The sequence below is a fragment of the Musca vetustissima genome, unplaced genomic scaffold (assembly GCF_032173495.1).
Source record: "Musca vetustissima isolate MV318-11 ecotype Yass unplaced genomic scaffold, APGP_CSIRO_Mvet_v1 utg48451, whole genome shotgun sequence".
Lineage (NCBI taxonomy): Eukaryota > Metazoa > Arthropoda > Insecta > Diptera > Muscidae > Musca > Musca vetustissima.
The window spans coordinates 226-72,314 of NW_026887011.1; the positions used below are offsets into that span (position 1 = coordinate 226).

At 35.1% G+C, this 72,089-nt stretch overlaps 3 protein-coding genes across 3 annotated transcripts; all 3 read right to left on the reverse strand.

Moving 5' to 3' along the window:
• Positions 1–3,764: 3,764 nt before the first annotated feature.
• Positions 3,765–4,787, reverse strand: LOC133334502 (angiotensin-converting enzyme-like; the record flags this gene model as incomplete). Its single annotated transcript, XM_061542818.1, has 2 exons — positions 4,758–4,787; positions 3,765–4,690 (listed from the first exon to the last, which is right to left on the reverse strand). Coding segments are annotated over exons 1-2 (956 nt in total), but the record flags the coding sequence as incomplete, so codon positions are not given.
• A 4,752-nt stretch (positions 4,788–9,539) lies between these two features.
• LOC133334498 (MIT domain-containing protein 1-like) lies at positions 9,540–10,229 on the reverse strand. Its single transcript, XM_061542816.1, has one exon. The coding sequence runs from the start codon at positions 10,227–10,229 to the stop codon at positions 9,540–9,542; it is 690 nt and encodes a 229-aa protein (XP_061398800.1).
• Positions 10,230–11,722: 1,493 nt separating this feature from the next.
• On the reverse strand, positions 11,723–56,283 carry LOC133334501 (angiotensin-converting enzyme-like). Its single transcript, XM_061542817.1, has 8 exons — positions 56,022–56,283; positions 15,747–15,800; positions 14,793–15,645; positions 12,544–12,889; positions 12,252–12,475; positions 12,054–12,194; positions 11,822–11,982; positions 11,723–11,760 (listed from the first exon to the last, which is right to left on the reverse strand). Exons 1-8 carry the CDS (start codon positions 56,281–56,283, stop codon positions 11,723–11,725), a joined length of 2,079 nt encoding a protein of 692 aa, XP_061398801.1.
• Positions 56,284–72,089: the final 15,806 nt, after the last annotated feature.

A 72,089-nucleotide genomic window follows, 5' to 3' on the forward strand; every position in this document is an offset into this window, starting at 1 on the left:
GGTTCTTGAGCGCGTTTTTCAACCGAATTCGCTGAAAATTGGTAAAATGGGCTCGTTTTTGGATACCAAATTTCTCAACTAAAAATCATAACTTTAGGTCCACTTTTTCTGGTAGGCCCCATATAACGGTACCTCCTAATTTTCAGTTTTGGAGGGGTTTTGACCGCATTTTTTCACCGAATTGGCTGTAATTTAGTACTTTGAGTTCTTATTGGGTATCAAATCCCTCCACAAAAAATTATAAATATAGGTCCATTTTTTGGGTAGCCCATATAAGGGTGCCCCAATTTTCGGTATTTTGGGGTTCTTGAGCGCGTTTTCAGCTGAATTCGCTGAAATTTGGTACTTTGAGTTCTTATTGCTTAGCAAATCTCTCCACCAAAAATTTTGAGTATAGGTCCTTTTTTTCGGATAGCCCCCATATAAGGGTACCCGCAATTTTCGGTATTTTGGGGTTCTTGAGCGCGCTTTTCAATCGAATTTGCTGCAATTTGGTATTTTGTAGTCGCATATGGTAACAAATCGTCCTACCCCTTTTGGGGGTAGTCCCCATATAACCCCCTTTTTATACCCTTCACCACGCTGTGGTACAGGGTATTATGTCTTTGTGCATATGTTTGTAACAGGCAAAAATAATCGAGATAGACCCATGGTTCCTTTTGAGAATATGCAAAGAATCACTTTCTGAGTCGATTTACGCATGTCCGTCTGTCCGTCCGTCCGTCCGTCCGTCTGTCCATGTTAAATTGTAAACAAAGTACAGGTCGCATTTATGATCCGAATTGGATGAAATTTGGCATAGGTCACTTATTTGGCCCAAGGACGAACCCTATTGAAATTGGGAAAAATCGGTTCAGATTTAGATATAGCTCCCATATATATATTTAACCGATTTAATGTAAACAGTCCCTATATAACTTTCGATTTGCACGAAATTTAGTACAGCCTAATCATTTAGGTCTAGAATGATGTCTGCCAAGTTTCGTGAAAATCGGTCCAGATTTAGATATAGCTCCCATATATAGTTTCGTCCGATTTCATGTAAATGGTGCCCCAAAGTCCCTATATATCTTTTGATTTGCACGAAATTTGGCATAACGTACTGAATTAAGCCTAGAGTAATGTCTGCCAAGTTTCGTGAAAATCGGTCCAGATTTAGATATAGCTCCCATATATAGTTTCGTCCGATTTCATGTAAATGGTGCCCCAAAGTCTCTATATATCTTTCGATTTGCACGAAATTTGGCATAACGTACTGAATTGAGTCTAGAATGGTGTCTGCCCAGTTTCAAGAAAATCGGTCCAGATTTAGATATAGCTCCCATATATAGTTTCGTCCGATTTCATGTAAATGGTGCCCCAAAGTCCCTATATATCCTTCGATTTGCACGAAATTTGGCATAACGTACTTAATTGGGCCTAGAATGATGTCTGCCAAGTTTCATGAAAATCGGTCCCGATTTAGATATAGCTCACATATATAGTTTCGTCCGATTTAATGTAAATGGGGCCCCAAAGTCCCTATATATCTTTCGATTAGCACGAAATTTGGTACAGCCTAATCATTTAGGTCTAGAATGATGTCTGTTAAGTTTCGTGAAAATCAGTCCAGATTTAGATATAGCTCCCATATATAATTTCGTCCGATTTAATGTAAATAGGCCCCCAAAGTCCCTATATATCTTTCGATTTGAACGAAATTTGGCACAACGTACTGAATTGAGCCTAGAGTGATGTCTGCCAAGTTTCGATAAAATCGGTCCATATTTCTATATAGCTCCCACATATAGTTTCGTCCGATTTCATGTAAATGGTTCACCAAAGTCGCTATATATCTTTCGATTTGCACGAAATTTGGCATAACGTACTGAATTGAGCCTAGAGTGATGTCTGCCTTGTTTCGTGAAAATCGGTCCAGATTTAGATATAGCTCCATTTTATTATAGATTGATTTGGAACAAAACGTTCTAAAGTTAGTATAACCTAACCTGTGACAAGTTTGTTTGAAATCGCTTAATATGTGGATATAGCTTACATATATTTTTTCGCCCGATATCAAGCAAATTGGGCATCATACTCCTCATGTTAGTCAGATTGACATCAAATTTTGCACAACGTACAAAATTGAGCATAGAATTACGTAGTTGCGTTTTCTAGAAGTACAGACATAGTCAACCGGATGACCTATTTATATTTGTTTGAAGTCGATTTACACACTTTATGGACAAATCTAGGTAGATTCACATTTAGATAAATATCACATATTTTATTTCATCCAATTTCATGTTAATAGTCCTGTTTAATGTACCCATAGTGGTGAAGGGTATCCTAGAGTCGGCCCCGTCCGACTTTACTACTTTCCTTACTGGTTTATATTAAAATAGTTATCTGATTTGTTCCGCGTTTTGAGTTTGGCTCTGAGACTCTGTTGTAATCATTTCACCTGCGGAGGATAGCGAGATAAAAAATTAGAACGTAAGGTTCGATAATGAACTATAGCCGCATTTAGACCTAGTCTCTATTGGGAGGTTCCAGAAGGATTGAACCGATTTTCCCATCTTCGAATTTGAACTAAGTTTGGAGAAATAAGTAATAAGTGTTAAAGTGTATACACCCTCATTAGCCATAATGACGATAAATTTCTGAAATTTGTATTAAGGTTTACATAATCCGTATTTTTAAACCTGTAAGGAAAGTAGTAAAGTCGGACGGGGCCGACTATATGATATCCTTCACCACTTTGGGTATATTCAACAGATGAATCTTAACAGACGTCGCGTTTTTAAAGGACCGGTAAAATGAAATTGGATCCATAAACATGTCATTCTGCAATCGATACTAAATTTTTCATTTGGTCAGATATAGAAGCAAATCTAGATATATATAGGAACTTTGGTGCACCATTTACATTAAATCGGACGAAAATATATATGCGAGCTATATCAAAATCTGAACCGATTTTCACGAAACTTAACAGACATCATTCTATACCTAATTCATTACGTTGTGCCAAATTTCGTTCAAATCGAAAGATATATGGGACTTTGGTGCACCATTTACATTAAATCGGACGAAAATATATGTGGGAGCTATGTGTAAATCTTAACCGATTTTCAGGAAACTTAACACACATCATTCTAGACCTAATTCATTACGCTGTGCCAAATTTCGTTCAAATCGAAAAATATATATAGACTTTGGTGTATCATTTACATTAAATCGGACGAAAATATAAATGGGAGCTATATCTAAATCTGAACCGATTTTCACGAAACTTAACACAGATCATTCTAGACCTAATTCATTACGCTGTGCCAAAGAGACTTTGGTGCACCATTTACATTACGAAAATATATATATGGGAGCTATATCTAAATCTGAACCGATTTTCCACAATTTAAATAGGGTTCGTCCTTGCGCCAAATAAGTGACCTATGTCAAATTTATTCCAAATCGGATCATAAATGCGACCTGCACTTTGTTCACAAAAATACATGGACGGACGCACGGACGGACCGACGGACATGCGTAAATCGACTCAGTAAGTGATACTATGCATATTCACAAAAGGAACCATGGGTCTATCTCGATTCCTTTTGCCTGTTACAAACATATGGACACAGACATAATACCCTGTACCACAGTGTGGTGAAGGGTTTAAAAATCCACGCCTATTGTAAGTCGTTAAAAAAGTATTTTTAAAAAATTCTCACCTTTTTTTGAAAAAATAAATATTTAAAAAAACACTTTATTCAAATACTTACTTAGTCAAACGATCAAATCCCATTCCTTCAAAAAATTTTGTAGCTGCTGTAATAAAATCGAATGGAACATATCGCCTTTCATTCAATTCATGTTTAAGATTGGGCAATTTTTTGTCAGGATAAGGATTGCCGAAAACAGAATCTTTTTTCCAGGCTTCATAGAAGGCCTGTTCCATGAGATGATGTGGAATGAGTCCTGTCGAAGGAATAATATCATCACCATATTTATTCCACAGTGATTGCCTCAATTGGCTATGTAGTTGGCGATACAAAGGTCCAATGGCCTCCATAACATTTTCGAATTCTTCCAACATTTTGCCATCCTCATATTGGGAATACCAAACACTGGATGCTGGCATAGTCACTGTGGACATATTCTGATAATATTGAATATACACGTTGAGAGCATGTTTCACATCGCCGGGTAATCGATTACGCCACTCACTCCAATACCATTTGATTTCATCCAAATCTTTACTATTGCTTATAATCGGTTTGATGTTGCGTATGTACGAGACAAGATCCGATGGTGGTGGATGGGTTTTATTGGCCGCATCACGTTGATACATAAATCGATATTTACCAATACTCTTCAGACGTTTTGTGGCCACAATGAATTCATTGGTGGTGGCATGGCGTGCATGGGTAAGTTCACGAATTAAAATTTCAAATTGCCTCCTCAAAAGTGGACTTTGAAATTCCGACCAATCAAATTGTTCCATTATATCCAAATAGGGTATTAATTCTTTCCATATCAAAAGTTCCGGCTGGATATCGTCATAACTGTGGAATTGGAAAATTTCATGTGAGCTTTGTCGATAGAGTATGTCCATGGTCTCCATTAATTGCAGGGCACACATTTCCGTACGACATTTTGTGGGACTTGGTGTTTGTAATGCCCCAGTGAACAGAGTAATTAGTGAACACTAAAATTGGAATTAAAATTTTTAATAAAATATTTATTTTTGTTTTATTTTTTTATATCAAAATTACCGCCAGAAGAATGTATGCCGAACGACCCATGTTTTTTCGTTTAGGGTAGTTTAAAGACTAATCCAAAATTTGGGTGTTTGGCTGCTTTGGTCGGTGAGTTTCCGTTGATAACCTTTGCTGAAATATTTAGAAATATATGGCAAATTATTAGCTAAATTGTATCAAGGTCATTGGATGCTTTTTTTTTAATTTGCAAAATTTAAATAAATTTTTGAGGTGTGAAACAGTGACAGTGGCTCCCATGCGAAAAGTTTTGACAGAAATATTTAGAAACCAGTAAGGGAAGTAGTAAAGTCGGTCTGGGCCGACTATATGATACCCTTTGCTACTTTCAAAGTCAGGAAAATCCCCATGAACATGCAGAATTACATCAAGTGTAAATATAAATACAGAAAAAACCACAAAATTTCTGTAAATACACTTGTCCTGAGTAAACAAATATATAAAAGAGGTTGCCAGAAATACTTCAACGTACAAAACATTCAATTATAGTAACTTCTGTACATTGTACAAAATTGCGTGCTGGTCGGCCAAACTTTGGGTCTTTAGTGCACAATTTACATTAAATCGGACGAAAATATATATGGGAGCTAAATCTAAATGATATATATGGGAGCGTAGGGGATTAAAGATACCAAGCAACGACTCTGATTGGCTTTAACATGGCGAAGTCCAGGCTTATCTTGGTCCCTCTTTCATCTCAATTTTGGACACTGACCTCCCCGCGGTGCCACCTGGGGAGCTATTCTTATCACCCGATGAAATAGTGAGCTAATATGTGCTGCGAGTTCACCCATAAGAACTATAAAAAAATGGGTTGAGGCGTCGGGTTAGTTGCCCACTCTCGGAAATCCCAACCTACTATGAAAAAGCTAAGAAACAGAAAACCAAACCCCACTAATGTTGTCGACCCCCGCAAACGCATAAAGGACCACGATCTGTGAATCTGCACTTGGAATATTATAGCTGACTTCGCGGCAGCAAAAAACATGGTAGTTAGCAGCACCAGATTCAAGCATCTCGATATACACAAAGCCACCTGGATCTCTCCTGATCAAGTAAAGAGAAATCAAATTGATCATGTTGTGATAGACGGAAGGCATTCATCCAGTGTTTTAGACGTCCGATCGATCCGAAGAGCGAATATCGATTCGGACCATTACCTTGTGGCAGTCTAGGTACGCACCCGTCTTAATGTAGCAGCAAAGGTGCGATCTCACACAACACGGAAACTCGACGTCGAAAAGCTGCAAATACAACAGGTAGCCGAGGCCTACTCCGCTCAACTTACCCTTCTGCTTGAAGAAAGCACTTTTTGTCCCGATAATAGTATAGAAGCACAATGACAAAGAATTGCCCACTCCCTACAAACTGCAGCAAAAAGAACAATTGGGTACCAAAAACCACCACCAAGAAACCCATGGTACGATCAGGAGTGTCGTAATGCTACTGATGTGAAAAACGCAGCGTATAGGGCAACCCTGCGGACAGTAGCAACACGTAATGTGATGGAGAATTATCGGGAGAAAAGGAGAGAGGAGAAACGTGTTTTTAGAAAAAAGAAGAAGAACAAGAAAAACGTGAGCGTGAGCAACTCGAGATGTACAGGAGTTTGGTGCAGGCACATCCTCCTGTAGAGATGCAGAAGGAAACCTGGTGACAGGTACAGACAGCGTGTTGAGGATCTGGAAGGAGCAGTTTGAAAAGCTTCTGGTATCAAATAGTAGCGGTGAAGGGGATACCCCAGAACCAATAAGAGATGATGGTATAGAGTGTATACCACCTAGCCAATATGAGGTTATAAAAGCAATTAATCGGCTCAAGAACAACAAAGCAGCAGGAGCCGATGGATTACCAGCCGAACTATACAAGACCGGCTGGTAGCATGCCCCAGCTGTGTTAGTACAATTTGGCTAGAAGAATGCATGTCCAATGATTGGAACCTCAGCATACTGTGTCCCGTGCACGAAAAAAGAGACAAGACGATATGTGCCAACTATAGAGGAATAAGTCTCCTTCCCATCACATATAAAGTGCTATCAAGTGTGCTGTGTGAACGACTGAAGCCAGTGGTCAATGACATTATTGGACCATACCAATACGGCTTCATACCTGGCAAATCCACCATTGACCAGATTTTCACTCTGCGCCAAATCCTGAAAAAGACCCACGAAAAACACATCGACACATACCACCTATTTGTCGACTATAAAGCCGCATCGACAGCCCTATCCGTTCAGAGGTGTTTAAAGCCATGTCTACGTTCGCCATTCCTGCAAAATTAATACGGCAATGCATGATAACTTTAAGTTGCAAAAGATCAGCAGTTAAAGTAGGAAAGGACCTATCGGAGCTCTTCAGTACCGAACGAGGATTCAGACAAGGTGACAGTTTGTCGTGTGATCTTTTTAACATCCTACTGAAAAAGGTCATACGAGACGCAAAGGTGAACAGAAATGGCACTCTATACACCAAACAACACATGTTACTCGCCTACGCCTACGGTGACATCGAAATAATGGGTCGAACATTGCGAGCGGTAACAGCCACCTTTGAACATATTGAAAAGGAGTCTGCCAAAGTGGGCCTGGCAGTAAACAGCGAGAAGACCAAGCTGATGGTATCAACGCGCAAGACGTCCAGTAGACTCGGACCAACTGTGGAACTTGTGAACTACAGCTTCGAGGTAGTTAAAGACTTTATATACCTTGGTACCGCCATAAATAAAACGAATGACATCAGTTTTGAAATTCGGAGGATTGTGATGGCCAACCGATGCTACTATGGTCTGAGCAAACAACTCAAAAGCAAGGCCACCTCCCGCCAGACCAAACTCACACTTTACAAGACGCTGATACTACCTGTGCTATTATATGGATCAGAAGCATGGGTATTTGCGCAAGCGGATGAGCTATATCTAAATCTGAACCGATTTTCTCGAAACTTAGGACATATAATTCTGGACCTAATTCAGTACCCTATACCAAATTTCGTGCAAATCGAAAGATATATAGGGTCTTTGGTGCCTCATTCACCCTAAATCGGACGAATATATCTGAACCGATTTTCTTCAATTTCAATAGAGATCGTCCTTGGGCCAAATAAGTGACTTGTGTCAAATTTCATCCAAATCGGATCTTAAATGCGACCTGTTTGCTTACAATTTAACATCTACAGACGGACGGATATGCATAAATGGACTCAGAAAGCGATTCAATGCATATTCTCAAAAAGAAAAAAAAAAACAGTAAGGAAAGTAGTAAAGTCGGACTGGGCCGACTATATGATACACTTCACAACTTTGGGTATATTTTACATATGTATCCTAACAGACGCGTTTTGTTATAAATCTATATCTGAACCGATTTCCGGGAAACTTTCAGAGACTAAATTATATAACATCAGTACATTGTGTCAATCGGCCTAGCTATGGATCTTTTCACGAAGCTTAGCAACATCATTCTACACTTATTTCAGTACCCTATACCAAAATTCGTGCAAATCGAAAGATGTATAGGATCTTTGGTGCACCAAATACCTTAATTCGGATGAAAATACATATGGGAGCTATACCTAAACCTGAACCGATTTTCACGAAACTTGGCAGACATCATTCCCGATCATATTCATAACTCTGTGTCAAATTTCATGCACATCAAAAGATTTCCAGGGACTTTAGTGGACTATTTACCTAAAATCGGGCGAAGCTATATATGGGAGCTATATCTAAATCTGAACCGATTTTCACGAAACTTTGCACATATCATTCTAGACTTAATTTAGTACTTTGTGCCAAATTTCGTGCAAATCGAAAGATATATAGGGACTTTGGTGCACAATTAACCTTAAATCGGACGAAGATATATATGGGAGCTATATCTAAATCTGAACCGATTTTCACGAAACTTGGCAAACATCATTCTAGATCTTATTTATTACACTGTGCCAAATTTCGTGCAAGTCAAAAGATTTCCAAGGACTTTAGTGGACTATTTACCTAAAATCGGGCGAAGCTATATATGGGAGCTATATCTAAATCTGAACCGATTTTCACGAAACTTTGCACATATCATTCTAGACTTAATTTAGTACTTTGTGCCAAATTTCGTGCATATCGAAAGATATATAGGGACTTTGGTGCACCATTTACCATAAATCGGACGAAGATATATATGGGAGGAATATCTAAATCTGAACCGATTTTCGCGAAACTTTGCACACATCATTCGTGACCTTATTCATTACGCTGTGCCAAATTTCGTACAAATCGAAAGGTATATAGGGACTTTGCTGCACCATTTACCTTAAATCGGACGAAAATAAATATGGGAGCTATATCTAAATCTGAACCGATTTTCTCCAATTTCAATAGGGTTCGTCCTTGGGCCAAACAAATGAGCTGTGCCAAATTTCATCCATTTCGGATCATAAATGCGACCTGTACTTTGTTTACAATTTAACATGGGCAGACGGACAAACGGACGAACGACTTAGAAAGTGATTCTATGCATATTCTAAAAGGAACCATGGGTCTATTATTTTTGCCTGTTACAAACATATGCACAAAGACATAATACCCTGTACCACAGTGTGGTGAAGGGTATAAAAATCACGTCTATTGCGAAACCTTGAAAAAAATTTAATCCATGTTCCTCGAATTTTTTATTTCAAAAATGTCCACAATTTATTATATTAACATAAACCTGGAAGCTTTTAGAATTATTTTAACCATGGATTTATTAACAATTTTTTTTATTTTTGAGAATTTTGAAAATTTTTAAATCACGCCTTTGCTGCTGAACGCCATATATCGACATCAGTTTTTAAACAGCGACGAAAATCATAATCCATTATACCCAATGATAAGGGTGAATTGGCCGCCTTGAAAATATGTAAACCGCGGCCAATTTTTATAACAATACCCGTATTTAACGCAACCTTTCGATCATGCAAGTGATTATCCCGATCCACAACGAGTTCAATACCTCTTGCACGTAAATTCGTTTGTAGATCTCGAAAATAACTATCGTATCGTACACGATTCGTAACCAATTTTATGAATTTCAGATGGGGACACTTTTTGACAGCCATTTCTAAAAATATTATGAAATTTTCCAATTGATAGATTTGCTGGAAATATGGTTCTTCTAAATAGATTTCATTAACTTCGCCATCGAAATATTTTCCAATCATTGTTTCATAGCTATGGCCTTCAGAATTTTCGTGTATACGAATCGATTCTAAAAATTCTCCAGTTTTTAAAAGTTGAGCTATTTGACGGTCGACTTTTTTGGATCGTTGAATATATTGGCCAATGTGTTCGTAATATCGTTTTGCAATCTTTGAATTTCTTTCGATGTGAAGAAATTCCCTTAACAGTTCAAGGCCCAGTTGATAGTAGTGTTGTGATTGTAGCAAACGTTTGTCACGCTCACAATGAACGGCCTTCATTAGAACGTCTTTGGGATTCATTTGGATTTTGATAAAAAAAAAATTAGTTCGTGAAATAAAAAAATAAAATATTTTTTTTTTTACAGAAATGACAATTTAAAATATTCGTAAACGGGGAAAAAAGTACTATGAAGTTTTTAATGGGACCCACACACAAAAGTCCCTGCCTGTTGATAGTCCTTGGAAAAATATATTTTAAAAATAGTTGATAGTCATTGAGAAATCATTAAAAAACCACGTCTTAAGAAAATATTTTTTTAAAATCCACGTCTGGCGAAAATAATTTTTTTAAAAATCCGCGCCTGTTGATGAGAAAATATTTTTTTTAAAAAATCCAGCTATAACTAAATCTGAACCGATTTTCGCGAAACTTGGCACACATCATTATAGACTGAATTCAGTATGTTGTGCTAAATTTCGTGCAATTCGAAAGATATATAGAGGCTTTGGTGCATCATTTACCTTAAATCAGACGAAAATATATATGGGAGCTATATCTAAATCTAAACCGATTTTCACCACACTTGACACACATCATTCTAGGCTTAATTCAGTATGTTGTGCCAAATTTCGTGCAAATCTAAAGATATATAGGGACTTTGTTGCACCATGTACCTTAAATCGGATGAAAAGATATATGGGAGCTATATCAAAATCTTAACCGATTTGCACGAAACTTGGCACACATCATTCTAGGCTCAATTCAGTAGGCTGTGCCAAATTTCGTGCAAATCGAAAGATATATAGGGACTTTGGTGCACAATGTACCTTAAATCGGACGAAAAGATATATGGGAGCTATGTCAGAATCTAACCCGATTTGCAGTAGGCTGTGCTAAATTTCGTGCAAATCGAAAGATATATAGGGACTTTGGTGCACCACTTACCTTAAATCGGACGAAAACATATATGGGAGCTATATCTAAATCTTAACCGATTTGCACGAAACTTAGCACATATCATTCTAGGCTTAGCTCAGTACGCTGTGCCAAATTTCGTGCAAATCGAAAGATATATAGAGACTTTGGTGCTCCATTTACCTTAAATCGGACGAAAATATATATAGGATATATATCTAAATTTGAACCGATTTTCCCAATTTCAATAGGGTTCGTCCTTGGGCCAAATAAATGAGCTGTGCCAAATTTCACCCAATTCGAATCATAAATGCGACCTGTGCTTTGTTTACAATTTAACATGGACAGACAGACGAATGGACCGATGTACATGGCGAAATCGAATTAAAAAGTGATTCTGCATATTCTCAAAAGGAACCATGTGTCTATCTTGTTTCCTTTTGCCTGTTTCAAACATATGCACAAAGACATACTACCCTGTACCACAGTGTGGTGAAGGGTATAAAAAAATCCACTCCTGTTCTTCAGAAAATATTTAAAAAACCTAGCCTCTAAATAGTCCTTCAGAAAATATGTGAAAAAATACAAAATTTAAAAAGAAATCCAAATTGGATTTCAAAATTTGTTTATTAATTTATTTAAAACATATAAATTCCCTTTAAACGGCATTCTGATTTATCTGCGAATCGGCACAATCTGGAATAATGAAAAACTCCTTATATTAATTTTCCCTAAAACTCAATACTTTAGTACTTACGATCACGTGATTGCCAACCCACAGTTATGTTGTTTGCCATATTTTCACCAGTTATCCATGTTTTAAGTGGGTCATAATAATCCAAAAAAGCAGAGCCATCCAACTTTGTGACATTGGCAATTTCTTGCCAGGTTTTTGTAGCTCCAGCGGACATAATTTTCCTGGGTTATAGCAAACAAAATTTCAAAATTAAGTAATCGATCAGAAAGTATCACAATTCCCTATTAATTACCTGAGGATATCTCCAGCCTTGTGGTTACCTGCAAAATCACATTTGAACAAAGACTTTTCAGGATCACCAGGATTATATTCTCCAATTTCCAAGCATAAGTCACGATAAATTTGATAACCCAAAAATTCTCCAAATAGTTTTCTGAAAGGGGAAAATATGCCTTAACTGTTTATATTTTCAAAATATATTTCGCAATACCTAGTGCTACGGGTCTCCTCAACCAAGCCCTCATAGAATCTATGGGGCATATCATAGGCCATGGGATCTGTTGGTTCCTCCGCTGGACCCACACCCATATACTTTGCCATAAGATTCCAATAGTGGCAATTGTATTCCGCAGGTTTAATATTCCCATCAATTATATCGATCCAAAGTTTCTCATGTACAAAATACATGGGTATGGACAGCAGGGCATGGACGGCCTGTACCATTAATGTTTAAATAAATGTTAAAAATACAAAAAAAAAAAAAAAAAATCTTCATGTCATACCATTCGAAACAAAAAATTCAAATTCATTTCATTGTCGTAATTGTATTCGGTCAAGAGGTGCAATTGTTGTTGCAAGTGTTTGGGTGTCGATGCGGAAAGTATTACCGCCTCAGCTATTGCATTACTAAAACCAGGACAAGCTTCTCGATTCAATCCCACAGTTAGGTTATTTTTCAAAAGTGCATATTCGACATGAGCAATATCGCCATGAGTTGTGAGTAATTTTTTGTAATTAACTTTCGGACAATAATTCAGCTCGATTTCACCATGTGTATAAATATACGATTTGCATTCCGGTCCCCCCTTGTGATCTTCAATTTCGTAAAAGTGATCACGTTTTAGTTCTCTAAAACAAAAAACGAATTATAGAAATTAATATTTCAAAAAATATTTTCATCTCTGATGATAGTTCTTAATAAAATATTATAAAAAATCCATGCCTGATGATAGTCTATAAGACAATATTATAAAAAAATCCACGTCTGTGATAGTATTTAAGAAAATATTTTCCAAAAAAAAAACACGCCTGTTGATAGTCCTTGAGAATATATTTTTAAACCAGTAAGGAAAGTAGTAAAGACGGGCTTCGCCGCCTATATGATACCCTTCACCACTTTGGGTATATTCTACATATGTACCCTAACAGACGACGCGTTTTTGTTATATATCTATATCTGAACCGATTTCGGGGAAACTTGTCAGAGACTAATTTATATTACATCAGTACCTTGTGTCAATCGGCCTAGATATGGATCTTTTCGCGAAGCTTAGCAAAAAAACCAAAAAAAAAAAAAAAAAAAAAACAACACCCTACACCAAAATTCATGCAAATCGAAAGGTATATAGGGACTTTGGTACACCAGTTACATAAAATCGGACGAAAATATATGTGGGAGCTATATCAAAATCTGAACCGATGTTCACGAAACCTTGCACACATCATTCTAGACTTCATTCAGTACGCTTTGTCAAAATTCGTGCAAATTAAAAGATTTCTAGGGACTTTGGTGCTCCAATTACCTAAAATCGGCCGAAACTATATATGGGAGCTGTATCTAAATCGGAACCAATATTCACGAAACTGTGCACACATCATTCTAGACTTAATTTAGTACGCTGTGCCAATTTGCGTGCAAATGGAAAAATATATAGGGACTTTGGTACACAATTTACCTTAAATTTGACGAAGAGATATATGGGAGCTATATCTAAATCTGAACCGATTTTCACGAAACTTGGCAGACATCATTCTAGATCTTATTCATTACGCTGTGCCAAAATTCGTGCAAATCAAAAGATTTCCAGGGACTTTCGTGGACTATTTACCTAAAATCGGGCGAAGCTATAAATGGGAGCTATATCTAAATCTGATCCGATTTTCACGAAACTTTGCACACATCATTCTAGACTTAATTTAGTACGCTGTGTCAATTTTCGTGCAATTCGAAAGATATATTGGGACTTTGGTACACAATTTACCTTAAATCGGACGAAGATATATATGGGAACTATATCTAAATCTGAACCGATTTTTACGAAACTTGGCGGATATCATTCTAGACCTTATTCATTACACTGTGCTAAATTTCGGGCAAATCAAAAGATTTTCAGCGACTTTCGTGGACTATTTACCTAAAATCGGGCGAAGATATATATGGGAACTATATCTAAATCTGAACCGATTTTTACGAAACTTTGCACACATCATTCTAGACCTTATTCATTACGCTGTGCCAAATTTCGTGCAAATCGAAAGATATATAGGGACTTTGGTGTACCATTTACCTCAAATCGGATATGGGAGCTATATCGACATCTGAACCGATTTTTCCCAATTTCAATAGGCTTTGTCCTTGGGCCAAACAAGTGAGCTGTGCCAAATTTCATCCAATTCGGATCATAAATGCGACCTGTACTTTGTTTACAATTTAACACCAACAGACGGACAGACGGACGGACATGCATAAATCGACTCAGAAAGTGATTCTATGGATATTCTCAAAAGGAACCATGGGTATATCTCGATCATTTTCGCATGTTACAAACATATGCACAAAGACATAATACCCTGTACCACAGTGTGGTGAAGGGTATACAAATCTAAGTCTTTTAAATTAAAAAAAACATTGTTGATAGTCTTTTCAAAAATCCAACCCTGTTGATTGTCCTTGAGCTATTTTCTTAAAAAATACCCGCCTGTTTAAAGTCCTTTGGAAACTATTCTTTAAGAAGTTGCGTGATTTACTTACTCCGAAAATGCTGGAAAACCCATAGATTCAAAAAATCCACCACTCATCTCGATTAAATCCATTGGTTTCCATCTCTTCCCTCTGAGCTCCGGTAAGAGGTTGGGCATTTTCTTATGCGGATAGGGATTTTCTAAAATCGATTCCTTCTTCCACGACTGATAGAGAGCCTGTTCTAAAAAGTGGTGGGGTATCAATCCTGAAGTAGGTATTATTTCAGGTCCATATTTCATCCTCAAAGCTTCTCTCAAATGGCCATGTAATTCTCTGTAAAGCGGTTCAATTGTTTTCATATATTCTTCCAAATTTTCGAGAAAATTCGGATTATCATAACGTTCATACCAAATGGCTGATGGCCTTGCCGAAGCTTCCATTGACAAATTTCGATAATAATCTACATAGAAATTCAAGGCATTTTTAATTTCTTCCGGCAAATGATTACGCCACTCACGCCAATACCACATTATTTCATCGGGATCATTGCTATTGGTAATAATCGGTTTTATATGTCGTATATAGGATATTAATTTACATTTGTTGGGCCTGCTACGATCGCAGGTGAATTTTTGTTTTCCCACTGTTCTCAAAATGTAAGTGTGTCTTCGGAATTTCATTGAAATTTCGGGATATTTTAGATCGCGTAATAATATTTCAAATTGTCGCTTTAGCAGAGGATCTGCAAAATTATGGCAATCGAATTTTCGCATTGATGCCAAAAGCGGTAGTAAATCATTGCGCAGTGCCACTTCCGCTCCCACCTCGAAATCGGGATATAAACTTAATTTCTTTGCCGTTTGATGATATTTCAAATCCAGCGTCTCCATCAGCTGTTGGGCACATGACTCACTTAAACATTCTGCCCAAATGGTGGGGAAAAAATATAGTCCTAATAACTGAAACAATGAGGGAAATATTTCAGATTTTTTTTGTAAAACATGGTTTGAGAAATTCATTTACCGCGCAAAACCAAAATCTCATTGCGTCCCGTTTGTATTGATTTCAAAATAACAACTGAAATTTAAATTTTATTCATTTTTTGTTTGTTTTTGAAATCTGTATGTAAAAATTTATTAAATCAACAAACACAAAATATTATCAAAAACTGAAATGCCGGTCTTATCGCCTTTTGCAAACGTCACACCTTATCAAAGAATTGAGCCTGTATTTGCTTTCTCCCACTGGACAATTGATATACGAGTTGGTTAAAAAACGTAGGCCATTACTTATGCTCAAAAGGCCGGATTTTTCGTATATTAAGTTAATTTTTATGAAAGCCGCTTTTTAAAATATAAAAATTTAAAGACTATCAACAGTCGTGGATTTTTTAAAAAAATATTTGATCAAGGACTATCAACAGGCGTTGATTTTTTTAATATTTTCTCAAGGACTATCAACAGGCGTAGATTTTTTTTCTCAAGGACTACCAACTGGCATTGAGTTTTTTCAAGGACTACCAACTGGCATGGTTTTTTTAAAAATAATTTCTCAAAGGCTATCAATAGGCGTGGACCTTTAAAAAAATATTTTCTCAAGGACTATCACTTTCTTCAACAATATTTTCTAAAGTTTAACCTCTGGCGGTTAGTTCTTAATATATGTTATCATTTACCAAAAGCTTGGGTATTTTTTTACCAGAATATCCATAAGGCCAAAGACTAGCGCATATCTTTGAAAATATGTCTATATGCCTTCAATGGTAATAAGCACGAAGCAACACAAATTTTATGTTTTTAAACCTAATTTGAATTTCCAAACATTTCAGATTCAGATATATTGATATAGGCTTATCACAAAATGTGCTTAGACGCAACCCAATGCCATAGTTTCCAAAAAACTCTTTTCAGGGTCACCAAGGCATCGGCACTTGGGTATTGATAAGACGTCATTAGTCTACGAGTATGTATAATCGGAACAATGGAAGTGTGGAACAAAAAATGTATTACAACATAAATACTTGCACTTGAAAATATTTCTAATTTTAAAATTTAATTTTATACTCTCCACCATAGTATGGAGGGTATATGAATTTTGTTTTTGCGTTTGTAACTCATCGAAATAATCATTTCCGACCCTATAAAGTATATATATATATATATATTCTTGATCAGGGTAAAATTCTAAGACGATCTAGCCATGTCCGTCCGTCCGTCTGTTGTAATCACGCTATTTTCTGAAGGAATTGAGATATGGTGCTGAAATTTTGCATAGGGTTGTCTTTTGTCTGCAGGCAGGTCAAGTTCGAAGATGGGATATATCGGTCCACGTTTAGGCATAGCTCCCATATAAGGGTACCCCCCAATTTTCGGTATTTTGAGGTTCCTGGGCGTGTTTTTCAACCTAATTCGCTGAAATTTGGTACTTTGAGCTCTTATTGGGAAGCAAATCTCGCTACTAAAAAGTATAAATATAGGTCAATTTTTTCTGGTACCCCCCATATAACGGTACCCTCCAATTTTCGGTATTTTAGGGTTCTTGAGCGCGGTTTTCAACCGAATTCGCTGAAATTTGCTACATTGGGTTCTTTGGTATTAAATGTCTCCACAAAAAATTATAAATATAGGTCCACTTTTTCTTGTAGCCCCCATATACGGGTACCTCCCAATTTCCAGTTTTTGGGGTGTTTGACCGGATTTTTTACCGAATTGGCTGTAATTTAGTATTTTGAGTCCTTAATAGCTACCAAATCTTCCCACAAAAAATTATGAATATTGGCCCATTTTTTCGGATGGCCCCCATATAAGGGTACCCCCAATTTTCGGTATTTTGGGGTTCTTGACCGTGATTTTTAACCGAATTTGCTGCAATTTGTTATTTTGTAGTCGTATATGGTAACAAATCTCTCTACCAAAAATTATTATTGTTCGTCCCCTGTTTAGGATAGTCTCCATATAACCCCCTTTTTATACCCTACACAACTATGTTGTCAGGGTATTATAGCTTTGTGCAGCAAAAAATGTTTGTAACGCCGCGAAATATTGGTCCTAGACCCACCTTTAAGTATACCGATAGTCATATCTCGACTAGCTGAATCGATCTAGACATGTGTGTCCGTCCGTCCGTCTGTCCATTATAATTTGTAAACACGATACAGGCCACAGTTATGGACCAATCTTCACGAAATTTTGCATGTAGAATGGATTTGGCCCAATGAAGACCCCTATTGTTTTTTGTAAAGATCGGTTAATATTTAGGGGATGAAATGGACCAAATACTTATTTTTATCGGGTTTTCTGGTAGCTCCAGAGGCCGCAATTATGGCCCAAACTTCGCGAATTTTTTGCATGGAGAAGGGGATCGGGCCAAAGAATAAGCATGCATGTTTTCATAAAGATCGATCAATATTTAGCGGGTCAAATGGACCCTGACTTTTGTGTGAAAGTGACAAAATTTGTATTCTATGGCTTGTATATTTACCCCTGAAGGACATAGAATAGAGAAGTTGATAGTATGTCCTAGAGGAGTGGTTGACCTTTAAATTGATATGAATTATATTGTCGTATGTATTCGGATGTGGGAGTTACACGTAAATATTTACAGGTGCTTACGTGTTCAGATATTATTTAGTAACCCATTACCACACTGGAGGGTTAAAATATATCGCTGATTGCTTTGAAATGTTCCATGAAGTACCAGTTTTGGTCAAGGACAACGCCTATAATTTTCGGTGATGATCGGATAATAATTTTGGGATGAAGTGGACCGAAAACTTATTATTATTTTTTTTTTGGATTTTTTTGAGTCGATCTATAGGCCACAAATATAAACCGAACATCACAACACAACCCACTCTGAAGGGAATCTGGACAAGTAATTAGAAGGACTGTACTGATTCGGATGTTCGGAAAATATGTCAGTGTATGGAAGAGCTTCTGACCTCTACTCGGGCAAGAGAGTGCAACTATCACGAAATATTTCCCAGGTTCCGAATAAAAATCCACAGGAAGTTAAGGGTCGTGGTAGTTGTGTAGGGTATCATATGGTCGGCCCCGTCCGACTATACTGCTCCGCTCACTGGTTTATATATATTATTATTATTTTATTATATATATATATATATATATATATATAAATATGGACCGATATTCCCCATCTTCGAATTTGAATTATCAATTAAAAATTTCTGAAATTTTTATTATGGTTTACATAATCCGTTTTTAGACATGTCGGTATAGGTCCACTTTTTGGTATGTTCCCAATATTTTCATTTCTAGTACCTGCCAGTATATCTATGCTTAACACTTAACGCTTTTTCACTTGTTTATATTAAAATAGTTATCTGATTTATTCCGCGTTTTGGTTTGGTTCTAAGACTCTGTTGTAATCATTTCACCTGCGGAGGATATCGGTACCTGCCTGTGTGGAAGGTACCAGAAGGAGTGGACCGATATTCCCCAACTTCGGACTTGAAGTAAGTTTGGAAGAAATAAAATGGGCAAAGTTTGGATGAAATAAAAAATTTTCTGAAACGGGTTTGGTCCAAATGACTTCCTTACAAGCGTATATTATTTAAAGAATAATTTTTAATCAAAGGACTACTTGACATACAAGGGTGGTTTGTTTAAGGGGCCCCCCATTCTCGGGGTCAACATTTTTTTATTTAATTCAAATCTACACTAATTCAAGAATGTCCCTACAAAATTTCAAGAGAAAATCTCAAGAACTCTTGAAGATATAGCCGATTTATTGTGTCAGCATCAAGTGACTTTAAACGCGTTTTTCTCTTTTGTGAATGGCGGGCACGATATCGCAAAAACTAATAACCCAATTGATTCCAAATTTTTACACGTTTCTCTGTGTGTGTATAGGTATCATATGAACTAGGATAAAGCCAATCGGTGAAGATCTTCCTTATTTTCTAACTTGGTTTTTGGTAAAAAATCGGCGATTTACCAAAAATATTTTTTCAAAGGTCCGCCATTTTGTTAATTTTAGAGTGAAGTCTATAATCCTAGTTCATACGTGAGCCAGACATGTACTCTTTCTAACACCGTTGGAATTTTCGGATTCCGATGTTCCAGTGAGGAGTTATCATGCCCGCCATCAAAAATAAGGACTTTTCTTTGATCACAAAAAACAACAACAAAAATGTTTGTAAATTATTTTTCTTCCTTTTTAAACTCAAATATATATGTGCACAGTTACAAACCTTAACAAGCATTTATATTCATTTACCAGGCCATTTAAAATCTTAAAAAAAAAAAATCGTGAATGGGGGGGTGGGGGGGGGGGGGGGGGGTTCCCTTAATTTGGATTCCATTCAAACCATACATGAAATTGAAATCTTTTTGTTAAATAGTTAAAATATTCTTTTCTTGATGGACCTTAACCCACTGGTTTTGTTTCAAATCCTAGATTTTAAACACTACCAAATTCTATGCCGTTTAGTTATATGTATAAAAATTCTATAACCCCAAATAATGTCTGTCTATCGTTTTTTTTGTGTGTTAGTGTTCTAAACACAAAATATTTGCTTTGCTTTCATAAAATGTAAATTATTTTTTTTTTGTTTAAAAAATGCTTGTAATTTAATTTATCAAAATCAAAACAATGCTGTAACTCACTAAACGTATGGGCAATGTCTACAGTAGTGATGGTATTTGCCATTTCATATATGTGCATATGGATGCATTCATATGTGTGTGTTAAATGTTGTGTGATGCCTTCGATGGTGGGTTATCGGTGCAATGGGGTATTTTTGGTGCACTGAGAAAAAATAAAATCTGGAGTCAGGAGTTTCACGAAGTGGAATGTAATGTGTTATATATAATGTGGTCTGAATTGCATTTCTGCAGGGCTTACTTGCCGAAAGGCTGCGGCCATAAAAATTTAATTTTGGCGAAAATTTTATTTTACTATAAGGGCCGGTAGGATTTCCAGGGAGTAAATTACAAACTCACCGAATTTCAATTTGGCAGGTCAAAATTGTTGGTAGGGTACCAAATTAATTATTAACTTATTAGCCGCAAATTTAGACGGAAGGGGCTATGAGAATATCTTTGAACAGCCTTACCTAAAATTCGACTAGCTCGTTCGACGTTTTTCAGCACAAAAGTAGAACACATGTATTTATATGAATGTTGCCGTCCCAGTAGAAAATACTCTCTTGCGTGACAATTTCGTTAACGAATCGTTGACGAAATATATGGAATTGTCATTCATGACTAAAAACATGATATGTCGTCGAAAATGTCGTTCTTCTCGAAATATGAAAACAAAACAAAAATAGTCTGAATCGAGTGTACTATGAAATATTGACAGAAACGAAGAGAAAAATGTTTCTAAAAATATATATAAGAAATTTGAGATAAAGAAGACGTGCTATCTTGGTAAGTTTAAAAGAATATATAATTATTTATATCATTATTTAAATGCATTGATTTACTCTTAGGATGGGGCAAATAAATGACAATTGGTGAAATATTGTAATTAATATCTGAAAGATGTTTCATTTTCCAATGCATTTTAATTTTGTTGTTTCTTTACAGATGCTGTTAAAATGGAGATAACCATTACGCTTCTCAGGCAATGTGTGCTTATTTATATTACATGATATTATGTAAATATAAGGTATGTTTTTGTAATATAAAATATAATAAATTGCATGCTATAAAAAATATACATGAAAAATATGTATGTATATAAATTTTTATTTGAACTTTAAATGGAGTATGTGAGTATGATTGACGACAATATTGGTGACAATAGGACAATACAGTCATCAACGAATGTTTAAACGACAGGAAGTGAATCTGTCGTTAACGAAAAGTAGGGAGATTAGCCGCTAAAGTTGTCGTCAACGACGACTTCGCTTACCATGTCGCCCAAGTTGTCGTCCATTCAGCCAAATTTAAATTTGATCAAATTTAGTACAATTTAGTACATATAATTACGACTTTTCAAGATTACCTCAATGTCTCAATCCTACACTTCTGTCAGTAATTTTAATTCAAAATTTTAGGATTGCCGCTCAGTCCGTTCTCACAAACCAAAATGTACCATATTTAGTACTATATAGTGTTCTAGTATCTTTAAGTACGAAATTCCTTAATCCATACCTTAATCCTGTAATTTTAATTCCAAATTTAGGTTTTTCATGTCTATCCTTTCACTCAAATCGAAACCATTTAGTTCTGTTCGTACCATTTAGTTCTGTTCATTCTTAACTACCTCAATCATGTTCTCTAAGAGTAAACTTAATTGAAATTTCAGTTTTCCATTTCTATCCGGTTTCCATTTCTATTGCATCGAAATTGTACCAAGTTTAGTACCTTTTGGTACACATACATTCCAACAGTATTTGTAAAACCAAATTGCAAAATTCCAGCCCCATCTGTTCACACAAAAACAAATGATAAACTATTTAGTACCATTTAGTACGTTTTGTTTCCATAAGTACGAATTTCCTAAACCAAATCAATCCTACACTCCAACAGTAATTTTAATTCCAAAATTCTGAAGTCCAACCTATCCGTTTGCACAAAATCAAGTTGTACCAAATGCTTAATGATACTAGCAATTCTACCCTTCAACGATAACTATTATCAAAATTTTAGGTTTCCAGATCTCTCCGTTCACTCTAACCCAAATTGTACCAAATCTAGTTTCAATTATTACTATTCGCACACATAAATATGAATTTCCAGTGCTGTCTTTATAGTACAATCCTCAACAGTAATTTTAATTTCATATTTCAGGTTTTCAGCTCTATCCGTTCACCCAAAATCCAAATTGTACTAAATTTTGTAACATTGAGTACTTTCGTACGCATAAGTGCGAATTTCCTAAACTCATCAATCCTACAATCCAACTTTCATTTTAATTCCCAATTTCAAGACTCCAGCTCTATTTGTTCACCTAAATCCAACTTGAACCAAATTTTGAACTTTTAGTCCTCTACTCCGAAACTAATCCTAATTCCTCTTTTCAGGACTCCATCTCTATACTCTCAAATAAATGCAAATAGTATCAAATTTAGTACTTATCATACACATAAGTACTCAAAATTTCATACTTCTAGCTTCAGCCGTTTCGTCTGGGCGATGATCTCACAGTCACTCACTTATCACTAAGCTCCTTTATATATTAAGGTTATATACGGAATTCTCGAAATAATTTATTACCGAGCAATGACCCTTAAACCGGGGTCAATGACCTTTAATCCGGATTAAGCCTTAATCCCCTCAATGACCCTTAATCCTGATTCAATGACCTTTAATCCGGGGTTAATAACCCTTAATCCCCTCAGTGACCCTTAATCCGGATTAAGCCTTAATCCCCCTCAATGACCTTTAATCCGGATTAAGCCTTAATCACCGCAGTGACCCTTAATGCGGGGTCAATGACCCTTAATCCGGGGTCAATGACCCTTAATCCGGTGTCAATTACCCTTAATCGGGATTAAACCTTTATCCCCTCAGTCACCCTTAATCCGGTGTCAATGACCCTTAATCCCCTCAGTGATCCTAAATCCCCTCAATGACCCTTAATCCCCTCAGTGACCTTTAATCCGGGGTCAACGACCTTTAATCCGAATTAAGCCTTAATCCCCCTCAATGACCTTTAATCAGGGGTCAATTACCCTTAATCCCCTCAGTGATCCTAAATCCCCTCAATGACCCTTAATCCCCTCAGTGACCTTTAATCCGTGGTCAATGACCTTTAATCGGGGTCAATGGCCTTAATCCGGATTAAGCATTAATCCGGTGTCGATGACCTTTAATCCGGATTAAGCCTTAATGCCCTCAATGACACCTATATCCTGAGTCAATGACCGGATTAAGCCTTAATGCCCTCAATGACACCTATATCCTGAGTCAATGACCTTTAATCCCCTCAGTAACCCTTAATCCTGACCCTTAATTAGTGACAACCTTAATCCGGATTAAGCCTTAATCCCCTCAGTCACCCTTAGTCCGGGGTCAATTACCCTTAATCCCCTCAATGGCCCTTAATCCCCTCAGTGACCCTTAATCCGGGGTCAATGACCTTTAATCCGGATTAAGCCTTGATCCCCTCAGTGACCCTTAATCCGGGTCAATGACCTTTAATCCGGATTAAGCCTTAATCCCTTCAATGACCCTTAATCCTGAATTAAATGACCTTTAATCCCCTCAGTGACCCTTAATCCTGACCTTTAATCCGGGGTTAATAAGGCATTGACCCCGGATTAAAGGTCACTGAGGGGATTAAGGCTTAATCCGGATTAAAGCTTAATCCGGATTAAGGGTCTTTGACCCCGGATTAAGGGTCTTTGACCCCGGATTAACGGTCTTTGACCCCGGATTAAGGTCATTGAGGAGATTAAGGCTTAAGCGGGATTAAGGGTCACTGAGGGGATTAAGGGTTATTAATGGCTTAATCTGGATTAAACGTCATAGACCCCGGATTAAGGGTCATTGAGGGGATTAAGGGTCATTGTTTGTTAATAAATTAAATCGAGAATGCCTTATATAACCTTAATATATGAAGGATTACTTTTGGAGTAGAGGACTAAACGTACAAAATTTGAAATTGGGAATTTAAATGACTGTTGAAGTGTAGAATTGAGGAGTTCAGAAAATTCGTACTTATGGGTACGAAACTACTAAATGTTAATAAATTTAGTACAATTTGGATTTTGGGTGAACGGATAGAGTTGAAAACCTGAAATTAGGAATTAAAACTACTGTTGAGGATTGAGCTATAGGGACAGACCCAGTAGAAAATACTCTCTTGCGTGACAATTTCATTGAGGAAATTTATGGAATTGTCATGCATGACTAAACACATGATATGTCGTCGAAAATGTCGTTCTTCTCGAAATATGAAAACAAAAATAGTCTGAATCTAGTGTACTATGAAATATTGACAGAAACGAAGAGAAAAATGTTTCTGAAAAAATATATAAGAAATTTAGGTTAAATTTAAATATATAAGAATTAAGAATCTCGGTTAAAATAGGTAAGTTTAACTGAATATATAATTATTTGTATCATTTCTTAATTGCTTTCTTTTACTCTTAGTATGGGGCAAATAAATGAAATATTGTAAATAATATCTGAAAGATGTTTCATATTTTAAAGCGTTTTAATGTTGTTGTTTCTTTACAGATGATGTTAAAATCATCTCGACAAGTTCTCAGGCAATGTGTTTATTTATATTATTATAAACGTAAATGCAATGTATAATTCTTGTTATATAATAAATTACATGCTATAAAAATAAAAATTGAAAATGTATATGTATATTTTTATTTGAATTTTTAATGGGGTATGATTGATGACAATGGGTATTAAGTCATCAACGACTGTGTAAACGACATAGTCGATGATAGTGGTCAACGAAAAGTAGGGAGTTTGTCGCCGAAGTTGTCGTCAACGACAACTTCCCTTACCTTGTCGCCCAAGTTGTCCTGCATGAATACTGCGACACTTGTTTGAAAATTTCGTCAAGGATCTCACATTGTTGTCTGCAAAGTGTCTTCCAAAAATTGCCATTGTCTTGCACCATTCGTTAATGTTGTCTGCAAGACACTTTCTACTGGGTATATGAATGTACCAACGTTAAGTGTTTGCCTTGTATACATTGCCAAAAAGGATATCATCACAATAATATTCAACATAAAGAGCAAAGATGTGCGCGCGGCAAACAATGGGATCTGAAAATAAATACAAAAGCAAAAAATAAGAGAAAAAACAACAACGAGAATCGTCATAAAACAGTTTAACACGCGAAAGGTGCTAAAGTGCAGTCATATTAACAATGCTTACCCAGCAGGGACACCAAGCACAAAAAATGGACGAAAAATCCTCATTCAATGGCAGGGACATGCATGTGGGTGGTGCATCGTTTCCTACACTGCGATTACTTTTGAAGGCAAACATGATTTTGGAATTTTAATTGTGGACAAACGTGGATTTTTAATTAATATCTTTTCAAGAATCTGAATTATTTAATAAATACTTTTCCAAGGACCATCAGAGGTAGGAGCTTGGATTATTTAATGAATAGTTTTCAAGGGTCTTCATAGCAATAAGAGTAGAATATTTTTCCAAAGCTCGTCAGATGTATAATCGTGGATTCTTCAATGGATATTTTTTCAGTGATCAGGAGCGCAAAAGCGTGTATTTTTAAATATATATTTTTTTCAAGAATTGCCAGAGGTATAGACTTAGATTTTTTAATTAATATTTTTTCAAGGGACAGAATGTCTATGAGGGTGGACGCTGTAATAAATAATTTTTCAAAGGAATCAGCAGATCTATAAGCGTGAATTATTCTTTTTCTTCAAGGATTAGATCAATATTTTTTCTTATTTCAGTAGAGATGTAAGCCTATTTTTTTAAGAAAAGTTATCCAAGGGATCAGCAGAGCTCTATGCATGGATTTGTAATAAATGTTTATCTGAGGATATGCAGATCTATAAGTGTGGAATCTTGAATGTATACGTTTCCAAGTATCTGCAGAGCTATAAGCGTAGATTATTTAATGATAATATTTCAATGATATTATTCATAGAACCATATAATCGTAGATATTTTAATGAATATTTTTCCGCTTGGATTCTTTAATGAATTAGAGTCCGCATGAATGAATTTAATGAATTTAAAGAGTCCGCAGATCTATGAATTTAAAGAGTCCGCAGATCTATAAGCGTGGATTTTAGGGAATTTGTTTCTATGTATCAGCAGAGCTCTAAGTGTGGATTTAAGGAATATTTTCCAAGGATTAGCGAAGCAGTAACCATGGATCTTTCATGAAATTTTTTCCTATAATAAGCTATAATAGCTATAGCTATAATCTGAATTCTTAAATGGATATTACTCCAGGGATCAGAAGCTAAAATAGGGTGTTATCTCTCTATATATATAAAAATGAATTGCTGTTCGTTAGTCTCACTAAAACTCAAGAACGGCTAAACGGATTTTTCTTATCTTAGTCTTGAAATGTTCGTGGAGCTTTAGGGAAGGTTTAAAAGGTGAGAAAAAATCGAAAAACGCGAAAAATTTGCAAAAAATATTATGAAGCATATTTGCATTTCCACGAATTTAGTATCGAGCTATATTGATTGGACCACTTTGTTTTTGTTATTTGAAGATATTTTCTGCGAAACTGGTAGCCTATCAATCCTTTAAGCCATGATTTGTCAATTTTTGGAAATTTTCCAAATATGTATTTTATTTTTTTTTTTCAATTGAATTGAGATTGTATTGAAAATATTTGAGGTGAAAATACAAAAAATAAATCGGAAGTATATCACTGAATGTTCACGCGATCATTGTATGCACACGTTTTCCAAAGAATTCAGGTTTTTTTTGGGGCAAATGCAAAAATTGAAAATCAGAAGACATTCGGAATTGAGGTTGTGGACATTCAGAGAATTATAATTCTAACATCCATCCAATCAACGTCTTTATAATACCGAAAATCTACTTGGAACTATATCAGAGCATGGACCTAATATCCCGTAATGACATATTGCAGCTCCTATAATGTGAAATTTTGGTAAGAAGATTTGACACCACATGAGAAAATGTCGACCAAAGGGGAATACCATATATGGGAGCTATCTGGAAACTTGGACCAATATTGATAATTTTTGCTAAGAGAAGCTCCCAAAATACCGCATATTGCGGGTAATGTTAGCCAAACGCATCGAATAATGTGGAGTATCATTGTATGGGGTCTATTCGGAAGCTTCCGTGAATATTGTTAGGTACATTTTCAACACAATTATCATCCAAAATATAAAATTACTGCGAAATACAAATTCAATTAGAAGGTAAAACCAGTAAGGAAGGAAGTAAAGACAGACGGGACCGATATATGATACACCTCACCACTTTGGGTATATTCTACATATGTGTCCCTTTCGAAAGAACATTTCCTTGAATATGTGGTCTTTATGCCTTTCTGGAACCTTTGCTAAATTTCATTTCATTCGGGAAAGTTTAGAGTCGTTTGAGTACAATGGGGCTAATTTAAGTAAATCGATGTAGAGAAAACTTGATACACGCTATTCGTTAGACCGCACTCTTCAAAATTTAATCTCAATCAGACACCCGTTTGAAATATATATGGCAGATGTGTCTGCATCTGCGCTAATTTCACCAACACGTAATAACGCCATTCAAGAGTCAATTTGATACGTTTTGCAAAATTTGGTGTCGAGCTATATCAGTACATTGTACAAAATTGTGTGTCAATCGTACAAACTTTGGGTCTTTAGTGCACAATTGACCTGAAACCGGAAGAATATGTATATAGCAGATATATATAAATCTCAACCGATTTTCACGAAACTTAGCACATATAATTCTAGACTAAGTTTAGTACGCTATGACAAATTTCATGCAAATCGAAAAATATAAAGGGGTATTGGTGCATCATTTGCATAAAATCGGACGAAACTATATATGGCAGGTATATCTAAATTTGAACCATTTTCACGAAACTTAGTGCATCATTTTCTAGACTCAATTCAGTACGCTATGACATTATTTAAATTCATTGCATGTGTGCTATATCTTTCAATGTAACGATCAAAATCTGTATATGGCAAAATATATATCTTACCCAGAAAAATTTTTTATGCAAGTATGAATAAAAAAGCAAAAAGAAAAACAAATCTGAAATACTGAAAATTATTTCTTAACAATACTGTTAAGGCAAGACAACGTTTGCCGGCCCCGCTAGTTTTTTAATAAATATGTTTAAAAAGGATTGCAATGTCTATAGGCGAAGATTTTTAATTGTATATCTTTCCAAGGATCAGCAGTACTACAAGCGTGGATTTTTTAATGAACATTTTTCCAATGATCAGCAGATCTATAAGCATGGATTCTTGAAATAATTTTCATCAATGATATACAGCGCTATAAGCGTGAATTCTTTAATGAATATTTTTTCTGGGATATGTAGAGCTATAAGCGTGGATTTTTAATAAATATTTTTCTAAGGATATGCACAGCTAGCAGCGTAGTTTTTTAATAAATATTTTTCTAAGGATATGCAGAGCTATAAGATTGGATTTTTATTAAATATTTTTCCAGGGAAATGAAGAGCTATAAGCGTGGATTCTTAATAAATATTTTTCCACCGACATGAATGACTATAAGTGTGAATTCTTTAATGAATATTTTTGGGATATGTAGAGCCATAAGCGTGGTTTTTAAAGAATATTTTCTCCAAGGATATGCAGAGCTATACGTATGGATTTTTAATAAATATTTTTCCAAGGAGCTATAAGCTTGGATTTTTAATAAATATTTTCCAAAGATATGCAGAGCTATAAGCGTGTTTTTTTAATAAATATTTTTCCAAGGATACGCAGACTATTTAATGAATTTTTGCTTTCAAAATTCATTTTCAAATTCGTATTAAGATTCCACTCATTGTCTATATTTTTAAGGCTTTAGCCGAGTATTCCAACCAAGGGTGTTGTAAATTAGCATGCTGGATTCTTGAAGGGAGAACAATTTCTTTGCAGAAAATTATATATATATATATATATATATATATATATTACCTCCACCATAGTATACCCTCCATACTATTATGTATATATAATTACTCTAGCCTCTAAACGAATTGAGATAGATCGCTAAAGTTTTGCATATAGTCGTCTTTTGTGTGCAGGCAGGTCAAGTTCGAAGATGGTCTTTATCGGTCCACTTTTAGGCAAATACCCCACAAATACCCCCCAAATTTTGGTATTTTGGGGTTCTTGAGCGCGTTTTTCAACCGAATTCGCTGAAATTTGGTACATTGGGTTCTTATTGGGTACCAAATATCTTCACTAAAAATTATAAATATAAGTCCATTTTTTCTGGTAGCTCCCATATAAGGGTACCCACCAAATTTCGGTATTTTTGGGTTCTTGAGCGCATTTTTTAACCAAATTCGCTGAAATTTGGTACATTGCGTTTTTATTGGTTACCAAATATCTCCACTAAAAATAATAAATATAAGTCAATTTTTACTGGTAGCCCCCATATAAGGGTACCCACAAATTTCGGTATTTTGAGCTTCTTGAGTGCGTTTTCCAACCGAATTCACTGAAATTTGGTATTTTGTAGTCCTATATGGTAACAAATCTCCCTACCAAAAATTATTAATATTCACCCCTTTTAGGGGTAGTCCCCATATAACCCCCTTTTTATATTAAAATAATTATTTGATTTGTTCCGCGTTTTGGTTTTGGTTCTAAGATTATTTCTATATCGACAAAGTTGAATTATAGTCCACATGTTGGCCTGGCCCCCATATAATGATACCCACAGATTTTCGGTATTTTTAATATTTAGCGTAAAGAAATGTATTCTGATGCAAACATTTTAGTTTCGAAATAAAGCTATATCTGTTCTCAATTAGGCCGGAATAAAACCTGTGTAGTTATATAAGGCCATCACCAGCCTTATATAACTGTGATATCTTATTTGCTATTTTGGCGATGTTCCACCCTATCCTGCGTCGTCAATATCGGACCACTTTCTGGGTTTTTAGGAAAAATATCCATTAGAAATTTTTGCAATTTTTATTTGGTGTACATTGAATTTTCGGTATAGGTCCACTTTTGGGTATGTACCCTATATTTTCGATGCTAGTATCTGTTAGTATACCTATGGTGGAGGGATCCAAAGTTCGGACCGGCCGAACTTAACGCTTTTTCACTTGTTTAATTACATTTTTCTCCGTGTCATTGCTGACCCACTCTGTATTAGTCATATTCATATTTTCCGTTTTTGCATACGATTTAAATGATATCATAATACAATCCAAACTTGTTTTATAAACATATACATACGAACAGAGAAAAACATTTATTCACATACGGTATTGTAATATCACTCCAGTATTCTATTGTATGTTTGCAGAACAACCAACAATTATAGCCGCAGTTTAATTTCTGCACGCACACACACACACCAAAATAAACATACATATCATGAATTTCGAAACTACGAAACATGTCGCTTTCAGTTTCCGGACACCACAATTTATCAGAATATTTTTTGGTGGTTTATCAGCAGGTGCGAGTGTGGGTGAATGTGGATACGAACGAGTGGTAAAACCAATTCTAGAACAAAACTGAAATATTTGGCATTGTTGGACACAGGGTTTTAATAGGTGGACAGTGTTTCAGAGTTTATTTTATAATATTTATGAAGAAAGTCAACACAAACATTTTAACATAGTTTCCTTTCTGCAGTAACAAAGTTTTCTGAAAGACGTTTGTTATATATAAACTTTGTTCACTTTAACCCTTATGTACCGTTAATATTGTTGCCATGTTCTAAGTTTTCAAGGTTCTTGATGGTTTTATTTATATGCAAATCCACGGAATGTATTCTAAAATTCCGAATTCTCTTAAGATTCGCAGCTCGACCTTAGAAATACTTAACTTACATTTAGAGTTAAATTGTTCTTTGATTCACTGTATTTAAATATTGCATATTATGCAAAATACATATTTGCCAATGTCGAAGAATATCGTATTTGATATTTGATTATATTTCATGAGGTCGCAACATTCAACCGCATACAGAACGCTGGGAGCTAGTAGTATTTTTTGGATAGAGGATTACCTTAAAAAGTCTGGGAACGGATTTAAAATTAAATATTTAAATTACATTTAAATATCCACGCTTCGCTCAAACTTTTCTAAAAAAAAAAATATTCATTTAAAAATCCACGCTTAGCTCAAATTCTTCTTAAAAAAATATTCATTTAAAAATCCACGCTTAGCTCAAATTCTTCTTAAAAAAATATTCATTTAAAAATCCACGCTTCGCTCAAATTCTTCTTAGAAAAATATTCATTTAAAAATTCACGCTTAGCTCAAATTCTTCTTAAAAAAATATTCAATTTAAAAATCCACGATTCGCTCAAATTCTTCTTAAAAAATATTCATCTAGTAATGGTTGAAAAAATATTCATATAAAAATCCACGCCTATAGCTGTGGTAATGGTTGAAAAAAATATTCATTTAAAAATCCACGATTAGAGCTCTGGTGATGACTGAAAAATATTCATTTAAAAATCCAAGATTATAGCTCTGATAATCCTCGAAAAATATATTAATTTAATAATCCATTCTCGTTATCCTTGTACGCTTTTCCCCACAATTTTTAAACTCTTGTTAGCATCACAATTGCATATTGTTTCCATTTTAATATGTTTTTTTTTTTTGCATTCAGATAATAGTCATTATAACACCTATGTGTGCGAATGTGTCGATGTGTCATTGCATTAAATATCACAATCACCGTTGTTGCATCGCTGGTAATTTTACGCCTTTTTGTAAATTCATATGCGTTCTGGCCAGCCCGAACGCACGGTCACACCCGCCATGACCTCTGGTCGCGCTCAATGTTATTTGTTTAACACGGCAACACTATAATTTGTGGTTTATGGCTCACCATGACAAGACAGCGGCCGGACGCTTGGGCCACTCGGCTGCTGGGTCTCATTGACAATAAGCAAAACCCATTAAAATTAATTTAATTTAAATGTTTGCACAATTTTGTTTATAGAGCTCTTGTTTTTTGTTTTAATTTATGCCGTGTGTGTTTTTTTAATTAATAATGCATACATTTTACAATTTGTTTTTAATTGATATTAGTACAAAAAGCAGTACAAACCAGTGAGCGGAGCAGTATAGTCGGACGGGGCCGACCATACGATACCCTACACAACTACCACGAACTCTAACTTTCTGAGGATGTTTATTCCGAGTCTGAGTAATATTTCCTGATATTTGCCCCCTCTTGTACAGTCCTTCTAATTACTTGTCCAGATTACCTTCACGGTGGGTGTGTTGTGATTTTCGGATTATACTCTACTCGAAAACACACAAAAAATTATGTTTTCCGTCCATTTCATCCCAAAATTTTAATCTGATCATCACCGAAAATTGTAGGCGTTGTTCTTGACCATAGCTGGAACTTCATGAAAAATTTCAAAGCCATCAGCGCAATATTTCTCCCTTTAATGTGGTAATGGATTACTAAATAATATCTGAATACGTAAGCACATGTAAATATTTGACTGTAACCCCCACATCTGAGTAGATACATCACTATATTTGGTATCAATTTAAAGGTCAACCACTCCTCTTGGATATGTTATCAACTCCTAGGATCTACATCCTCCAGGAGTAAATATATATGCCATAGAATACAAATTTTGTCATTTTTCACACAAAAGTCAGGGTCCATTTGACCCGCTAAATATTGACCGATCTTTATCAAAACATGCACGCTTATTCTCTGACCCGATCCCCTTCTCCATGCAAAAATTCGCGGTGTTTGGGCCATAATTGCGGCCTCTGGAGCGACCAGAAAAACCGACAAAAATTTAGTATTTGGTCCATTTCATCCCCTAAATATTAACCGATCTTTTCCAAAAACAATAGGGGTCTTCATTGGCCAGACCCATCCTACATGCAAAATTTCGTGAAGATTGGTCCATAACTGTGGCCGGTATCGTGTTTACAAATTATAATGGACGGACGGTGTGACGGACACACATGTCTAGATCGACTCAGCTAGTCGAGATATGACGATCGGTATACTTAAAGGTGGGTCTAGGACCAATATTTCGCGGCGTTACAAACTTTTGGGGCTGCACAAAGCTATAATACCCTGACAACATAGTTGTGTAGGGTATAAAAACATGAAAATGCAATGTACATACATATTGTATATTTATTTATTTGTTGTGAACAATTAAACAAAATAGAATCACTGTAGGCCAACAAAAAGGAGTGGAAATAAATGTGAACGAAGCTGAACAATATTAACGCTCATTAAATGAACTGCCGACCATTGTGGAGTGGAATTTTTTGACATTATAACGATGGCTGGACTTAATTTATTGTTACAAATCGTATATTTATATACATATGTTAAGGGGAGGTGTGGATTTTAGTTTGTGCCTCAGAGAACAAATGAGCAATCGTTTTTGCATATGTATTATTTTATAATAATTAAATTTTGGTTGGGGTTTTTTATTTAAATTAAATTATTCATTGTTAAATTTTTAAACTAAATAAATAATCTGATAAATCACAGAATAAATTAGTTATGGTATTAATGAATTAGCAATTGAGAATGTGTTAGATAATTCGATTTAGGGAATTATGTGCGTATACTCATTATCATAACGTATACGTGTAGGCGTACATATGGGTTCAACGAAAAACAACACCTGAAATTAAATAGCTAAATATTAGGTTGGGGAAAAAATCCATTATTTTTTCGGCAGATGACTGTACTGATAGATTTCTCGTAAAGTAACGATCAAACAGTTGTGAGTTACAGTGTGTTAAAAATGGAAGTGAACAAAGAAAAAAATCGGTGCATTTTAAAGCTTTTCTTTGACAAAGGCGAAAATGCAAGCCAAGCGGCTAAAATTGTGAATGGTGTTTATGGTTTCGATACTGTAACACCCAATTATGTGCAATTTTTGTTTCGTAGATTCCGTTCAGGAATTTTTATACCCTCCACCATAGCATGGGGGGTATATTAATTATGTTTTTTCTATTTGTAACTCATCGAAATAATCATTTCCGAGCCTATAAATTATATATATATAAATATTCACCAGCGTAAAATTCTATGACGAAATAGCCATGTCCGTCCGTCCGTCGATATGTCCGTCTTTCTGCCCGTCCGCCTGTCTGTTGTAATCACTCTAGTGTATAAACGAATTGAGATAGATCGCCTAAATTTTGCATAGAGTCGTCTGCAGGCAGGTTAAGTTCGATGATGGGGTACCACCAATTTTCGGTATTTTGGCATTCTTGAGTGCGTTTTTCAACCGAATTTGCTGCAATTTGGTATTTTGCAGTCGTATATGGTAACAAATCTCCCTTCCAAAAATTTTTAATATTTGCCCCCTTTTTGGGGTAGTCCCCATTGTTTTAAAATAGTTATCTGATTTGTTCCGCGTTTTGAGTTTGATTCTAAGACTCTGATGTAATCATTTCACCTGCAAAGAATATCGTGATAAAAAAGTAGAACGTAAGGTTCGTTAATGAACTATAGCCCACATTTAGACCTAGCCCCTGTGTGGAGGTTCCAGAAGGAGTGGACCGATATTTCCCATCTTCGAACTTTAACTAAAATTGGAAGAAATAATAAGATTGCCAACATATTTTTAAACGGGTTTGGTCCAGAGAAACATGGGGTCTAAAACCACATTTTCAACGTGTTAAAGTGTAAACACCCTCATTAGCCATAAGGCTAAACGTATAAAAAATTTATGTAATTTGTATTATAGGTTACATAATCCCTTTTTAGAAATATCGGTATAGGTCCACTTTTGGATATGTTCCCTATATTTTCATTTCTAGTACCTGCCAGTATATCTATGGTGGAGAGTATCCAAAGATCGACCCGGCCGAACTTAACGGTTTTTCACTTGTTGATGTTAAAGATGCACCTCGAACAGGTAGGCCGGTCGTCGAAAATGCTGATGAAATCTGATCGAGGTTGACCGGCATGTTAGCAGTCGTAACTTCGCCCATGAGCTAAAAATCTACCATAAAACTGTTTTAAACCAATTACACAAAGCTAGATTTAAAAAAAAATAAGATTGATGTTTGGGTGTCACACCAATTAACAGAAAAAAATAGAATGGATCGAATTTCCATCTGCGAAACCTTGGCCAAAAGGAACGAGATAGACTTATTTCATAAATGGTTGGTGACTGGATATGAGAAATAGATCACATACGATAACCCTGTGCGAAAACGATCGTGGTCACAGAGCGGTGAAGCACCTCTAACGCTGGCCAAACTAGGATTAACGGCCACTAAGGTTCTGTTATGTGGGACTGGAAGAGTATTATTTCTTATGGGTTGCTTTCATATTGCCAAACGCTAAATTATGATCTCAACTGTCAACAACTACTAGGACAACGCCTGGCCACACACATCTACATTGACTTGCCTGAAACTTTTGTTCGCCAGAAACTTCTGTTCGAATACGATTTATGTTTGGAAGAAATATAACGATGTGCAATGTTGAATCGGTTAGTTTCTTCGGGAGTTATCGTGCACACCAACCAGCCAAACAGACAGAAGGAAGCACATTTGTAAATCGACCAAATTGTCTGAAATAGATTTGGCTTATGAGTTCTTAAACCAATATTTCGATGAGGTACATTTTTGAGTAGCAAAGTTCATATACCCTAATTCGCCATAAGGCTGAAGTATAAAAATATAACCTATATTTAAATGGCATTGCTCCTTACATTTCTAGGAGGATCTCTGCGTTAAATCGCACGATCTCGAACGTCAGCCCGAAAATGAAATGAAATGCTCACCACACTCGCCACTCAATAAATCCATTCTAATGGAAGATGCTGCCTCTTTATGTAACCCTTGAACCAAAAGGAACTTCATCGCTAAATACATTGCTTGTATAGAAAATTGGATATTCGGATACGCGGGGTAGTCACGTGACTACAATGGAATGGGAAAGGGAAAATTTCTAGGAAATTTTTCTCTTCCAATCATAATCCAAATATTTCAGGTGATTTGATAGAAATGCATTCCCAAAATCCTTGAAACTTTTGGTAGGAAGATTTGCTACCTAATGAGAACTCAATACCAAATATCCTAGGAGTGCAAAATTTGAAGGCTCTAACTACATAATGCTAGCTCTATAGTGATTTCCACGTATTTGAATGAATTGATTTGAGTTTTCTGTTGTATACTGTTTTATACCCTCCTAGCTTGAAATTAAAACTAAATGTCATTGAAAAATAATTATTTATTAACAATATATTTAAGTTTTAAAATTAAATTTGAGATTTAAAAAAAAATCTCTGGTGTTATCTGCGTTATTAGAACTTGGAATTTATTTAATTTTTTAACTAAAATGGGATAGACTTTCCAGAAATTAGAAATTATTTAGAAGTATGTATATATGAAGTATTGTGTACAATGGATTTTTGAAGAATCGATCCCAATTAGAGCGACGAACCTGATGGTCCAACCGGCCAAACATTTTTGGAAAATACTTCAGATAATTTCGATCCGCCCTTTTGATTCCTGAGCAGAAAAGAAATAATTGCCGATAAGTAGTATACCCTTATATTTATGAGTTGCTTTAGAAAAAAAAACATAAACATTTATGCACCCATAGATTTTATTATATTGAGTTTTTATTTATATATTTATTTTGTTTAATCCATAATCAAGTGTCGTGAGTCAACCACAAATCTCATCCTCTCATAATATAAAGTGGGATATAACCTCCTAAGGGTTTTAAGTCAATTTTTTCCATTGAAATATTTGCTTAACTTTATTAGAGACATTGGTATTGGGAATTAACTTAGTTAAGCCCACAAGCCGAATCAATTTATATTACATTTTTTTAGGAAATCCATAAGTAAATCTTTTCTATAAACCAATATTTATTTTTAATTTTCTTTAATACGTCAATACTGCTTCTGGTTATGTGCATCAACACATATCTACAAATTTCTATATGAATACTCGTATGACGTGTAAAATTCCTTCATGTCTCTACAATACAGATGGTACAGATGATTGATAAAAAAATACGTCACTTCTGTTACTGCATTGCTATGGTTTATAATTCAATCTCATAAATATTTCGTTTTTGTGCAAAGAGATAACATCCCTTTGACCTTTTCTCGAAACACACAATGGAGATGCGGAGAGACAAAGATGTGTGACAACATGGAAAATAAGGGTGAAAACATCGACATAAAATTGTATTCAAGAATTTTATATCAAGAATATATATACTGTGAGGGGCTCTCCGGTAAATGAACCTTATGGTGGATAATAAAACTAGTTTGAACGCATCAGTCGGCGTTCCGAATACTATGAAATATGTAGTAAATATTTACCCTAATATTTGATATGTTGTACAATTTTTCCACTTCTTTTCAGGTTTGCCAAACTTTAAAAAATTTGGGGTTATAGCAACAGAAGGATGTACTAGAACAAGTGGCCCAATTGATACTATCTCCGGATTTAAGGTAGGTTTTGGTTTTGCAATAGTCTTTGTTTTCAAAATTGCATATTATTTGTCAAAATGTTAGATAGTACAAATTTTGAATCAAATCGGTTACGCCGTACATATTATATGTGTTTTTAGAAGGAAGGGATTAATAGTGTCCATCTACGAACTTTGTATTGGTTTGGATAGAGTATTACCAAATGCAAAAATTGAATCCATTTAATAATGCTCTTCGTGAGTTTCCTTGCACCAGCCAATATTTCTGAATCAAAACTAGTCATGTCGCAATTATGTCCCTTGAGCGACATAGGACTGTATTTTTTACTTAAATTCTTCAGAGAAATTCAAAAAACGAATAATAGAAGACGAGATATTGATGACAATGTGAGCTCTAAAATAGGAGGAGTTGATAGGTTGTCCGCCGTACAACCATGACTTATTTATTACCGCACATCCAGAATCGTAATATGTATACATCCCTGAAAATTTGAACATACATTTCTACTACTCCTAGGATGTTTGGTATTGAAAATTGATTATGTCGGTCCAGATTTTGTTTATACCTCCAATGTTTTCTATATTATAGAGTTGAATAAAAACTTTGCAGAAATAAAAACTTTGCAGAAATTGTCAATATACAGTCTATGTTTTGACAGTGGCCTTGTTGTCCTTCATTTGCTGCTAGACAGGCAAATTTATTCGCACCTTACAAGTAAAAGAGGAATTTCTACAGCTTCTCAATTGGAGTGTGTAAGAGATAGTCATCTAAAATTTTTAAACAGCATGAAGTCTGATATAGCGAACTATTTTGCATCATTACGGTTTTGCTACAAATGAACAATATAGGTTCCACTCTCATTTTCGGTATTTTAAAGTCCTAGCCGAATTTTTAAAATATTTAACATTCCTGGTTGTATGAAGTTAAAACCTGTCCTTGCCAAAAATTTTAGATATTGGTTCTGATATTGCCATGTCCATCCCAATTGTAGTATCTTGATGTTTTAAGTCACATTTTTTCCACCGATTAACTTTAAACACTTTGCAAAAAATGTTCGATATGGGTCCAAATTTTGATCGATCTATTTTCGGTATATTGCAAGTTCTTTTTTATACCTTTCACCGCACTGTGATACAGGATATTATGTCTTTGTGCATATGTTTGTAACAGACAAAAGGAAACGACATAGACACATGGTTCCTTTTGAGAATATGCATAGAATTACTATCTGTGTCGATTTATGCATGTCCGTCCGTCTGTCGATGTTACATTGTAAACAAAGTACAGGTCGAATTTACAATCCGATTTGGATGAAATTTGGTACAGCTCATTTATTTGAACCAAGGACGAGCCCTATTGAAATTGGGAAAAATTGGTTCAGATTTAGATATAGCTCCCATATATATGTTCGCCAAAGGCCCTATATATCCTTCGATTTGCACGAAATTTGGCATAGCGTACTGAATGAAGTCTAGAGTGATGTGTGTTAAGTTTCGTGAAAATCGGTTCAGATGTAGATATAGCTTCCATATATAGTTTCGTCCGATTTCATGTATATGGCGCACCAAAGTCCCTATATTTCTTTCAATTTCCACGAAATTTGGTATAACGTACTGTGTTAAGTCTAGAATGATGTGTGTTCAGTTTCGTGAAAATGTGATCAGATTTAGATATAGCTCCCATATATTATCATCCGATTAATTGAAATGGTGCACCAATTCCACGAAATTTAACATAGCGTACTAAATTAGGTTTAGAATGATGTGTGTTAAGTTTTGTGAAAATCGGTTCAGATTTAGTTGGATATAGCTCCCACATATATTTTTATCCGATTTAATGTAAATGGTGCACCAATGTTCCTTTCTTCGATTTCCACGAAATTTGGTTCAAGATTTTAATGCTGCACAGTGTTATATGTACTAGGATACAAATCCATCTACTAGAAACTAATAATGCAGGTCTATGTTTTGACGTTCATAAGAGTCCAGACCGATTTGAATGTGTACCTCAGGGTGGAAGGTATAAAATGTTCGCTCTGGTCGAACTTAACTATGTTTTTACTTGTTCACATTTTCATTTCCTCTAAGCTGATTACTTTAAATATATATGTTTTGAAATAACTCTCATGCAATAGTTAAGCGACTTTTTAGTTATTTTGATTTTCCTAGGTGTATTTTCTCATTAAATTGGCTATCATTTGAGCTTTTGATTGTTTAAACACCTTTAGAGTACAAAAAAACATATTTTCAATATAAGTCAATGTTTTGAGATATATGTATATATATTTCCCACCCCATTTTATGCATTTTCTCATTTCGGGTTCATAGTAAAAACCTTAGTTACTGAAAGTGTTCAATATAGATAAATGTGTTTAGATAGCGTACAATTAAAGATCTCGTCCCATTTTCAATATGTTGATGGTCTTAGCTAAATTCCCAAACCTATGTGATCGTAATCTGATATTTTATTCTCAGCGCTTAAAATCCCTGCTAACATACAATTTACAATGTAGAGCAGTGTCTTGACATAGTCCAAAAATAAGGGTTCCAAAGCATTTTAGGTATTTTAAAGGTCCATTTCATGGCGGAGGTATAAAAAGTTTGTTCCATCCGTCCTTCTTCTTTCGTTCATTCTCTCGATTTTTCAAATCGACTATGGTCTTTTTCTGGTTTTTGTTTCCTAATACCCTCATTATCATTGTATGCTGAAGGCCCTAGTCGAATGTCCAACAAAAGATTATTTAATTTGGTATTTTGTTTTCTCAGTAGGTAAAAATCATGCTGACAATTTGTAGGCTCATGATTTGGTATAATACATATATACGATTTTAGGTTTTTTTTTTTTTAAATGCCCACCTAGTGACACATATATGGTCCAGCCGAACTTTTTCATTCGCTGCTTTCCTACTCATTTTAAATATTTATACTTTTCAAACCGTCTATTGCCTTGTTTATTTATTTCTTTTAAAGACCACTCATAATCATTGTCGAATATCTAACGCTTTTGGAATTCCCTGTTGCGTATTTTTTTCTCTGCCCTTTATTATGCCGGAATATTCAACAAAAATTATACGAATACATCAGAGATATCTTAAAATATCCCAAAATATGCCCCCATTGACAGCAGCAGATACACACAAAGGACAATAATTTTAATGGGCAAAATGTGTATATAAATATATTTGTGAGTGTGTGTAAAATAAATTTGAGTGTGTATTGGAGACCATTCGAATTAAAATGTTTGTGTGCATGTGTGTGTCCAAATGATATAAACAAAACTTCCATTCCGTAAAACCGAATATTCACTTTCATATTAAATTCTTCTCCTTCAAGGATATTAAATATTTTATGAGAATGGGAAAAATATCATTCGGATATGCAATAACTTAAGGTTATGTGTGCGTGCAAGTGTGTGTGTGTGTGTATGTCGTTGTTGTGTCTCTATTTGTAGCTGTATGCGTATAAAAGGCAATTTTTGGGCAGCAGATGCTTTTGCTGCTAATCTTCAATGTGTTGATAACTCTAAAGGCGTTATTTGTTTTGGAGTGTGTGACTGTGTGTGTATATCTATGCACAGAGTTGGGGTATCATTGGACAGACACACATGACGATGATGATGCGGTTAAGTTTGGTCACAGTGTACTACCATTGAGTAATGACTGTAAGGCAAATTTTAATGGCTTCCAGAATGACCTCACATAATGAAGAAATTAAATAAATTAAGGTTAGAATTTTTTTACGGAAAACAGATGAAAGTTTTCTAAAGTTTATAGTGTGTATGTGTATAGAACCTATTAAAGTAGAAATATACTTATATTTATGATGACATATAATTATTGAAAACGTTATTAAAGACATTCATGTTTATGTTTGGTGACAAAAGTCATTTGATAAAATTTTGGTTTAATCTAAGTGGAAGAAAAATTGGAAATCGATTGAAATTAAAGGACATTAAAAACTACAGATGGGGAAATATGGAAAGGAAATAGTTGTTCGAGGGCTACTATGTATATTTTGCCTATTACTGAAAATGGAAATATTTATAAAAAAATGATTGGGTTGTATCGATGAGCGTTTGCATTGTCATGGCGGAGGTGATTAACGCTCCCTAAAATATCAGATAACATATGAAATCCATTAAATATAAATGTCGTCTATACAAAGACTCCCTCCTCCAGCTTGTCAATGAAAGACTCCTTGCGTCTACTCGTCGGTCCGTCATTCTTTTGAATTCCTGATAGAGCTCGCAATATTGAAGATAGCGCTTCTTAAGATAGGCCCAAAGCATACCAATATTGAGGCTATGTCAATACAATGACCTACATCGATATATATAAAATCCATGGGTGGAAAAATGCGGCTAAAGTCTTCAAAATACAAAAAGAGGATGGTACCGTTGGGGGTATCATTGATCATTTTTGGTAGAGAAATTTTCTACTAAATGAATATCTAAAATATTAAATTACGTCTAATTTGATTGAAGCACGTAACCAAAACTTTATTCTGGTCAGGAATATGTACCCTTTATGGAGTATATATTAGAGGAAAACGTTCTATGTATATATATTTTCCGGATCTAAAGTAAGTTCTTGTGATGAGGTATACCCATTACAAAATATTTAATGAAAATTGTTTGAGAATTATTTCAAGCTCTTACTTTAAAAATAATAAATGATCCGAATTGGTTGAAATTTGACACAGCTAATTTATTTGGCCCAAGGACGAACCCTATTGAATTTGGGAAAAATCGGTTAAGATTTAGATATAGCTCCCATATGTGGCCGATTGACCCTAAATTTTTTACAACGAACTGAAATTAGAATAACCTACTGTGTGCAAAGTTTCGTTGAAATCGGTTCAGATTTAGTTTTAGCCCCATATATATCTTCGTCCGATTTTATGTAAATAGTGCATAACAGACCTAAAGCAGAGCTGATGGGCACAAAATATTTCACAACGTACTGAAGTATAGCCTAACATATGTAAACTCTTGTGGATATCGGTTTAGATTTAGATATAGCTCCAATATATATTTTCGTCCGATTTTATATAAATGGTGCACCAAAATCCCAAACATTGGCCAAATTAAATATTTCATATATATTTTTTCCGGATTTTAAGTAAATGGTTCACAAAACTTATTACGTTTGTCCGCTTGACACGAAATTTGGAACAACATATCAAATTGAGCCTAGAATGACTTTGTTTTTTGTGCCATTAATTAGCGACGACAGAAGAGATTCTCAAAAACTCAAAAATTAATATTCAAATCGGTGCCAAATTTTAACACATATTCATAGGTATCGTATAAAATAGGACAAAGGCCGATCCACATATAAATAAAGATTGCATAGATTGAAAATAACTATTTTAGCTTTCTACGTTCCTGGGTGGGTGTTCACTTTTATATTCCCATTATTATTTGTTATTTTCCATTTTCTATTACGAAGTTATTTCAAAATCCTACAAGTTTTACCCATCGTTTAACTTAAAAAACAAACAATACGCAATTATCTATTTGGCCTTTTGTATAACTTTTTTATTGGGGAACAAAAAACAACAACAACTCACACAATACATTTGCCAAAGGTTATAGAATTGAGTTGAATTTCCGTATCAATTTTGCTATTTGCTAACCCTTGTAATCAACAGATTTTCGAACATGACCAGAAAATACCAATTTGTTCGCAACCAAAGAGTAACAAATTGTGCAATTTGCTTTGAAAGTGGTTAGTCGTATTGGTATTGTCATGGTTACGTTTTGTGGCATAAATGGATAATGCCATTCGAGCAATACTTGTAGGTTGCAAGCAAACCATTTGTATAAATATTGAAATGTTCAATTAATAATATATATATATATATATATATATGAATATCTATTGGGTATGGTTTGGTTTAAATGAGGGTCATTTGTTGTGGCATTAAATTTATTTGGTGAGAATTTTAATTGATTTTATTAAACAAGAAATGAAATTAAAATGAGTTGGTAGATTTTTATACCTACCATCATACTGTGGAGTGTATATATTATTTTTCATTTCGTATGCAATGCCTCGAAATATTTGTCGGGGAAAGCACTCCTAGAATATTTGGTATTGCAAATAGGAGATATGATCCACGTTTGATTATAGTTTCGATAAACGGCACCAAAGTGTTAGGGATTTAAGTGGAATTTTCCTACCTAAATGTCTGTAAATTGGCATCTCCGAATATTGGAGGCTAACAAACATATATGCAAAAACTGATCAATGTAGGTCCCATAGCCGCATTTGCTTATCGATCCTTATTAGGTACAGGGTATTATGTCTTTGTACCTATTTTTTTAACAGGATAAAGGAAACGAGAGACACGTGGTTCCTTTTGAGAATATGCATAGAATAACTTTCAGAGTCGATTTATGCATGTCCGTCTGTCTGTCCATGTTAAATTTTAAACAAAGTACAGGTATTCGAACTGGATGAAATTTGGCATAGCTCATATTGAAATTGGGAAAAATCGGTTCTCATTTAGATATAGCTCCCATATATATATTTTCGTCCGATTTAAGGTAAATGGTGCACCAAAGTCCCTATATATCCTTCGATTTGCACGAAATTTGGCATAGCGTACTGTATTAAGTCCACGAGTTTAATTAAGGGCGATGAGTGTAAAGATTCGTGAAAATTGGTTCAGATTTCGATATAGCTGCCGTATATATTTTCATCCGATTTTATGTAAATGGTGCTCCAAAGTCCCTTTATATACTTCGATTTGCACGAAATTTGGCATAGCATAATGAATTGAGTCTAGAATAATGAGTGGTAAGTTTCGTGCAAATCGGTTCAGATTTAAATATAGCTGTCATATATATTTTCGTCCGATTTTAGGTAAATAGTGCACCAAAGTCCCTTTATATCCTTCGATTTGCACGAAATTTGGCATAGGGTAATGAATTTAGTCTAAAATGATGAGTGGTATGTTTCGGGAAAATCGGTTTAGATTTCCATATAGCTCCCATATATATTTTCGCCATATATATTTTATGTAAATGGTGCACCAAAGTCCCTATATAACTTGTATGAGTTGTAAGTTTCGAGAAAATCGGTTCAGATTTCAATATAGCTCCCACATTTTACAAAAATGGTGCACCAAACTCCTAATGTTTGTCCGATTAACACGAAATTTTGTACAACGTATCAAATTGAGACGAACGGGTGTCTGATTGAAATTGTGGCGTACCGAATAGAGTGACTCAATTTTGCTATAAATCGTTTTCCATAAATTTGTCCCATGGTACGCAGACGACTGTAAATCTTCCCGAATGAAATTAAATTTTCTTCGAGGGAACATTGGCTTGCAATTGTGAGGATATATATGTACAATATACCCAAAGTGTTGAAGGTTATTGCGTTTGGTTTAAATTGGTGCAGATGCAGCCATTGCTTCCATACGTATTTCGAACGGGTGTCTGATTGAAATTGCGGCGTACCGAATAGCGTGACTTAATTTTGCTATAAATCGTTTTCCATAAATTTGTCCCATGGTACGCAGACGACTCAAAATCTGCCCGAATGAAATTAAATTTCCTTCGAGGGAACATTGGCATGCAATTTTGAGGATATATATGTACAATATACCCAAAGTGTTGAAGGGTATCATATAGTCGGCCCAGTCTGACTTTACTACTTCCTTGTTGGTTTTATTTCTAAACTTGTGTATAGTGTATTGATTGATATGTTAACTGTCATGGCCACTCTAAAATTTCATTCTTATGAAAGATGCAAAGGGCATATCTTCAATGTCGATGATAACATACAAATATTATATCCTCATCATCTACAAGCAAAAAATCTGTGGACAGTCGAAGCTGTGACCACTGTTCCATTTAAACAAATATTCCTGCTTTAGGACAAAATATACGTAGTACATTAAATAATCCCCCATAGAAAATTCTATACAAAAATGGACTTGATTATAAATTTTGACAATGGCTTGAAGCATTTGGGGTGGAAATAGATGCCAAAAAATTGGGGTATTCTCTCATATGTGAGTGCAGTCAACTGTAAATATTTTTGCTAACAAACTCACCAACTTGCATACAAATATTTTTATTTATCAAAATGATAGAATTCGTATGATAGGAATATTAATAGATTCATCAACAAAGGAAATAAAAAATTAAAAAAAAAAATAGAGACTTGTCTACACGGCTAACGAAATAAAAAAGGGGTAACACACAAAAAACGACAAAATTTCAACCATTCGTTTGTTTTTGACAATGAGTGTTAATAACAATCACTCACTCATACACCATGTGCTAACACACAAATCATTCCCTTTATTTCCTTTTTTGTGGCCTGCGAAAAAACGGAAATTCTATTGCCACTCACATAAACACTCCCCATAACATTGATGAAAGGATATGACCAGAAACCACCATACACATATCCAATGGCAAACAGGCAACACTTCGAAAGGATCAAACTAATGACCGTTATTATTTCCCTTCACAATTCGTTACCAAAAACTAAATGAAATTGTTTGTACAAAACTATTTCCCCAAAGAAGGTTCTTTCTCTCTCTATTGCCCATGAAAAATATTTGGCATATTTGTGAATTGCAGATCCTTTGCTTTTGCTCTTTTGAACGTGTAATCGGTAATCGACAGCAGCAGTAGCAGTTAAAACTTTTGAGGTAACCACATTAGCCTCATTTAACAAAGGAATTTTGAAAATTTTCAGAATTTAATAATGGTCTATCATCTATAATGGTGATTATATGTGGGGTAGTGTGAAATTGTACAGTAAATGTGGTTTGTGTATGAAGCTGTTCAGAAGGTGATTTGGATATCATATGATATCCTCAAAGGAATGTTGATAGGAAATTGAACTAATTTAAATATGTGATATTTATCTATAAGTGAACCGACTAACATAAATTCATACGCATACCTTTCTGCAACCTATAGTCACATTCTATGTCCCCTACTGTAATCATGTTCACATACTCTAATTATCTGTCTTCTTTAAATATTAATCTAATGATAAAGACATTAATAGATTCATTTATCTTCTAACTACCAATCTTTTATTATTATAAATATCTCTTATTATCATAACTCACTCTCTTATTATTATAACTCTCTTATTTTTATCTCTGTACTAACTGCCAACTTTATTCCCGAAATACTTCTCAGACAGAGAGAATAATAGAGAGTAAAATCTTAACCGATAAAATGGAATTATAAGTTGTAAGAAGATGATTACATATTTAAAAGTGAGTTCGTATGTTGATCTCAAATTTAAATGTTGTTACTTGAAATATCGGTTAAAAATCAAGTCTTTAGCCGAAATAATAAATAACTATTGAATTTATAATAAAATATTACAAGAACAATAACAACGTGTTTTATTATCAAGCATAAAACATAACTCTATGCTATATTCCATTCCACTAGGGCATATTTAGATTACAATGGGACAAATTTATGTAAATCGATTTATAGGACACTTTATTTTCGCTATTCAGTTCAAAATATAATCCCAATCAGACACCAGTTCGAAATATGTGTGGGAGCTATTTCTGCATTTGCACCAAATAAAAACCAGTAAGGAATGTTCAAAAGTCGGACGGGCCGACTATATGATACCCTTCACCACTTTGGGTACATACAAGAGATGACCATTGAAATGGAATCGGGCGAAATTAAATGTGCTATATAATATCAATCCAATTGAAAAAAACCCATACACATATCATTCTCAAAAATCAATGAAAAATTGCATGCCAAACGGGTAGACTTGGATTCGTTGTGTGTACCATTTGTATGAAATCGAGTAAAATGGGAGCTATATATATAATATAAACACCTTTTTTTTCTTTTATCACTCTATATTCAATCTAATACACTCTGCCAAATTTCGTGTAACATAGGCCCTTCGGTGCACCATTTATATAAAATCAAACGAAAATATATATAAGACCTATATTAAAATCTGAACCGACAACAAACCTTATCACACATAATTTTTTCCTCAATTGCATTCGCTATGCTAAATTTTGCTCAATTGGACAAATAATGGAAGTATGGTGTATTATTCACAAATATCGGACGAATCTTCGCATACATCAGTCTTGACCTAATTCAGTACTCTGTGCAAAATGTTGTCCCAATCGGAAAAATATTGGGAGTTCAAAGAAAATGGGAAAAAATATATGGGAGCTATATCTAAATCTGAACCGATTCCAACAAAACTTCGCATACATCAATCCGGACCTAATTCAGTACTCTGTGCAGAATTTTGTCCCAATCGGACAAATATTGGGAGTTTGGTGCATCATTCACATAAAATCGGACGAAACTATATATGGGAGCTATATCTAAATATGAACCGATTTTCCCGAAACTTACAACTCATCATTCTAGACTCTAGTCAGTACGCTATGCCAAATTTGCTGCAAATCGAAGGATATAAAAGGAACCTAAAATCAGACGAAAATATATATGGAAGCTAAATATAAATCTGAACCGATTTTCACAAAATTTGACACACATCATTCTAGACTAAATTCAGTACGCTAAGACAAATTTGGTGCAAATCGAAAGTTATATAGGGACTTTGGTACACCATTTACATTAAATCGACCAAAAATATATATGGGAGCTATATTGTAATCTGAACCGATTTTCCCGAAACTTAACATACATCATTCTAGACTCAATTCAATGCGCTATGCCAAAATTTCCTTCAAATCTAAAGATGTATAGGGATTTTGATGCACATTAAATCGGACAAAAATATATATGGGGGTTATATCTACGTCTGAACCGATTTTTCCCACTTTGAATAGGGCTCGTGCCTGAGCCAAATAAATGTGGTGCATTGTATTCAATTCGCATCATAAATGCGACCTGTACTTTGTTTATAATTTAACAAGGACAGAGGGACGGACATGCATAAATCGACTCAGAAATTGATTCTGTGCATATTCTAAAAGGAAGAAACACAAATGACGAAAACCATAAATACCATCCACGTAATTAAACTATGGAGGTCAATATCATGAAATGTTGGCAACGTCAGATCTATTAATTCAAAACTATTGAATTTTTGCTCATATACTTTTATAATTCCCGAGCTATATCAATTTGGATTAATCAATTTGATAACGATACACATTATGTCTTAACTTTAGTAAAGGCGATTTAAAAAATTTTGTACGCATTGTATTTATAATTTCGTTTTTTTTTTAGATATTCCAGTGAGCGGAACCTATCTACGAACCAAAAATAAGGACTTTTGGTTTATAACAAAAAACAAGAAGTGCCGTTGTTCCTTAGTGGGTAATCAAAACCAAACCAACCACGACATACCAAAGGGTAAGGAATGAACATTTATCATTGCTTATATATTACTTGAATATTTAATTAAACCCGAATCAAATTTCAAATTACTGAAATCACTTTTGTCTTCGCACATTTCTCTTAGATTTATTCACTTCCCAGCTTCCTTAAGACATAAATATTAAAAACCAGGGAGCGGGTCAAAAAAGTCGGGTGGGACCGAAAATATGCAAGTACCGCCGTCAACTTCTCTACTCTAGGCCTTTTTGAAGTCATTATTGTGACCTCTAAAGTTGTTGGTTCATATTATCGCCTTCTTTGGACTTACATGCTCAATTTAGTGACAATTGAACTATAAAAATGGCCTGTATTTTGTTTACAAAAAATATAATGGACAGACGGATACAAATGTCTATATCGACTCAGGTAGTCGAGGTCGGTCAAGATCGGTATACTAAAAAGTGAATCTATGACCAATAATTCGCATTTTTACCAGCTTTTATAATGCGCTCACAACATAGTTGTGTAGAGTACAAAAAACTCTCATACTAGTCATGTATTACTGTCATTACCAAAGGTAGAAAATATTGCAGTCTAATTTTTGTGTCAACAACCTCGTCTGTGTAATGACTTGAAATTTCTTACTGATTTCTTGAAAAATAACATTCCTAAAAAGTGTTTATATTGTTATTAATTTGTCTCATTTATTAACTTCCCTTATTACACTACATTTACAATTCATTAGATGTCATTATTAGCAATTCTTTGCTTTGATGTTGTAACATTCTTAAAATGTAAATGTGACCCTTTACCAAAAGAGGCATTTTCTGTAGCTGCAACAACAACAGCCTATCGAGCATGCATTAAATGTTTCTCTGTGCATTCGATTAGCCTACATACCAAAGTATCAAAGACCGATGTTAGTAGAGAAAATAAGAAATAAATGAAAATATTTGTGCGGCAATCGAAACAATTTTCAATTGCTTCCCCCATTGATTTCTTTATTGCTGGAAAATATTCGAAAGTCCACTAAAATTTCGTATGCAAAAGCAGACCAGCACTTTTACTTCGATTTTGGTACCCTTTAAAAGTGAATTTTTGTTTTGTGTCTTCTCTTCACACAATTTTGGCATAACTTGATTTCTGTTGTTTCCATGGACATTTCCACTTCTGCCTACACTCATTTATTATGCATTCTAAGGACATTTTCATGTTACTGTTTTTTAACGCTTTGTTTCATTTGCGTTTTAACCAATTATGGTATTCTTTGAGAAGAAACCCGAAAAAACAAAAGGCGTCCTTAATGGGTTTTTGGGTTTTACTTTTTTAAGTGTTGTTGATTTTTTAATGAAAATACCCAATACCAAAGACGAATTTTTCAGAATGCCAATAAAGGGATTCAAGTTTTTGTTTGTCGATGTTTTCCGTTTTTCTTCGAATTCAGAAGGTCAAACCCTTGAATTGTCGCGCCATTGATTTTATTCTAAACAAATTGCCAAAATAAATAATTTGTAACTTTTAATGGAGAAAAATGATGGCTTTTAATTTTTTTTAACTGGTCCGTAAACAACCGTTTCCGTTTTAAACAAATTAGCTATGTATTGTGTATTTTTTCTTTCTGAAATATATTTAAAAAATGTAGAGGATGTGAAATAATTTATGACACCATTAAGTGGAAGAGAAGGGTTCGCGAAAGTAAATATTTCATAAAAATGGTATAAATTAAGTATTTTTTTTATTTGGTTCACTTTTTTATGAAAATAGCTGTATTGAAAATTCGAAGGTTTATTAATTAGGATTGACTTTGATAAATTGAATCAGGAAAGATCATCGAAAGGTTGTTATACATCAAAAGGTATTTTTTTTTTAATGCACCAATACAAGACTGGAATTTTTATATACTATTTTCATATAAATTATATTTTCAAGCGACCGGGTGGCGTAGGGGATGATAGATACCAAGCAACGGCTCTGATTGTCTTTAACATGGCAAAGTCCAGGCTTATCTCGGTCCCTCTTTCATCTCAATTGTGACACTGAAATTGGCTGCGGATTTATGGTCAACAGGAGAATAAAAGACCTCGTCTCCAGATTCACTCCAGTAGATGAGCGAATTATCCGCATAAAAGCGAAGTTCTTCTACATCAGTCTTATTTGCGCCCATTCTCCGACCAAAGACAAATATGAACAGACCACAGACATATTTTACGAGCGGCTAGAAACAGCATATGATCGCTGCCCTGGCCATGACATTAAAATTCTGCTAGGAGATTTTAATGCAAAAATCGGAAGTGAAAATAGCTTTGGCCCCACCATCGGAAAATTCAGCCTTCATGAAGAAACATCCGACAACGGCATGAGGTTGATTGACTTCGCGGCACCAAAAAACATGGTAGTTAACAGCACCAGATTCAAGCATCTCGATATACACAAGGCCACCTGGATCTCTTCTGATCAAGTAACGAGAAATCAAATTGATCATGTCGTGATAGACGGAAGTCATTCATCCAGTGTTTTAGACGTCCGATCGATCCGAGGAGGGAATATCGGTTCGGACCATTACCTTGTGGAAGCCAAGGTACGCACCCGTCTTAATGTTGCAGCAAAGGTGCGATCTAATACAACACGGAAACTCGACGTCGAAAAGCTGCAAACACAACAGGTAGCCTAGGCCTACTCCGCTCAACATACCCACCTGCTTGACGAAAGCAATTCTTGTCCTGATAATAGTATAAAAGCAGAGTGGCAAAGAATTGCTCACTCCCTACAAACTGCAGCAAAAGCAACACTTGGGTACCAAAAACCATCACCAAGAAACCCATGGTACGATCAGGAATGTCGTAATGCTACTGATCTGTAAAGGGCAACCGAAGGCTTTAGTGTAGGCACATTCTCCTGTAGAGATGAAGATGTAAACCTGATGACAGATACAGGTAGCGTTTTGGGGATCTGGAAGGAGCATTTTGAAAAACTTCTGGAATCAAATAGTGTCGGTGAAGAAGATACCCCAGAACCAATAAGAGATGATGGTATGGAGTGTATACCACCTAGCCAAGATGAGGTCAGAATAGCAATCAATCAGCCCAAGTATTCAAGAATGGTGGTCAGATGCTGGTCAGGAGCATGCACCATGTGATTAGTACAATTTGGCTAGAGGAATGCATGCCCAAAGATTGGAACCTAAGCATCCTGTGTCCCGTGCACAATAATGGAGACAAGACGATATGTTACGCATATAAAGTGCTATCCAGTGTGCTGTGTGAACAATAAAGCAGCAGGAGGCGACGGGTTACCAGCCAAAGTATTCAAGACTGGTGGTCAGATGCTGGTCAGGAGCATGCACCAGCTGATTAGTACAATTTGACTAGAGGAATGCATGCCCAAAGATTGGAACCTAAGCATCCTGTGTCCCGTGCACAAAAAAGGAGACAAGACGATATGTGCCAACTACAGAGGAATTAGAATTCTTCCCATCGCATATAAAGTGCTATCCAGTGTGCTGTGTGAACGATTGAAGCCAATGATAAATGCCATTATTGGACCATACCAATGCGGCTTCAGACCTGGCCAATCCACCATTGGCCAAATTTTCACTCTGCGCCAAATCCTGGAAAAGGCCCACGTAAAACACATCGACACATACCACCTATTCGTCGACTATTAAGCCGCATTCGACAGCCCTATCCGTTCAGAGGTGTTTGAAGCCATGTCTACGTTCGCATTCCTGCAAAATTAATACGGCTATACAGGATAACTTTAAGTGGCACAAGGATTTAGACAAGGTGACGTGTGATCTTTTTAACATCCTGTTGGAAAAGGTCATACGAGACGCAAAAGTGGACATAAATGACACTCTGTACACCAAACAACACATGTTACTCGCCTACGCCAATGACATCGATATTATGGGTCGAACATTGCAAGCGGTACAGCCACCTTTGAACAAATTGTAAAGGGGTCTGCCAAAGTGGGTCTGGCAGTAAACGGCGAGAAGACCAAGCTGATGTTATCAACGCGCAAGGCGTCCAGTACTTGAGAACTACAGCTTCGAGGTAGTTAAAGATTTTATATACCTTGGTACCGCCATAAATAAAACGAATCGCATCAGTTTTGAAATTCGGAGGAGGATTGTGATGGCTAACAGATGCTGCAATGGTCTAGACAATCAGTTTAGAAACAAGGCCACCTCCCGCCAGACCAAACTCACACTCTATAAGACGCTAATACTACCGAACTGTTATATGGATCTGAAGCATGGATACTTGCGCAAACAAATTAGGCAGCTATTGGGGTGTTTGTAAGAAAAATTCTCCGAAAGATCTACGGACCGATCAGCGTCGACGGTGAATATCGGCGTCGAATGAACCACGAGCTTTACAATTTATACGCTGACATCGACATAGTCAGTCGTATTGAGCTGCAGCGACTACGGTGGCTTGGCAATGATATGCGAATGAATGAGAATGCCATAGCTTCCCGTAGAAGGGGAAGGCCACGAATTAGATGGAAAGTCCAAGTAGAAAACAACATCCTCCAAATTGGTGGAGATGCGCACAAAACCGACGCGCTTGGAAATCTTTTTTAAGCTCGGCTTATGGAACAACCATTCTGTAACAAACCAGCTAAGTAAGTAAAGTAGGTTTTCAAGGGACTAAAAAAATATTGTTTAATTCAAGAATTTTCAAGGGGACAACATAGGCGTGGATTTTTAAAAATATATAAATTTTTTTTCCAAGTACCAAAGCATTTGTGGATTTATTAAAAATAGGTTTTAAGGGACCAAAGCAGGTGTGGATTTATTAAAAAGAGACCAGTTAGGCTCGGTGTTATTAAATGACTTTTTAATGACAGACGGAATTTAATAAAAATCCTAACACAAGAATGGGTTTGAATTGAGTTTTAATTAAATATGATTGGTATTTAATTTAATTGTGTGACTTTAATTAATTAAATTGAATCGTATTGAGTGAAGTTCAGTTCAATCGAACATTTTCTTACTTAATTATCATAATTTGCATTTAAGCGAATAAAACGTTACACATTATGTTAATTGGTTAATTGACTATGTGTTGAAGTGCGACAAATATTCTGTAAATATTGTCACTCTCAATAATTGATAACACAGCGTGAAAGATAAAAGTCAAATCTTTCTAAATATAAACTACACATATAAATATTTGTTAACATAAAGCCAGGAAAACGATTTATCAATTTGGATGAATAGTTATTTTGTGTGTGTGTGTGAATAATCATGAATATCCTTGTGCCTCCTCATTAATTTACTTCAAACAAAAAATGAGAAATAGAACAAATTTTATCTGATTTCATTTCATTAAAAATTACACAAAAGGAAAGAAAATAAACAAAAAGCAACAAGCAACAAAACTAAAGGAGACAATTTATCTGAATGCCTGCCCTAAATCCCCTAAAGACAATTCAACACTAAATCATACCCTACAAGTTGACATTTCCTCGGAAATGGAATATTAGGGCGAGACAGAAGCTTAGCAAACGTTTGCTATGATAATACGCAGCTTGTCGCTGTCTCGCTCTCCCATGTTCTATAGCTCTGCCTTCTTTAGATATTCCTTATGGTTCGAATTTGAAATACACCAAGCGCAATTGCTGCCAACACTTCTGTTGGAATCCTTTGTTGTATTTGGGTCATTTCAAGCAATTTGACGTTTAAATTTTAATGCGTACATAATACAGTGATTAACGAGGACGTGACAGATAACGTTACAAAGGAAACAAACAAACGAAGAAACATACATAACGACTAGTATAACGATTGTCGGATATGTCCTCGCCATGCATTGTGAACAAAGATGCTGAAATAATCGTAGATAATCAAGGCGAATGTAAATAAACAAATCAACTATGCAATGTTGGTGAGTTTAGAACGAACTATCAGATCAGTGCGAAAATATGGAAATAACTAAAAAATACAAAGGAATGGTGCAATAATGGAAAATGTAATGAAAATATGGCACAGTATTTAGTTAATGAAAAACACCACAGTCTTGCATAGAGTATTCTTTTGAAATCTTATGGTAGGTTCATTGTGCGAAGACCATTTGTACTCAAATTTAGTCGACAGAACATAAATTTTAAGATGGGTTCATCGCATGATAACCCCTCTGATTGGACTTTAGATACATATGTCATATATTGCCATATATAGACACAAAATCTCTATATGAATATTCTATCATCCTTTATAAACTTTCCTTTCCCATACAGAAACTCTCCAAAAAAGGGGCTCTGTAGCGCTACACAGACGTTTACATTTGTTTTTTTGCTTCTAGCTTTATCGTTATTATTTTCTTTTTTATTTCATATCATCTTTTTCTTGTGCGTCTCACCCACACTCATATTCCAACCCATATCTTAGATGAAATACCCTTGCAATGTGTTAATGAAAATGCCAAGAGAAGAAGAAGAAAAAAAGAAAAATTGAAAACACAAAGGAAGTTGATTTGTAAACAAACAACTTAATAGAAAAACAAGGATAAAAAAGTGCAATTCCTTGAATAAAACAAATGAAAAAATAATGGAAAAAGATGGAATAAATACTTGAGCTTAATTTATGCTGATTTATTTGTTGTGGTTTTACTTTTTTCTCGTCTATTTTTTTCTTAAGAATCATTAATAATAAGAAATGAGTAAGGAAAAGGAGCTATTCGATGTGATCTGAACATTTGATACCCTACATTGCTAAAACTTTGTAAAGTGGATACAAGGAAATTTAATTACATAGATTAAACCAATTAGGAATGTCGGACTGTGCCGATCTTGCGGGTTAAAAAATGAATATACAAATATAAACTATTCCAAAATATAAAAATCAAATACAAGAAATTCAATTATAAAACAATAAAAACAGCTAGGTGATCGCCACTAGGTACCACCGCCATCTTTCAAACCAGCTTCTTCCGGCCTGAACCATTGGACACTTCCAGCCTGAACCATTGGACATAGTCTTCATCTTTGCACCGGCCACATCTTCCATTAGCTGCTCCGTACGTTTGCTCCGCGTCTTCATTTTCCAGATGCCATTTCCTTTTTCGGCAGCAGTGTCAGGATTTATAGCCACAATCTTCCTGGCCGTAACATCCGTAACTAACTGCTTCTGCTTACCACCACTAACATATTTTGTTGCGGGTTTAGAGCCATTTTCCGCAGGCTTCATCTTTCTACCGGCAAAACAAGTACCCACTGGCGACGCACAGTTCCCAGCAAGTCTTCCTTTAAGGACCTGCCCTTGTTCGCCGGCTTCAACTTCCCAACCGGACCTTTTTCATAACTGGTTTCGCATCAGCATCACTATCGTCCATTTCCCGTTCCTTACTGGCATTTGCGAACATAAGCCTGGCCAACTTATCACGTTTAGCCACTGCTGTTTATCGTGCCTTCTTCGAAAGTGTTAGATGGCTTTTCCTTTGTTGTTACGATATCATAATAACAGAGCGATCACTATTAAACGTTTTTAGTGCTATATCTTAAGCTTATAAAATGAAAACATATATTTTGAATGCAGACCTGTGATTTTATTTCAATTTTATACAGACATTTTCGCGTATTGGCGTTTTTATTCTTAACATGCCTCTGTTATACCTGATTCCCCCTGGATATGTTTTCATAAACTATTTTATCAAAATGCATTTTGTCGAGTCTTTACGGTTTCTATGTCTTTGTATGTTGTCAGGGTATTTAAGTTTTTGCAGCCCCAAGAGTTTGTAACGCCTTTTAATATTGGTCCTTGACCCACCTTTATGTATACCGATCTTTTAAGTAATATCTCGACTAAGTCGATCTTTCGTCTGTCCTTTATAATTTGTAAACACGATACAGACCACAGTTATGGACCAATCGTCACGAAATTTTGCATATGGATGGGCTCTGTCCAAAGAAGATCCCTATTGTTGTATGTTTGGTAATGATCCGTTAATATTTAGGAGATGAAATGGACCAAAAAAATTAATACCAATTATATTGATGTATGTACTTGCATGTGGGATCTGTATATAAAAATTTACAGGAATCTGCATATTCTGATATTGTTTAGTATCACTAGATGGCGGAAATGTTGCTCTGATTGAAATTTTACATGAAGTTACGGTTTTGGTATAGGACGGTGATGTTGATATGATATTTAGGGGGAGTCATGGACCGAAAAGTTTATTTTTGTTATGAACCGAAAACTTTATTTTTGTCAGATTTTCTAGTAGGCCATTATTATATGCAGAACATAACATATTTTACACCTGAAGGGGTTTGACGAAAAGCATAAAACAGCTCTTTATTGATCGATCATCAATTCAATAAAGTTATCAAATTTTTATTTTATGGCGTAAATATTCACCTTGGGAAAACAAGATTTAGAAATATGCCAAGGTTAGAAATTGGAGGTGTTGATATATAATCGTTTAAGAGGGTGCAAATATCGCGAAATAAATTTTCGTGGTAGTTGTGTAGGGTATCATATGGTTGAAACGTCTAACTATACTGCTCCGCCCACTGGTTTATCCTACACAACAACTTGAACACACCAGAAATTAAGTGGAATATTTAAATATTAATTATTAATTTCTGGAAAAACGTCATTTTATTAATAATTTGGAACAATATTTTTCGATAGGAAAAATCGTTTACTCCTGGAAATAAGGCGATATATTTGTGCGAACTATATCAAAACATGGACCTATATTTACAATACTTCAAAGCTTCAAATACCGAATTTAGGGTTACAGTTATAAAGGAATTTCGTAAAATGTGATATATCCAATTTTTAAAACTGAAAATCCTAGGAGTTGTAGCAATTTATGTGCAATGTTCTATGTTCAATATTGTGAGCACAACCGTAATTTCAACAGATGGACTTGGCGGTTACAAACGGAATGACAAACCAGTAAGGAAAGTAGTAAAGTCGGACTGGGCCGACTATACCACTTTGGGTATATTCTACATATGTCTCCTAACAGACTCCACCTTTTCGAAAAAAATTGACATGAAATTGAACGAAATTGAATATGATTTCTATGCCTTTCTGGAACCTATGATAAATTTCATTTCATTCGGCAAGTTTAGAGTTGTTTGCCTACAATGAGACAAATTTGTGTAAACTGACTCTTCAAAATTTAATCTTAATCAGACACCTGTTTTAAATATATATGGAAGCTGTGTATGCATCCGCGCCATTTCCAATAAATCTCAATAACGTCATTCTAGTATCAATTCGATACGTTGTGCAAAATTTACCTAAACTCCAACTAAAATAAAATATGGAAGCTATATCTAAATCGGAACCGATTTTAACGAAACTTGCCAGAGATTAATTTATATTAACTTCAGTACAAATACAAATTTGTGTGCCAATCGTTCAAACTTTAGGTCTTTAGTGCAAAATTTTCATAAAATCAGTGTAAAATATCTATATCTAAATCTGGTCCGACTTTCACGAAACTAAGCACACATCATTCTAGACTTAATTCAGTACGCTGTGCCAAATTCCATGCAAATCGAAAGATATAGAGGGACTTTGGAGGGAAATATACATGGGAGCTATATCTAAATCTAAACCGATTTTCTCCAATTTCGTCCTTGGGCTAAACAAATGAGCTGCACCAAATTCATACAAATCGGATTTTAAATGCGACCTGAACTTTATTAACAATTTAAATCGACTCAGAAAGTGATTCTATGTATATTCTCAAAAGGAACCATATGTCTATCTCGTTTCCTTTCGCCTGTTACAAACATATGCAATTATAGGATAGTAGATATCACAGGTCTGCTGAGAGACCAAAGGCCTCTATAAAGATTTATTAGCCTGTATAGATAAAACTGTGTTTTATAAACACCAACTGGTCTTTATAAAAAACTGTGATCTCTATACCAACCGATTGGTCCTTATAAACCCTTATTTACTCTATAAACACTAATTGGTCCTTTTACAGACCTACGGTCTCTTAGCATACAGTAGTATCTATACACTGCCAATCGGTCTGTTTATATACCAATTGGTCTTTATAAAGGCCAGTGGTCTTTATACACACCAATTCGACAATATAAAAAATGTGTAATATATATACAAACCATTTGGTCTTTAAACACACATATGGTTCTCTCTTCAGACCTGTGGTCTCTATACAGACTTATTTGTCTTTATATCAACCTGTGGTCTCTCTGCAGAACTATTAGTCTATAGTTCTAAGTGTAATGGGAAATGTCTTCATAAATCCTATTGAAAATCCATGAGCTATAATAAAAATTCGGTTAAGAAATAAGCCACAAATAACTGGAGGAAAAATAGAGAATTCTATCCAATCAAATGACAACAAAACCAACCAAAGATTTGAAACTGAAATTTGAATATTTGAACTTGGGGTACGAACCTTTAGTGGTTAGGTTAGTATAAATGTAAATACAGATTGACGTAGTTGTGGATATGACTCCCAAATATACTTTCGTGTGATTTCATGAAATTGCGCAGTAAATACCCAACGTTTGTTCGATGAACTCTTGGACAGCACGCATGTCTTTAAATTGGACCAGATTTACTGTAGCTCTCATACATAATTTTCCTCGATTTTATACAAATGGTGCATCAATGCCCGATTGACATGACATTTTGCATCGATTAATTTTACATATATAATTTCGTACGATTCCATGTCAGTAGTCCCTTAAAGATGCTATATCTGTTCCATCAAGAGAGACGTAAGTAGGTAGCATAAAGCCGGCGCCATCCCGTCCGAATTTTGAACACTCCTTTTGCCAGCCTTTTTTAGGACCCTTTCACGTAGTATATCTACATATATGCCACAATTTTCGATGATTTTATTTGAAGTGTGGAGTATTGTTACATACAAAATATCGAACTTTATACACTCCTAAGATGCATGTCTTCCTACATCAACTTTTTTATATACTTATTTTTTTTCTTTTTTCAAGAAAAAATTTTACTCCTTGCATAAAAAGTTTAAATATTTGTACATTTAAAAGTTGAAAAAATACTTGAATTGCTTTGTATGTATGTTTATTGATTCCAATACATTAATACAGCTGCGTCATATTATTAAGACTTCATTAAGTTTACATACTTCATTCAATTCCTTTTTTCGCTGATTTATCCTTTCAATAAAGCATTGATTAAAAGGGAAGTGGAATGAAAGGATGTTAATATTTCAATTATGCAGAAAAGATTTTTGCAGTACAAATTATCCTTTGCTTCAAATTATACATCAGAATATACACCTCTTCCATACAGAATATCATTTTTGAGAAAACAATTAAAAAAGTCGTAACCGTAATAAGCATATCTGTCCCATATATATTTCCCTCATCTCTATATTTCCAACATCATATCTCTTTACAATAGAAAACAATTTCAAATATCTGAGTTTAAATATTTCCTGTGTATTTTTGTTTTCTTCTTCAACTTACAGCATTTAATATAATCGAAATTATTAAGTATTTCCCCATAGAAATACTTCCCTACATAAGAACAACGAAAAACTTTTGCAAATTTTCCACATAAAATAAGAAAAAAAGGGTTTGTTTATATGAATGTGTGGGGGTTAATTTTCGTACTTATCCTTGAACTTTCTTCAAGGCATTTTTCAGAAAAATAAAGGGAAAATTCTATTTGCAATAATAAAAAATGAGAATGAGCAAGACGACTATCAAAAGAAGTGTGGTAGTTGGCGAAACAGAAATGCTGAATTCCCAAAATGAAGGAAAATCCCTAAAATAGTTTAAATACAGACAAAATGACAGAAGAAGCGCATTCTTCTGTGTTTAAACTAGCATTGTAGACGCAGGCACGGTTGAACTGTTTGGTTTGTTGCTGTATACTAGCAACACCAACAAAGTCGTTGTGTGCATTTGTCGCGATGTGACAACACACAACAGTGGGAAAGGTGTGGTATTGTTTGTAAATGCCTTGTTAACCTCGAAGTGAGGCTCCAGCGAAATTCTCATGCAGTTTATGTCGTTGGTCAGCTAAGTACTTCGCTTTGTTACAAGAGACATTTGGGTATGAAAGGTTTTTTGTATAGAAGCAATAGCTTCTGGGGAGAATATCCCAACAAAAAACTAAGGGAACTGATGAGGATCAGTGGCGTGATCCGAAACTATAGTCTTCCCTGCCATACCCCTCGGCAAACAATGCCATACATTCCCCACTAATAAATAGTTGTTCAACAAACTGGGATTCAGCCTGACTATTTTGCAAAAACAAAATACAAATGGTATCCCAAATAAACCGCCAACACTACTGAAGTTGTAGACGCAGGCACGGTTGAACTGTTTGGTTTGTTGCTGTATACTAGCAACACCAACAAAGTCGTTGTGTGCATTTGTCGCGATGTGACAACACACAACAGTGGGAAAGGTGTGGTATTGTTTGTAAATGCCTTGTTAACCTCGAAGTGAGGCTCCAGCGAAATTCTCATGCAGTTTATGTCGTTGGTCAGCTAAGTACTTCGCTTTGTTACAAGAGACATTTGGGTATGAAAGGTTTTTTGTATAGAAGCAATAGCTTCTGGGGAGAATATCCCAACAAAAAACTAAGGGAACTGATGAGGATCAGTGGCGTGATCCGAAACTATAGTCTTCCCTGCCATACCCCTCGGCAAACAATGCCATACATTCCCCACTAATAAATAGTTGTTTTTTTTTTATAAAAACAACAAACTGGGATTCAGCCTGACTATTTTGCAAAAACAAAATACAAATGGTATCCCAAATAAACCGCCAACACTACTGAAGTTGTAGACGCAGGCACGGTTGAACTGTTTGGTTTGTTGCTGTATACTAGCAACACCAACAAAGTCGTTGTGTGCATTTGTCGCGATGTGACAACACACAACAGTGGGAAAGGTGTGGTATTGTTTGTAAATGCCTTGTTAACCTCGAAGTGAGGCTCCAGCGAAATTCTCATGCAGTTTATGTCGTTGGTCAGCTAAGTACTTCGCTTTGTTACAAGAGACATTTGGGTATGAAAGGTTTTTTGTATAGAAGCAATAGCTTCTGGGGAGAATATCCCAACAAAAAACTAAGGGAACTGATGAGGATCAGTGGCGTGATCCGAAACTATAGTCTTCCCTGCCATACCCCTCGGCAAACAATGCCATACATTATCCACTAATAAATAGTTGTTTTTTTTTTTTATAAAAACAACAAACTGGGATTCAGCCTGACTATTTTGCAAAAACAAAATACAAATGGTATCCCAAATAAACCGCCAACACTACTGAAGTTGTAGACGCAGGCACGGTTGAACTGTTTGGTTTGTTGCTGTATACTAGAAACACCAACAAAGTCGTTGTGTGCATTTGTCGCGATGTGACAACACACAACAGTGGGAAAGGTGTGGTATTGTTTGTAAATGCCTTGTTAACCTCGAAGTGAGGCTCCAGCGAAATTCTCATGCAGTTTATGTCGTTGGTCAGCTAAGTACTTCGCTTTGTTACAAGAGACATTTGGGTATGAAAGGTTTTTTGTATAGAAGCAATAGCTTCTGGGGAGAATATCCCAACAAAAAACTAAGGGAACTGATGAGGATCAGTGGCGTGATCCAAAACTATAGTCTTCCCTGCCATACCCCTCGGCAAACAATGCCATACATTCCCCACTAATAAATAGTTGTTTTTTTTTTTTTTTTTTTTTATAAAAACAACAAACTGGGATTCAGCCTGACTATTTTGCAAAAACAAAATACAAATGGTATCCCAAATAAACCGCCAACACTACTGAAATTTCATCATGATTTCACTAACAACTACGCCAACGACGACGACTGCCACTTTGACGATGATGTGTTGAATGATCATTGTTACTATAAAACAAGAATATGAGTTGCAATCATTTGGGTTGTTGTTTTAACTGCAACTACAGCGGTGGTGGTAGCAATATTATTAAAGTTTTCTTAGTAGCTGCATACATTATTCTTCTTCTTCATTTTGTTTTTTGCAGCTTGTTAGTTTTCTTAATTTCAAGCAGTTAACTCGTTTGTTTGACCAACTAGGAAACGAAAAATCCAATTGTGAAATATGAGGTGGACCGAGAAAATATTTCCTTTCGAAATTTTGTAGAGATTTCCATTAAAGAAATAATATAGACGCATTTCTATCCACTCCGTAGTATTGATACGTATGATTGGAAATTGCTTAGTCAGGGCTGAAAAGTCCCGGGCCTCTCATGTCGCAGAATAATAGAAATCGAAATTTTCATAAAATTTAAGTCCGATTATCGCATAAAGGACTTCTGAAGCCTTAGTTTTGAAAAACAATAATAAATTGTTGTTTTGAATTTAACAGAAAAAAATGTAGTCTTCATGAGACATCGGATGAAAAATATATTTATAAGCAAATAATTGAATTGAATTTTGTGGGATGTATATAATTCAAATATCATTTGTTTTTCCATTATTATACCCTATACCAACCCTGTGCGAAAACGATTATGGTCAAAGAGCACCTCAAATGGTGGCCAAACTATGACTAACGGCTAGGAAGGTTCTGAAGATGGCATGTAACGTGGTTTTCTCGTCGACTGAGGTTAGCCCAGTCGTATCCAAGGTCTCCATAAGGACCCACAAAACATTATTGATTAAAAAGACTAGTGTCTCCCTTTTGGGGTTAAAATCTTATGTTTATTGATTTTAATACTAGTGTGTTTATATATACGCCCATGTGCTGCATTTCGAGTTTGCTCGAATGTGAAACATTTTCCCAAATTTGGTGTGCTCCATTCCGAATTCCCAAAAAAATATTGGGAATATAATTCGAGCACATATAGCCTTGTGGATTGAAAACGAAATGTGATCGTACGTGTTTTTCTGAGTACCTACAAGTTGAAAAAGGACGCTGAAGTAATATTTAACGTGTTTTTACAATATTTATTTAAAAAATACAATATTTACATTGGTTTTTATACTAAAATTAAATAAAATAAAAAAGGGCTCCTTTTATCAAAAACAACCACCATATGATCAAAATAAAAATAGAATCTATAAAAAATCAACTTTTAAGATTTCCAATAGTCCTTTTAATAATAGGTTCGTTCGTTTACTCAATAATTTGTACGAATTTGTACAAATTATTACAAAATGTTGTTCGTTTACCCAAAAGTCCAATAAAAGAGAGTGAATTGAGAGAGCAGATTTGACAGTTGTGTTACTGAGTATTTGCAAATTCTTACAAGGAAAATTTACTCAGTAAGAATTTTCTTGTACCATCAGCTGATATTTAATCACCTGTTTAGTTATGTTTTGTAAACAAACAAAAAATTGTTCTCAAGAAAATTGATTGTTTTGTGAATTTTATTTTGATTTTGTATCATTAAATACCAAAATGGATGAAGAAACCCTTTTAAATGTTTGTGGAGAACAAACAACATCAATTTTCCGCTTGTTATCCATTTTTGTAATAAAAATGCCTTTTTTATTTTGCGCCAATTTGTTTGTTGTTTTAATCAGCTGTGTCGAAGCAATCTTTTTACTGGATTTTGTTCGTTTACTTTTTGCAGTTTTCTCTCTTGAGAAGGAAAAATTCGTATTTACTCTCTGCAAATTCTTACTGAGTAAATATTACTGGGAAAGTAAACGAACGAACCTAATGTTTCTTGCAGATGTGTGCAATTTATTATATCGATGTTGACAAGATCCATGCTCCACTTGTTTATAGGGCGTCAAAAAATGTTTCTAAAGCGTAACCACTGTCTCATAGAAGCCAACTATTTTGCGTACCATTTCCTCTTTTGTTAATGCTGCCTAGCTGCATTCATATGCCAAATAAAAGCATCATGGCTGGATCCTGGTCTGCAGCTGTCCACAGCTTGCACACACTTTGTCTTTCAGGACTTTCATTACTCTCCACAATATTTTACACATTGTTGTGCGATCAACACTTACATTTGCCACTACCCTCTGAAACCCACCAACAGCCAGAAATCTTAACATACCTGCTAACTGGAGGCTTTCGGGAATGGCACCCTTGTGTATGAAAGGACCCACTTCTCTCAAAATATCCATAAATGCTTATTTTAGCACGTTCCAGTATCATTAGACCTTTTCTGGTAGAAACCAGGGCAATTATTAAGCCAGCAGGCATACTTTTTTCTTAATTTTGTTTGTAAACAAATTGCAAATTCCAATGAAACATATGTTTTTTTATTGAACACATTTCGTAACATATTGAACACAGCTATGCTTTCGAGTCGCACTTTCGCTCGAAATTGAGCACACCATATTGCACAACATGGGAATTTAAAAAAGTATGGGAATTCAAAAACTCTCGGAACATGTCACATGGGCGATAAATATGCGATACAAATAATTGATTTCGGATGGCTTAATATGCTGGTGATTATCGAGAGCGGCTACGACGATTTAAAGGTGTTCGGGAATGATGGTTGGCGGGAGTCGGAATCGATGACCGGCAATGATGATTCAACGGTGATCGGGAATGGTGAATGTCAAAAGCGGCTTCGACGATTTAACGGTCATTCCCGATGACCGTTAAATCTGGTTATCTGGTGTCAGTACAATGAGCAGCAACGACGATTTAACGGTGATCGGGCATGATGTTTATATGGAGTCAGTACGATGATCGGCAACGACGATTTAACGATGATCGGGAACGACTGACTAAGTTCTCGTACAATCTACTATATCTAACTAAGAACAGTAAGCCGATGCCTCTGTGTGGAACAGTAGACCGAAGTCTCAGTGTGGAACAGTAAGCCGAAGTCTCTGTGTGGAACAGTAAGCCGAAGCCTCTGTGTGGAACAGTAGACCGAAGTCTCTGTGTGGATGTATTTATGTAGCCACCACAATGGGTAGCCACCAAAAAGAATTGTGAATGATCGTAAGTCCAATGAACATCCACAACACAAAATAGCAAGCCTATGCAATGGCAAAATCGGCCAGAATTGGCCAACAGGAGAGGTGTTCCACCAGGACAACGCTAGGCCACACACATCTACCACGATTCGCCAGAAACTTCGGAAGCTTGGTTGGGAAGTTTTAATGTATACGCCATACGGTCCTTACTTGGCACCAAACGATTATCATATTTTTTCTTGAAATTGGTATCTAAGGAAGATTGTGAAAATCGACTACTAGAGTTTTTTTCAAATAGAGAGCAGGCAATAAATCATACAAAACGGTGCATATTTGGCCCATATCGGACATTCCGAAGCATGCCCTATAGTTCATATAAAAATAAAAGCTATTTCCCCAACCTAATATATTTTCGTCCGAGTTCATCTATCCAAAGACCCGATTTTGACGAAATTTTCCAAATTGTACAAAATTAAACCTATAATGACGTGTCTTAATAGTTCAGATTCAGATATAGCTCCCATATATATTTTCGATATACTCGAGATAATTAACCAAGGCCGCAATGTGAGTTCGATTTATACGATTTTTGCACATCATACCAATTTAGGCCTAGAGAGTTAAATTTTGTCGAAATCGGTTCAGATGTGGATATAGCTCCCATATATTGTTTTTTTTACGTTTTCGTCCTTCAAACGATTTGTGAGATCGATTTGATCATAATGAGCCACTCATAGTCAAAAAACCATTGATTTTTCGCCTTTTTATTACGAAAATTATTTCAAAAATGTCAAAACATTACTTTTCTACATTCCTCAGGGTCTTCTGATTACGATTCACTGTTATTCTTACAGAAAAAAAAGCTATAAACTCCCCTAAAACGTCGATTTATTTTATTGCTAGCGATATTACGTTTCCGGGACTATTCAGCCCTGGCGATTTTTACTCAGAGATTTTCAATTATTCCATTTAATAAAGGGCGCTATCTGCATGCCAGTGCTGCCAAGTACATTTTAAATTATATGTTCAATAAAAGAACTAAAGCATAATTTTAGGCGCAAATGAGTTGTCCACTCGCATTTGAAGTCCAAACAAAATGAGAAACATTCGCCCATGTGCTGCATTTCGAGTTTGCTCGAATGTGAAACATTTTCCCAAATTTGGTGTCCCAAATCTGAACACGTACAAGTTAAAAAAGAACGCTGAAGTAATATTTAACGTGTTTTTACAATATTTATTTAAAAAATAAAGTATTTACATTAGTTTTTATAGTAAAATTAAAGAAAATAAAAAGGGTTCATTTTATCAAAAACAGCGCGTAACATTTTTGATCAAAATAAAAATATGATCAAAATAAAAAATAGAATCTATAAAAAATCTACTTTTAAGATTTCCAATAATCCTTTTAATATAGTTTATTACAGATGTGTGCCCTTTATTATATCGATGTTGACAAGATCCATGCTCCACTTGTTTATAGGGCATCATCAAAAATGTTTCTAAAACGTAACCACTGTCTCCTAGAAGCCAACTATTTTGCATACCATTTCCTCTTTTGTTAATGCTGCCTAGCTACACTCATATGCCAAATAAAAGCATCATGGCTGGATCCTGGTCTGCAGCTGTCCACAGCTTGCACACACTTTTTCTTCCAGGACTTTCATTACTCTCCACAATATTTTACACATTGTTGTGCGATCAACACTTATATTTTAATCATTTGCCACTACCCTCTGAAATTCACCAACAGCCAGAAATCTTTGCTGCTAACTGCAGGCTTTCGGGAATGGTACCCTTGTGTATGAAAGGACCAACTTCTCTCAAAATATCCATAAATGCTTATTTGAACACGTCCCAGTATCATTAGACTTTTTCTGGTAGAAACCAGGGCAAATAATAAAAAATAATATATATATATATATATATATATAACTATTAATATGAACATGTATGATTTTTAAGGGTTTTTTTTTGTAATATTTTTATTTATATTTTTAAACTCAAATTATAAAATCGAGAATATATTGAAACTACAAACCCCACAAGAACGTTGTAATACGATATTATGTTAAATCTTGTCACACCACTAAAAAAGCTGTAACTACCTGCAAAGAAAAATAATATATATATATATATAACTATTAATATGGTATGAAAGATTTTTTAAAAATTTTTATATTTATATCCTAATAGTAGATAAAATGTTTTCAAAAGTAGAAAAATGTTTTAAATAAAAGATATTATTGAAAAAGTAAAGAAGTCGATGTCAGTCGATTTTATATAGATATATAACCTCAGTATATGGTTTATAGATGTGTACAGAATTATATTCCTTATATAAGATATAGGTTTTAATCACCAAAAATTATATAAACTTCCACCTAAGATATCACTAAAAAATTCTTCTTGATTCTATTAAGAAAATTTAAAGATATCCTGTTTTTGACTCACCTCCTTGACTCTACCCTAATACATGTAACCAGTCGTTGTTTTACGGCCAACCATTAATGTAACAATTTCTTTGCAACTGTGCAAGAAAACAAGATGAAAAGCTAAACTATTTATTTTTCTCAGAGCAATAAAAAGAATACAAAATTTCAACATTGCCACAAATATACTTTAAATTGTTGCAAAAGTCATGGAAGTTGCATTCGAACTTGCTGTACACACAGATGATAGGCACCGCAACGTTGGTTGGTTGAGTGGTTAAAATGACGCTGAACTAAAACAACAATTAAGTTGATTAGTTTCCTTTGCAGCACACTCCACGTACTTTTTTTATTTGTGTGTGGAAAACTCCCTCAACATATGTTTTCATTTTAAGGTGAAATTTATTTTTTCTTCTCTTTTTGGCTTTCTGGAAAAAGAAAGGGTAGCTTCGTCTATTCTATTAACAATGTTGCAAAAGTGTAAACCATTGCCATTGCTGCATGGATGCTGTAACTGTTGTTGAAGTGAACACACAAATTGTTTTTATCCCTTCACCCTCTCTCGTTGTTTCCCTATCACGCTTTACAAAGAAATGAAGTGGGCGTATCCGCTGCCACTCAATTCCCATTGTATTTGTTGCCCGTGATGCGTATTACGCTAGAAGTAGTCAGTCGGTCGGTGGTAGTCACTTGAAAGTGACTCGCCTTAACAAACAACTCGATTATAGTGTAAATAAAGATAAATAACGTTGTCTTTCACTTATGTCGCTGTTGAAAGGATAGCGAGCGAAGAAAGAGTTTTTAAGTGTTCAGTGTTTTTCGTATACACTGCTACACTGAAAATAATTGTTTTGAGGCAAGAGATGAGCAAATAATGGTGGTAATTTTTGTAATATAACTCAGACTGAAATACTGTAAAATATAATCTGCTTATAGGAGGTTTATGAAAGATCTCCTCTGAATAATAATTACGTTGCATTGGTTTAAAAGTCGTGATCCTGTAATTCGACATCGGTTGTGAGTGTCTGGAGTCACGGTCAAAGAGACTATGACTTATGGAGATGAAACCCCTTGTCGAATATATTAAGAACTCAGAAGGACAAATTCACCATAGGTTATGTTTCTGAGTGGAGACAAATGCGGATCACTAAATTTTTAAAAATATTTTAAGATAATAAATCCGATTTTTATATCGAGGGTCGAATGATAATCGTTCAATATTCAGCGCGTCCGACAAGAGTCGTGAATTTTTATACCCTCCACCATTGTATGGAGAATATATTTATTTTGTTTTTCCGTTTGTAACTCATCGAAATAATCATTTCCGACCCTATAAAGTATATATATTCTTGATCAGCGTAAAATTCTATGAAGATATAGCCATGCCCGCCTGTCTGTTGTAATCACTCTAATCACTCCCCCACTCTAATCACTCCCCCCCCCCCAATTTTCGGTAATTTGGGGTTCTTGAGCCCGTTTTTCAATTGAATTCGCTGAAATTTGCTACATTGGATTCTTATTGGGTACTAAATTTCTCCACAAATAATTATAAATATAGTTCCACTTTTTCTGTTAGCCCCCATATAACGGTCCTCCTAATTTTCAGTATTTTGGGGGTTTTGATCGTATTTTTCCGACGAAATAGCTGTAATTTAGTATTTTGAGTTCTTAATTAGTCCCATTTTTTGATAGCCCCCATATAAGGGTACCCCCAATTTTCGGTATTTTGGGTTTCTTGAGCGCGTTTTTCAACCGAATTTGCTGCAATTTGGTATTTTGTAGTCGTATATGGTAACAAATCTCCCTACCAAAAATTAATAATATTCGCCCCCTTTTTGGGCTAGTCCCCATAAAACCCCCTTTTTTATATTAAAATATATATCTGATTTGTTCCGCGTTTTGAGTTTGGTTCTAAAACTCTGTTGTAATCATTTCACCTGCAGAGGATAGCGAGATAAAAAAATTAGAACGTAAGGTTCGATAATGAACTATAGCCGCATTTAGCCCTAGCCCCTTTGTGGAGGTTACAGATGGAGTGGACCGATATTCCCCATCTTCGAATATGAACTAAGTTTGGAAGAAACAATTAGATGGGAAAAGTTTGGATGAAATCTAAACTTTCTGAAAGTAACATGGGGTCTAGAACCAATATTTCGATGAGGCACATTTTCACCGTGTTAAGGTGTATACACACTCATTAGCCATAAGTATGAGGGTATAATTATCCATTAAAAATTTCTGTGGCTTGGATTTTTAAAATTATTTTTTAAGGGACCACAAAGGGTGGCACACTTTAGTACAGGGTATAATATTTTTGTGCATATGTTTGTAACAGGCAAAATGAATCGAGATAGACCCATGGAATTTTAAAAATACTTTTTCATGTAAATCCGTATTATTCCGCAACAATTTCACTGTGTAGCCACTGAAAAAGGACATCAGAGCATAACAATGAGTATAACGTTTCAATGGACATCTGCTAAGACAGTTCGGACAGAAAAACTTTTTTTAGCGTTTTTCGCATAAAATAATCTTAACACGAAAATAATTAAATTCTCAATCCAAGCACTCAAACGTACGTTGATGAAATTAACAGCAGAACCGAATACGCAGTTGCGGAACTTTCTTAAACTATAAAGCGAATAATATGTTATGGCTAATATGACCAACTTATGTGACATAGCAATTGTTTATGAAATCCTTCCAAACTTTTTATGAAAAGAAAATATAATGTGTCATAATAAAATTATTGGGGTATACATTTGAACTCATATGTATGTATAATAACCATTAATGTATTTATATTATTGTGTATATTTTCTGTAGAAACAATGCAGAAGGCAGAAGGGTCTGCCAACAGCGATAAACTCTGCAGTATTTCAGATCTGTCGAAATGGCGAAGGATTTCTTTGGCAAAAACAAATTTCAGATTGACCAAATTTTTTTTACATGTTCATAATTTAGATAAGGTCAACGACTTTTAAGGTTTCCTTACACTTTTCAAGATATTAAGTCAAAACGTTTCTTTGTAAATTAAACCTTCTTCCACATAATGGTCTCATCCTTAAAAAATGCATTAACGTCCCTCCCTCTTTGACCCCCTTATTTATAGGTGATAACAAAATCTTTCCACATTACTTCACATGGGGGTCATGTGTGTTAATATTGATATTCATGTGAATTTATTCTGCTGAATGGTGATAATAAATTTTCTAAGCTCTTTATTTTTACCAAACAGTAAGTATAAATTTTCACTTTATAACTGGTGCTTTTTTACATCGTCTTACAAACTCCCTATACAGACGTACGATGCTATGCCATTACTTTGCACCCATAAAATTGTCGAGAAACGTCTTGCGGAGGACATAAAGAAAAAAAGTTGTTAAAACGTTGTTAATATGACGGGTGTGTTGTTACAAACATTTTTATGACCACCAAGAAGTTGTTATTGTTATTTGTTATGCCACTGCCATTTTGCAAATGCCACTGGGTGTCATGATGGCGATCGTGATTATAGCCGACTCAATTGAAGTTTTAAAGCTCGAAGGGAGAGAAATGCATTTACAGTGGGAACCAAGGCGTTTATTATTTAGATTTTTAAGATGACCAAGACGTGGTTTTTTAAGTATCTTTCAGAAGACCAATGCGTAGATTTTTTAAGGATTTTTCAGAGGGCCAAAGAGTGGATTTTTTAAGAATTTTTCAGAGGACCAAGGCGTG

Coding starts and splice junctions, on each gene's coding strand:
- LOC133334498 (XM_061542816.1), bottom strand. CDS start 10,229: ATGAATCCCAAAGACGTTCTAATGAAGGCCGTTCATTGTGAGCGTGAC.
- LOC133334501 (XM_061542817.1), bottom strand. CDS start 56,283: ATGAAGCCTGCGGAAAATGGCTCTAAACCCGCAACAAAATATGTTAGT. Junction 12,476..12,543: donor TGAATTTTTTGTTTCGAATG/GTATGACATGAA, acceptor TTAATGGTACAG/GCCGTCCATGCCCTGCTGTC. Junction 12,195..12,251: donor GAGGAGACCCGTAGCACTAG/GTATTGCGAAAT, acceptor TTCCCCTTTCAG/AAAACTATTTGGAGAATTTT.